This window comes from Talpa europaea (genome assembly GCF_964194135.1).
Source record: "Talpa europaea genome assembly, chromosome: 11".
In the NCBI taxonomy this organism is placed as follows: domain Eukaryota; kingdom Metazoa; phylum Chordata; class Mammalia; order Eulipotyphla; family Talpidae; genus Talpa; species Talpa europaea.
Window position 1 is genome coordinate 13019780 of NC_140078.1, and position 70429 is coordinate 13090208.

At 50.7% G+C, this 70429-nt stretch overlaps 2 protein-coding genes across 6 annotated transcripts in view; both read right to left on the reverse strand.

Annotated features, from left to right (window-relative positions):
* Positions 1-6187: 6187 nt before the first annotated feature.
* Positions 6188-38425, reverse strand: PLCG1 (phospholipase C gamma 1; the record flags this gene model as incomplete). Of its 2 annotated transcripts, none has more annotated exons than XM_084246915.1 (32): positions 6188-6237; positions 6402-6586; positions 6687-6775; positions 6894-7055; positions 7169-7283; positions 8027-8175; positions 8257-8481; positions 8631-8727; positions 9879-10036; positions 10492-10561; positions 11006-11102; positions 11309-11412; positions 12112-12189; positions 12984-13164; positions 13257-13376; positions 13452-13652; positions 13905-14092; positions 14172-14273; positions 14352-14474; positions 14619-14787; positions 15462-15582; positions 15655-15740; positions 15830-15948; positions 16218-16319; positions 16417-16489; positions 16701-16735; positions 16968-17051; positions 17136-17220; positions 18629-18676; positions 18814-18907; positions 19017-19169; positions 38209-38425. In XM_084246915.1, 32 exons carry the CDS (start codon positions 38423-38425, stop codon positions 6195-6197), a joined length of 3873 nt encoding a protein of 1290 aa, XP_084103041.1. In that variant the 3' UTR covers positions 6188-6194. The 2 variants fall into 2 exon arrangements, with proteins under 2 accessions (XP_084103041.1, XP_084103040.1); XM_084246914.1 differs by having other exon boundaries at positions 6402-6589.
* A 10540-nt stretch (positions 38426-48965) lies between these two features.
* The window catches only part of TOP1 (DNA topoisomerase I), a gene marked incomplete at both ends in the record, with an annotated part of 80631 nt that continues 59167 nt past the window's right edge, over positions 48966-70429 (reverse strand). For 3 of the 4 annotated variants that reach the window (XM_084247450.1, XM_084247449.1, XM_084247447.1), the window contains 10 exons: positions 48966-49068; positions 49936-50085; positions 50305-50399; positions 53300-53427; positions 54390-54504; positions 55049-55117; positions 56389-56574; positions 57485-57628; positions 68275-68419; positions 68699-68886. In XM_084247450.1, coding sequence (XP_084103576.1) covers positions 48966-49068; positions 49936-50085; positions 50305-50399; positions 53300-53427; positions 54390-54504; positions 55049-55117; positions 56389-56574; positions 57485-57628; positions 68275-68419; positions 68699-68886 — 1323 coding nt within the window. The remainder of the gene's footprint in view (positions 49069-49935; positions 50086-50304; positions 50400-53299; positions 53428-54389; positions 54505-55048; positions 55118-56388; positions 56575-57484; positions 57629-68274; positions 68420-68698; positions 68887-70429) is intronic. The other variant, XM_084247448.1, reaches the window with a different exon arrangement.

The following is a 70429-nucleotide window of genomic DNA, read 5'->3' on the forward strand; positions in this document are numbered from 1 at the left end:
GGGACGTGGCGGCAGGTACCCGGGGCTTTGGCGACAAAACCGTGAACACAGCCGCCGCCACAGAAACACCCTCGCTAGCCTGGAAACGAGCTGCACCCGCCGTGCTGGGGGATGTGGGCGGCAGCCGCCGGCTTGCAGCCCTGTCGCTCGGCAGATCGCGGTAGTTTTGCACAGTGCTGAAGGGGTGGGGCAGTCTGGGGGCTGCACGGTTGAGAGAGGTGGGGTGGGGTTCGTCCCTCCTGGAGAAAAGCCTGTTTTAGAAGGTGACTCATCTCTCCCCCCTTGTCTGTATGCACTTGGACGCATCAGTCAGTAAAATGTTTGTGTTTCTTGTTGCTATGTCTTGTACGCGTTTGGCTCATTTTTCACATGAGGTGGTAGAGCTGATGTTCGTGAAGTCAGTCACCATTCTGAGGGGAGTCTGGATTTAGGGTACGTGTCTCCTGCTCATTGTGATGTTCATTCTTGGCCATTAAGGAGCCTTTTGACTTGGGAGGAGCGTTGGCGTGTTGAGGAGTCGCGGGCTCCTGACGGACTGCCCTGGCCGGAGGGCCTGCCAGCGCTTGGGGGGCTCGTAGCGATGGTGGGGTCAGAGCGCCTTCTCTCGCTCGGTGACCCGTGGCTGTTACGTGGACGGACCAAAAGCGCCTTGACCTGTGCCCCACACCCTGCTCTCCAGAAGCGAAAGGAGGGGCGCTGGGCCGTGCGGCGGCACCTTGCAGGCCCCCCATGCGCTGATGGCTGCAGCTGGCCTGGGAGATGTCCCCCCCGGAAGTTTCGGCGCCTTCTCCCGGGCTGAGATGTGGCTTTTGTAGATTTTCCCCCCACTCAGTGAGGGGTTCAGGAACCAGCCCCGGGTCCCCTTCCTCTGGCCCTGGGCTGTCTGAGCCAGGCCCACTTTCCGCACGCGTCCTCTCCCGCAGCCCGCTGCTTGGGGCGCCCCGTCCTGCGCCCCGTTACTTCGGTCTTCCTCTCCTCGGGCCAGAGTCCTTGGGCTGGAGCAGCGCTGTCGGTTCTGACATCACAGCGGGGTGGGTGCGGGCCCTCTGCTGGAGAGGGAGGCCGGCCGAGAAGGAAAGCCCGCGAGCCACGCTGGGGCTGGGGCTCCTCAACCCCAGGGCCGTTTATCTGTTAGGCTCACCCGCTGCAGAAGGTGTGCTGTCGTGTTTCCCTTTGATGCGGAAGGCTCAGTTGTAGGCTAGAGAAGAAAAATCATCTAGACAAGGAAGGTCTGCCCAGCAGTCCTCTGCCAGAGCCAGCTGCTGGCCCGGGGGAGGCTGACAGGACTGTTCTCACTCCAGACGGGCGCTCCCTCTTCAGAGGCCTCCCAAGTCACTTCCTTTCTCCCCGCCTCCCTGCCCGGACCTCAGAGAGCACCTGCCTCCACAAAAGCTCCGGCTCCCGAGAAAGCTGCTCTCAGAGCCGGGCTTCATGCAGTGGAGGTCCCCGCGAGGCTGTTTGTTCTGGCCCTTTCTTAGCGGCCCAGCCCTGCCACACCGGGGGGAGAGGCGGCCGGGGGTGACCTCTCAGCAAAGCAGTGGACTTTGAATTTGGCTGAGCGACTGGATGAAGTGATGATCACGGGTGCTTGCTCCGCCGGCCAGCTCTGCGTCCCAGATGGAACCAACAGGCCCCGGCTCAAATTTGTTCCTGCTGGAATCTGTCTTCCCAGTGCTGGGAGGGAGGGGCGATGGGGGGGGGCAGTGGTAGCCTCGCTGTTGGCTGTGTCTGAGGTGAGAGCGCTCATAGAGCAGTTGGATCCAGAGAGGCCCTGGGGAGCCCCGCCTGCCCACAAACCTGGTCTCTCATTGGAATGAGGCCCTAGTCCTTCCTCAGACGGCAGGCAGGGCAGCCTGGATCCAGCTGCCCCGGAGTCCAGAGCGGGGCGGAGGCCTGAAGTCAGGGATGGACTAGGCAGGCCCTGATGATCAGACCGATGGACAGAGCCAAGCCTGCTTCCGTGACTGCTAAAAATCCAGTCTTCGCATGACCGCAAGGCTTCAGACTGTGCAGTCACTGCTTTGTCTCTGGCCCTAAGGCTTCTGCGGTGCCTCAAAACCTGGCCTGTGCTGCTGCCCAGGCAGAGCAGAGGTCGGGTGGGCACAGCAGGCAGGCAGGCAGGCAGGGCGGCTTGGCGGGGAGCGTGGCCGCCTCTTCTGGCGGTGTCGTGTGTGTCCTGCCGTGCACCCGTGGGGAGGGGCAGCCAGGACTCCGCGAGGGGTCTGTTTCCCTGCCGTCAGCGCCTCTTCGCCGAGGACTGGCCCCCGCGCGGCGTGTGCACACGGGCACTGTGTGTCCACGGACAGCGTCTCGGCTAGTACCGTGCAGCTCCTGCTCTTCTGCACAAGTGGGTGATGCAGAAGGACTCGCCTTGGCGGTAAAAGGTCTAGGGTAAAGGCTGTGCAGTCAGACGGCAGCAGGCCGCCGGCGCTTGCTCGGTTTTTCAGAGCCAGACCCCCGGGTAGAAACGCTGCGCGGTGTTGGAGGCGGCGCCGGTCCGTGCCCGTGAGGTGGTGGTTTCTTGCCATTTGTTTGAAAAGCAGGCCCCAGGGTACCTGTGTGACCGGAGCTGAGGCATCAGGCCCCGCGTGCCAGGGAACGGGGTCGCCCTGTGCAGCAGCTCCCCCTGTGCTCCCTCCCGAGAGGCGGCTCTGTGGAGCTGTGTCGGGCCGGGCCGTGCCATCATTGTTGTTAAAAACCAAACACGCCAAGCTCCCCGCGCCCCTGCCGGCCATTGTGCATTGAGTCGACTGAGCGCGGCTTTTGTGCGGGTCGGGAGGTTGCCAGAGCCCCGCAGGACGCCTTCCTGACGTCATCCCGATCCCGATCCCGGGTTTCCACCACCCACTTGTGTTCTGGTCTCCAGCACAAGCCCTTTGTTCCCGAGGAGGGCGGGCGCCAGGGGCCTGCCAGGGCGGGGCACGGGGAGAGCCGGGAGGAGCCGTCATCTTGGTGCTAAGAGGCAAGTGCCCTGTTGGTTTGTCCAGAGGCAAAGCAAACTCCCCAGCCCGTGCAAGAGGGTGGCCTCCTGCGGCAGCCAAGTGCGCGCCCACGGCCGAGGCACGTCGTCCTTTCGGCCTGGGCCCCAGGGAAATCCTTCGCCCGGGAAATGTTTCTAACGGAAAGACGAACACGCACCTTTGGAGAGGGGCTCCCGGGCGGGGAGTGGGCGGCCCTCTCGGGGCTGAGTCTCCAGCCCTCACAAGGTCCCCTGTGGGGATGCTGCTATTTCTAAGATGCAAATTGCACATTTCTTAGATTTTGTATCTGTGGATTTGGATAAGGGAGGGGGACAGGGACAAACTGCTTGTACTATTTGAAACGGGCGGAAACGGTACTTCAAATCTTTTGATTGTTCTTAAATAAAAATGTAAATGCATTTCACATTGGCCGATTTTCTTCTGTGGGGTCTGAAAGGAAAGCACATCTGGTTCAGCCTATGGGCAAGACAGACCGGGAGCGCCGGTTTAGGGGCAGTTTCCCTGGGCTCCCTTGAGAAAAGCGCCACCTCCCCGATCCCCGCAGCTGCGCCGCTGTAATGGCTGTTACGTGAAGAAGAGTGATGGCTTGGAGATTCCGCTGCAGAGACAAAGTCAAATTGAGTCAAATCTGGAGGCATCAGGCATCCTGAGCGAGGACGCTGGAAGCCAGACCAAGCTGGTGTGGAACCTGAAGCCAACTGGGAACGTTTGAAAAATACTGTGCCGGGCCCCCAATGTTGGGATTTTCCAGAAGCATCCCAGAGGAGTGCTGTGTGTGTTGGGGGGTGGGGGGGAGTGGGTGGGGTTGGGTGGTACTGGCTCAAGCTAGCCCCCCCACCCCATGGGCCTCAAGTCAGCAATCATCAGGTTTGCTTAGAGGAAACTGAGTTGAAACTGAACCATGAATTTGCTTGACTTTGGTTGACACGTTTTCTACTAGGAAGAAGGATCCGAGATGGGCGTGCCTCAGACGGACAAAGCTGCCTTAGGGGAGGACGGCCACACCTCCTCAGGTGAGGTTCCAGAACCTCAGGACATGGAGGTATGTACCGATTAAGTGACTGAGACCAAAGATGTCATGGGCACACCCAGCTCCCAACAGGACACGGGGCACAGAACCTCGTCCTCATTGATTTCGGGAAAGCTAGACGACTCTGACGCAGGAAAGTGGAGATCAAGAAAATCCAGGTAAATTCCCACCTGACACCTCCTGCAGTTGAGAATCCCTCCTGGGAAGCGAGCCAGGAGGCCACAAGCCCGTGTTGGCACTGTTTGATGCTGCTAGACTATGTCGGTGGGAGACGGGAAACATAACTGTGACCCCAGGTCTCCAAGTCGCTGGTGCAGAGGGGCCTACAGTGAGTCAGGACTGGCCCCAAGTCTGAATGTGGGAAAAGACACTTTAAACCTGCTTCTCCAAAGCCACCTTGGGCTTGTCTTGAACCAAAGCTGGTTTCTCCAATACCACCCGCCCACGCTGTGGGGAAGGTGCGCCATCTGCCAGGGTACCCATGACTGTCAACAGCCCGCTGTTCCCCTCATCTGCATCATCTCAGGCTCCCTGGGCCCGGCCCCATCCACCCAGCAAGTACCTCTCTCTCCCCACTCCTCCCCAGCACAGTGCTGTGAAGAGCCACAGGAAGGGAAGGGCCTTTCAGCCACGTTCTGAGCACAAGATGCAGAGGTGACTGAAATGGCACCAACACTCCATGCTTGATGCGACACTTCTGACAGGTTTCTGTGGAGCTGGGGGGGGGGTCACGAGCAAAGCTGGCTGGTCAGAAACCTGGGCTTGTTTTCAGGTGGCTGCATGTCATCAGCCTGACAGCGGATGGGCTGGCAAGGGTGGCCTCACACTGCCTTTGGGCCCGGAGGAGGGAAGACCTGCTTGACCCGTAAGTTAGCAAAATCTTCCAACTTGCTTCTGCTGGAGAACAACGGTGAGGCAACTGTCCTTAGCTCCAGACAACGGCTTCCCGAGCCCCCACAAGAGCACACGAATTAAAGGAAAAAGGACATGAGGATGATTTATTTGGCAGTCAGATCTTAAAGAGGGCAGCAGAACTAGCAAATGGCCAACCCTGAGCCCACACCCGGGCAGTGGGTTTGCGTGTGCTGAATGCTGGCTATGCTCTGGAGGCGCCTTTGCACCCCTGGGCCTGGACCCCAGCCTCTGCCCTCAGAGGTAGGGACAGCCCTCCCAACCTTCCCTGGGTCTCTCCACTGGCTACACAGACTGCCACGGGCGCAGCAGCTTCATTCAGCACCTGCCTGTCTCCCCACCTACCCCTCAGGCAGACAACTCCTCAAGCCCTCGTTTATTCCTAAGGGAAAGCATGTTGAGTAGTTGTCGCCTTAAAAAAAAAAAAAAACCCCAAAAAAACCTCACCAGAATAGGCTTTGCTATTTCTTTTCTTCCCACCCCTACCCCACTGCTAGTGCCGTAGCTCCCCAAACTGAACCTCTCCCGACTCGGCAGGCCCGTCTGCCGCGCTCCCCTCAAAGGCTCTGCTCCGGTTTCCCTGCAAGGGTAAGGGGCAGGAGGAATGAATAACTTAAGTTACAATGCCATTGAGAAGAAAAATAATACTGCTATTCTTAACATGATCCCCTGTATCTTTCAGGCTGGGATGCGTCCCCAGCCGTGGGCAACGTGCCCTTGTGCTGTGTCCTCCTCCCGGGGCAGGCAGAGGCCCTCTCCAGGCAGGCCCTGCGCTCCTCTGACTTGGCTCCAGGGCCAAACTTGGGGGGCTTTACCCTCCCACCCTGCCCGGCTGTGGTTTTAAAGCTACAGGACAATGTAAACTTTGTTTGTTGCCCTGGCCCAGAGAGGCTGCTGCTCTCCGCCACGCAGGAATGTCAGCGGCTCCTCAGGGCCTCCTGCACCACCAGCTGAGGCAGCCTCTCTCTCCAAGGGGCTGTGGCCATGGTCCCGGCCCGAGGCAGAACGATCCGTCTCCAGAAGTCAGGGCCAGATGTGTGTGCTTAATGCGAGACACAGTACAGTTTTTGCCTTCACCCAGAGTTGGGGCATGGAGGCCCAAAACAGTAATACATCTCATTAATGGCTTGGTTTTCGTCTAGCATTCACTGCTGGAATCAGGCTCCCGGCTGCGAGACCAGGAGGGCTCCGCGGCAGGCCGCTTCCAAAGGAGCCGGTCACGGCATTCCACGAGGCGTGCAGCACCTGCTGCTCTCAGCGAGCTGGTGCCACTAGAGGCGGTTGTCTCCGCTGACCCGAGTCCTCCGTGGGGCCCTGGAGAGAGGGACAGAGCATGCTGACGCACAGCCCCGTGGGACAGTCCAAAGCCAGACAGGCCTCACTCTCCTACCCCGCAGAGAGGACAGCAGGGGCGGTGGCCTAAGGAACTGCTGCCTGTCCCCAGCCTCACAGCGTGTGCCCAAGCTCTGTCCCCTCACCTTCTTTCCCGACTGTCAAAATGGTCTGTGAGATGCTCCTGGGAGATGTGAAAGTCCTCAAAAGGCTGCTGGTAACGGGCTTCAAAGGAGCCTTCCCGGGCCCGGCCGTGAAACAGCTGACCTGAGGCCTCGGAGCCCCGCTCGCGCAGGGATGTACCACCAAAGGGACTGAGGTCGCCGTTCTCCTGCTTCGACAAGGGCAAATGCAGAGCCGTCGGCACCTGGTGAGCACCGGGCCGGGCCGGGCCTCCCAGCCCCCACCCCGGTTCTCCCCCGCCCACTTACCTTCGCAGGGAAAACATCGATCTTGACAAGCAGGGAGGCCAACTCCAGGTCCTCGCTGTAGTTGTTCTTCAAAGGCACTGCTCTGTACCCTAGAGGAGGGAGGAGGAGGGCCTGGCCCTCAGTCCAGAAGGAAGCCAAGCAGGGGGCCAGGAACCCCCGTCCCCCAGACCAGGTCGTGGGGGGCTTCATTTTCAGGAAGGGGCCCACCTGTCTTCAGGCCTTTCACCGGGAAAGTAGCCTGTGCCAGGAAGTTCTGGTCGCTGAACATGTCTTCCTCATACACCACAAAGCGCAGGAAGGCAAATTCAGGGTTACTGATCTGGAAGTGGAAGGGCTTGGCCGGCCACACGGGGTTCAATCCATTGTCCACTGCAAAAGCAAGCGCCAAAGGCCTCAGGCTCCCGCCAGACAGGGTGAGGTCACTGGCAAAGAGGGGCTTTCGGTGCCTCACTGGAGACGGTGCGTGGGGGAGACAGACTTACCCACAAACTCTGTCTTCTGCTTGGTGCTGTCATACTCGGCTCCAGCCACCTCAATCTCCACAAAAGGACACACGATTCCTCGGCCGTTCTTCGGCAGATGCCGAGCTCCCAGCACCTGTGAGGTGGGCAAAGATGGGCCCTGGGTTGTCCTTCCTGCTCGCGCTGAGTCCCCTCTGCACAGTGGAGGCAGTGCGCCCCCTACTGGGCCCCAGGACACAGCCCCGGCAGCAGGGTTCTAAGCATAGCTGCCACCAACAGAAATTCATTTAGATTTAGACAAAATTCCCACGTCACACGCGAGTTTTGTAGTTTACTTCATGTTGCTTTAACATGAAACTCTTTTTAGAAAACTCTCCTCTCTGGGAAGCAGCACAGCTCACTGCACTAGGACGCTGCCCAGGCCCTGCCCAACCACAAGCCCACAGCACCGCACAGGGATGGCGCGGCCTTCACCAGGAGGCCCTGGCACTCAGGACTGCAGCAAATGGGAGCCCTGGGACCTCGAGGGGGGCAGGTGGGTCTAAGCCCCGGTCTGGTAAGTGCTTCAGAGACCCTCATTCCTGGGCACAGGCCCCTGGCTCACCACTGCCACCAGCTTCCTGCTCTTCTCCCAGGCGGGGGCTGCCCGCAGCTTGGCCTCCCTGGGCAGCCAACTCCTTCATGCCAAAACCCAGCCACATTTAGTCCAGCTGCTTGGCCTGTGCCACTTGGGAGTTCAGCTTCACTCACGATGGAGGCCTGAGCTGCCCTTCTGCCTCGAGGGACAGTTAAGTCCTCCACATCAAGAACCACCCAGGACCCCAGCCGGCACAGCACAAACAGCCCCCTTCCCGCCAGGAAGCCCAGAGCAGCACCCACCTCGATGCAGATGGCGCACGGCTCCAGCCCACGGAGGCTGCTCTTGTCGAAGGGGTCAAAGGCCTCCTCGCGCATGGTGCTGGGCTGCAGCACGTAGCCGCAGTGCCCGCCGGCCATGAAGAGGGCCTGGTTCATCTGCATAGGCTTGTCTGGAAGAGTCAGATGACAGACTCCAGCCCACCCGCCCCTCAGGGAGCTGCCTCACCCCAGCCCAAAGGGCATCGCCTCACCTGGGGTCTGGAAGTTGAGGGCCACGAGCTGACTGCCGCAGATCCACATGGGCAGGGGGTCGTAGTTGGAGGAGTCCAGCCGCTGGCCCTTGGGATAGATGCGGGAGAGCTGCAGCCGGTTGTACTGCAGGAATTTCTTGCCTTTGGCCTTGTTCACGTATTTCTCAGCCTTGGTCTCCGGGAAGGACGACATGTCCCGGTAGCAGGCTCGTTCCGTGCCAATCTCTGGGTCAAACAGGGAGAACACTCACAGGCTGGACCCCAGAGTGCCGGGGGCTCGGCCCCAGCAACCCTGGGATAAGGGATTAAACACTCCCCCAGCACATGCCAGTCATGGAGAGAACCTGCACCTCCCACCCCCAGCCCCCCCTTACTCTCTTCATCGAAGGGCACAGGCCGGCAGTAGACGACGAGCTCTGAGAGCTCCAGGGCAATCTTCTTCCTGCGCTCCATCATCTTCCCCTCGGTGAGCTGGGGACACACACAAGACTGTAGCCCCGGGCCAGAGCGCACCCGCAGTGGGTGCCCTGGGCCCCCCGTCTTCACTGGAAAGTGAGAGCCTTCTGTCCTCAGCCTCACCCCAGAATCATCCTCCTCTGCCCCCACCCCCCAGTGACGTTTTGTCACCATTCAGGAGCAAGCAGGCTCTCCAGCAAGAAGGCCGCCTCTGGTTTCCTGGACTTCTGTGCTCGCAGCATCTTCCTTCCACCACCCTGGCCCCAAAGCCCCCCACCTCCCCTCCCCTTTATCCCACGCAGCCACCTACTGACCAAGTAGGTAGGCCCTCAAAAAGCCCCGCCGATCTCCACACCTCGGGAGGCTGGCTTTCTCCCCCCCGGGGTGCCTATGCTCACTCTTCCCTTTACAGCCTAACCCCCCCCCCCCCCCAAATACCGTGTGCTTCCAAGGCCACAGCCCTGGAAAATCCTTAGCATCCATCCCTTCTCTGCCGCTCTGCGTGGCGTGTAGCTGCCACTCTTCAAGCAGCCCCTCCCTACACCAAATGACCAGGAGGAAAGGAGCGTCCAGAGGAACCCCCTTCCCAGGGTGACTGCCTCCTTCCTGCTGTTCCTGCAAGCTCCGCGGACAACTCTCTCTGTGGACGGCTGGTCCTTCCAACCAAGCTCGGGCTCCATCTCCTGCCTCCGCCAGCTCCTTCAGCGGTCAGCGTGAGAGCCGGCTCCGGTCCCAGCAGGCGCGCCCTCACCACTCGATACTGCCCACTGCCCTGCACCCCTGGCTGTGACTGACCCTACACTCGCTAATGTCACTAGGGTCATTCGCTGCTACCAAATCCAGCCTCTTTACCTCTACCCGCCCCCCCAGCTGCCGCTTCCTCACCACCGCCACCTTCACTCTGTACCACCTCCGCTTCCAGTCCAGGATTCCCCTTCTCACCGCCCCACCTGTGTACCCGACCACCCACTAAGCTGGCCACTTGCCTGGCCCCACACAGCTCAAACTTAGCACACACGCAACAGGCCATGCTGCCGTCAGCCTGTCTCCTCCGATCCCTGCCTACCAGTGGGAGCTGCGACACCTGAGATTGAGCTACTCTCGGGGGCAGGAGCTGGAGGCGTGGACCCCACCCAGCATGTTCCCGGGCTCCGGCAGGTCCTCACCCTGGCATCAGCAGTCTGGGCCACCTCTCGGATCTTTTTCACCCAGTCCTGCAGTTCCTCCTGTGAGTCGGCAGCAACATCCAGGGACCAGTGTGCCACCGACGCCATGCTGATGGAGAAGACGAAGAGCCGGCTGTTCTTGCCCTCGGGACGGATGGCTAGGAGAGCGAAGAGACAACTGCTGGGAGCAGAGAGTTCTAGGCCCCTGTTCTGCGACCCAGGCACTGGCTCAAATGACCGCTCATTACCTTCCTCTTCCCCACACGGGTGAGGAGGAGATGGTGCTGGTCTGCCAGGCCCACCTTACAGCTGAGGCCAATGCGGCTCACAGACAAGGGGGGAGCAGTGGGTCAGGGCCCTACCTTCAAGCACACCCCATGACCCAACCCATTAGGTTGTGGATGTCAGCAAGTCATCAGCATCCACAGTGCCTGGCTCGGGGAGCAGCAAGAGGTCAAAGTTGGGGATAAGGAAGGGAGGAGGCTGGGGTGTCCAAGTACAGGGAGAGCTCAGAGTGAGGGTGGCATGTGGGGCTTCCTCACTGGAGCGTGGAGTCACAAAGGAAACCCTGACCCTAAGGACGATGGATGAGGAAAAAGGAGGAAGGGCTCACCAATCTGACAAGCCGGTACATCCAAGACACCCCGCAGCAAGTCCCCCAGGGGACTGTTCTCGTCCAAGTGCTGTGGGAAGCAAGGCCAAGTGTTTGTGAGCACGCCTGCGGCATACACGTGAGGGAGAAATACATCTTATGGGCCGTCCTGGTGGCACAAGCAGTTGAGCACAGCGCTGTGAAGCTGTCCGCAGCCTCTGCAGCACGAGTTCTACCCCAGGCTGACCAGGGAGCTACCCACATGGCGCAGCAGACCTCCCCTGTCTCGCCCGCTGCTCCCCTCAGCAGTGTACTTCAGTCGATCTGCCTATTCTGCTCCCCGCTCCTCTGGCCTTTACCCCAGCTCCTGTATGCATCAATAAATCTTAAAAAAAAAAAAAAAGTGTCCATGTGACTCAACAAACATGGCACACGCATCCTGGAGCCGGTGAATATCACAGGGCACAGAACAGGTGTGTAGACAAGAGGAGAATCAGGATGAGAACCCCACCAGCCAGCAGGGCCCCATTCTCACCTCCCTCTCAGGCTCCAGGGCTGCTGGGCTGACCATCTCCTCCACGTAGTTGGACGGGAACCACAGCTGCTTCTTCCCACCGTAGTCCCCCCGCCACCTGTGGGAGCCACAGTACTGACCCCCAGCACCACCACAAACTCCCCCGAGGAAGGTGTCCTTTGTCAGGGGTTCTGCACCTAAACCAGGCCATGGAGGGCGCTGCTGGTGCACACGTGGGGCCGTGTCCACAGACATGCTTCCGGCACACTCTTGGGTTGGCACCCACAGCCCACCACACCACAGGCGCTCCAGGACCCGGCCTACCAGCCTCCCTCTTGCTTCTCCACATTCTGGATGATGGCGCTCTTGGTGAAAGTCAGCTCATCCTCTCTCTGGGCCTTGTAGTCGAAGAGGGCTTTGACCGCACACTGTAGAGGTGAGTAGTGCCAGTCACCACAGACAGCGCCTCCCAGACACTCCTGGCCAGGCCTCAGGGTGCACACATGTGCTGGGAGCTCGTGCAGGCGCTACTGCCAGCAACAGCTCTGGGGCCGAGCCAGTCTCTGCCACAAAAGCTGCCACCCCGGGACACCGGGAGAATCTTGAATCTGTTCCCCAAGGGTCAGGAATGGAGAGGCCTGGGAATGTCTGCTGGTGCCGAGTGCCTCCCTGGGACCTAGAACTGTGGGTATGGCAGGACCCCATCATCCCTTTTCTGGAAAGTGGAAAAGACACTGATCCTTGGCTTGCAGGCCACGAATGGGAAGGCATACAGCTCCATACTCCTGTCCCCTTAGAGATTCTAACAGATCACTATGAGGCAAGGGAGTAAGTGGCAAAGAACAAACTTTTCTAATCAATGTGCCTGCCCCTGTCCTGCTTTTGCCCCAAGGAGATGGGGGTTTACCCGGGGGAGTAGTCTGCAAGGTCAGTGTGGTGCCTGGGACAGAGGCCGGGGTGGGGGTCGGCCCCGGGAGAGCTGCGGTCATACGCTAACCACACATCTCTCATCACCTCTCAGGCCTCGGAAAACCACAAATACCACTTCTCCACAAAGACCACAGATAGGCCGTAAGCAGAGACATGCAAGCCCCAAGGAGCGGGGGACCATCCCCAGTTTCCTGTACCTTGAAAGTTGGCATGGGGTTTGCCTCCACATAGAAACCAGGGTTGCGTCCCTCATACAGGGCCCCGTAGTCTGGCTCCTGGAAAGGGGACAGAGGAGATGTGCCAACGCCCCAGAGAGGAAGAGTAGCTGGAGCTGCCACAAGCTCCCTCCCCCTGTGCACCACCAGGCCACCAAATGGGATGGACTCGGGGACCCGCTCTTTCCCCCTCCTTCCTCCACCGCTGTGTCCTCCAGGCCCACCTCACGACTCTAAAATTCCTGTTCCTCAACGTGCCTGTTGAGTCCCTCATTCCACAGCACACGCGCCTGCTCTCCTCTCACCTCACCCCAGCAGAGTGCCCCCTCCCTGGCCGCTCACGTCCCATGGTAAGCCTCAATCAGCTCTCCGTCCACACGCCCTCCTCTGTGCAAGCCGTGAACCCAGTCCAGAGCCCGGGTTGCCAGGGCCATGAGCCCTGCCTGCTTTCCTCACTAGCCTCCCCCATGTAACCCTCCCCTCCCCTGCACTGGGCTCCCCTCCACAAGCCCAGTCTGGCTGGATCAGCGTCCAGTCTCCGGCCTACCCTCTCCTTGTGTAAACTCCAGGATGTCCTCATCCTACACCTCAGCTCAAGAGGGCCTTCTCCCCCCATTCTGCACCTGCCTAACCCCTGTCCATCCAGACAGGGCTGCTCTATTAGGACACCTTCCTGGCACCCACACCGTGACTCCCCGCTGGTCTAAGTGGCCTTCTGTCCCACACAGCCAGATCACTCAATGACTAGTAGACTGGGGTGCCCAGCAGCTAGCCCGAGCATTTCTGGGGGGCCACGCTGATTCAACTGACTCTCCCCCCTGCGTGCCATGCCCCCTCAGCCTTGAGGTGCTCACAGCTGTGCCAATCTTCTCCAGCGCCTCCTCATTGATGGGATAGCGCAACTTCATCTTGCGGTACAGGGGATGTTTCTCATAGTAGCTGATGAGGTCCACCAGGCTATCAAATTCCGAGTTGCCCAGCATCACTGTCTGGCCCTCCTGCTGGACACGGCAATGCTTGATCTTGCCCTCAGCCCTTGATAAAAACAGAAGTCACACAGGGCAGCCCAGACGGAGGCAGAGCCTGCACTCCTGCCCTCCCCGGCACCTCAGGGCCACACCCCTCACCGGAAGGAGATGGCATACGAGTTGGGATCGCTCCGTTTCCGCACCAGGAAGGCACCATCACGAGGGACACGCATCAGCATGTGCTCGGCCTGCGCTCTAGTCAGGCTCGCGTGGTACCACCTGAGGACAGGCCTGAGTCAGCCCCCAGGCCCCTCGCCCACCAGGCCCCCGGTCCCACCCCGCCCCCGCCCTCACTCTTTGCTTTCGTGGGCGTTGGTCTGTGGCACAGGCTCTGAGAGGCGCATCTCAAATTCGTTGCAGCGCAGGGGCACCTGCTGGTAGTGGGTGATGAGGTCATACAGCGAGTCAAAGACGAGGTTATCTGTCAAGAAGAACTTGGGCGTCCCTGCATCCTGCCGGGAGTGAATCCGGCAGTGCTGGACTTTTCCGTTCCGCCTAGAGAAGATGGGGACACAGTGAGAAGTAGGCCAGAGCCCTGCACTCCCAGCTCACCCCAAAGGAGGCACCAAATCTCAAGCTGAGGGGAACCCACTAAGGAGCATGGGTCTGAGGTGAGGCCTGCCCAGTAACCCAAAATGAGTGTGTGCATGTGGGGAAGCATTTCGCGTGCATGCCCAGGGCAGCAAACGGGCTGTGGAGATGTCTGGGTAGTGCTGCAGCTCCATGCACACGAGCTGGGTGCGTTACCAGAAAGAGAGGGTGTAGTCGCCCACGAAGGTCTCGCTCTCGCGCACTAGGAAGGAGCCGTCGGGGGCCCCTGTCTCGATGCAGTACTCGGTGAGCAGGCGCTCGGCGATGTGCCGCCCATCCCGGCCGGCGCCCAGCTTCCCATGGAACCACTTCTCGTTGGAGTGCAGCTCTGTGCTGCCGCTGGCCTGTGAGGGGAAGGGCGAGAGCAAAGATGCTCGTGACCACGACCCCCGCCCGGCCCCTGGTGTTGGGCTGACCTCTCACCTCTTTGGGCTCCTCCTCATCCTCATTGCCCTGGTCACTGCTGGTCTCCTCGGAGTAGTAAATCTTGCTGCTGGTCAGAACGAAGTAGTGGGGATACCACTCCTGGAAGAGACCAGAGCCAGGCTTAGGACCCAGGGCTCTCTCATCACCTTGCCCGGCCCCACCTGGCCCTGCCCTCACGTGGTTCACAGGGTCCTCCAGGTAAAGGATGCCATTCTTGATGGAGTTGCTGATGTCATTCTCCGAGTACATCACAGACGTGGGCACCTCCTCGTAGGCACTGCCCTCCGCCAGCTTCTTGTGCTGTGGGAGACAGTCAAGGACATGGCCATGCCAGCCCCAGTCCTAAGGGCCTTCACCCCTTCACCCAGGCCTAGAGTGAAAGCTGGAGCTGTGGTCGGGGAGGGGCGCTGGGAAGGGGGTGCCCCCACCGGCCTCCACCCCTACCTTGATCAGGATCTTCCTCTTGAGCTGGTTGGGTGAAGGGAGCCCGTCGGCAGCGATGTCCACGGGCTTGGTGAGGAGCGTGTCCCCGAGCACCTTCTTGAAGTACTGGGCCATGTTCCTTTGCTGGGCAATGCTGCAGTGGTCCTCGATGGACAGGATGACCGGATACCTGCAGGGCAGGAGCCAATGCAGTGACACACACCCTGCCGTTTTGTAGGTCAAGGCTCAATCCAAACAGTTCTGCCAAAAGTGAGGTGTTAGGAGTCGAGGGCCCTGTCTACATGGGAGCTAATGCAAAAATAGAGGTCAGTCCTGGGCTCTGGAAAGATGGAGGTTGTACAAGGCAGCTCTGGGTGCGGTGGGGTAAGGGCTCAGTCTGCTGCAGAGGGACGCCGCCAGGGTTGGTTCAATTATGGAGAGTGCCCCAGCTGTGCAAGACACAGCCTACCAAGGAGGGCAGGAGAGGCTAGGGGCCCCTGGTGATCCCTTCAGGGAGGTGTCTGAAGCCCAGTAACCACAGAAAAGGAGTGAACAGGAACTGCAGGAGGGCAGGCAAAGCTGACAATTCTTTGGGCTGTAAAGGGAAAGGAGCTGGCAGAACAATGGCCTGAAGTATCTCTGAAGGATGGGAAGAGCCTGATGGTGTTCCACAGGCTAAAGAGAAGGATCCATGAAGATGGCGGGCCATGGATGCAGGGAACAGGGACAACTTGGGAAGCCAGGGCTCAGGCAGCAGTAGAGGAGGAGAGGCCAAGAGGGAGGATGGAAACAAAAAGGCAAGGGGACAGGGCATTTGAGGCGACCTGCTGTCCTAGGACTGAGAGCCGGGTCAAGGCCACTCACTCTGAGGCCACGAAGGCATGTTCCTTGATGGTGTGCAGCACGTCTGAGAACTTGATTTTGGTGGTGAGGGTGTGTCCGTGGTAGATGACCGGCATCCCATCCGGGCCATCCCAACAGTCCACTGGGGAGCGACAGGCCCACGGTCAAGCAGGCAGGCCTCCCCAGTTCCTCCCCAGCCCTGAACCCCACGCACACTCAATGCAGCGACAGCCCATGCGCAGGCAGCGAGCGTAAGCCTCCAGGGAAGACTCGCTGGAGAACTGGTCCCCCGTCAGGTACCTGGAGAGGGAAGGACAGGCAGGGGCGGTCAGGCACACCCCTCCCTCCCGAGGTCAGGCTGGGGGAGGGGGGGGACGAGGGCCACTCACGTGTTATGTGAGGAGGAGATCCAGTAGTGGGACAGAGGGTTGTTCATGGTGTCCGGGCACACGGCATCCAGCTGCGAGTTCCACACACTGTTCTCCTTAGAGAACAGGAAGGTGACGAACTATCCAGGAACAAACGGAGAAGGGGAGAGAAAATGAGTTCCAGAGGCGAGGCGCAGGGCGGGGGGGGGGGGGTGGTGGTGGTGGTGGTGGTGGTGGTGGTGTGTGTGTGTGTGTGTGTGTGTGTCGCGGAGACAGGGGTGTGGTCTCAGCTGGAGCAGGCAGACAGTGGGGGGTCATCCAATTCCTGGGAACTGGGGGGAGGGAGAGCGGGTTTTCGTCAGTCCCAGCCGCCTATTCTCTCTGATGAGGGGTCAAAGGCGGGGCTCACCTCATCCAGGAAGAAGTAGGGCTCCTCGATCTCCCGTAGGGGGTCTCGCAGGAAGCTGAGCATGAACTCCTGTACCTGGAGCCGGTCGACAGCCCACAGCTCCTAACGGGAGTGGGGATGGTGGGCATGTGAGACACCTCCAGCGATGGGGCCAGCCCGCTCAGTGGGGCAACCTGTCCCAGTCCCAAGCCAGCCATACCCCCTGGTACTCGAGGAGAAACTGCTGGAACTCAGGAAGGGACACTCGACAAAGCTCAGGTCGCTCCCCTGCCCTGCAGGAAGGAAGGGAAATGCCTGAAATGGCCCACAGACAACATGGGGTGCGTGGAAGGCAGAGCCCAGTTCCCCACCAGCAGAGTGGCCCAAAATGGTCCAGCATGGCCTGTCTCCACCCGCCGCCTCCCGCCTGCACTGGGAATCACCAAGGGGAAGAGCCGAAGGGAGCCCCTTAAGGAAAACCCCCCTCCACACTTCAAACCAAACCTCAGGGCACTGGCTTCCAAGAAGGGGAGGTCCATCTGCAGGAGACAGAAGCCGGTCAGAGTGAGAGCCCCAAGAAGAGGCCACGTGGGAAGGGGGCGCTCAGGAAGAGGCTGGGGAGGCAGATGGGGTAAGGCCTCAAAAGAAGAAGAGCTGAAGAAATGGCGCCCAAAAGCCCCCAAGCAGGGCAGCAGGGCTGAGGCGAGCAGGGCGGGGGCTGGGGCGGGACAGCAGGGGCAAGGGCCGTGGGAGGGCAGGTGGCTCATGCACCGTCTTCTGGGCGCTGTACATGAGGCTTCGGTACAGCTGAGCAAACTGCCCGTAGGTGATGTCACTGCTGCGCTGCTCCAGGTCCTGCGTGGTGGAGGGCAGGACGGCTGGTCAGCCCACCGGCCGGGACTCCTGGCCTCCCCTACCCAGCCTGTACTCGGCCCTTACCGTCAGCCGCTCTCGGAGGAAGCGCATGTTGGGGACCCGGTAGTTGACCTGGGACAGCATGTTCTTCAGGTCCTTCGCTGATATACTGAGGACACAGGGACATCCCATGGTTTTGCCCAATCTCTCATGACCTTGACCTGGGGCTGGACAGGTCAGCACAACACTACTCTGGGAGCTGGTGTCCTAGAGTGAGGCTGGAACCCAAGGGGCCAAGGAGGTCCCTCCCTTTCCTTGGGCCTGAGTCGCCTCATCTCAACAGAGTAAAGCCCATGATTCTGGCAAGGAAGGAGGGACCGGGCTCAGTGAAGTGGGTCAGGCCTGGGCGGGGAGGAAAACCCCCCTCCCCATCCCTCCCCCCAACACAGGGTAAGCCTGTGGCTCTGGTCCCTCAGCGCCCCAAGGTGACTGTTGGCCCCACCCCAGGACAGGCAACCAGCCGCTTGCTCCTATGGGGCACACTGAACACTCCCAGTGGGGGGCAGTGCTCGGCGGTGCTGCCCCCGGGAAGCTGGGCGTTGGGTCCTCAGCACCAGGCACTGCATGGAGGAAGGTCGTTCTCAGTAAACTAACATGCTGGCGACAGCATTCTCCGGGGGTCTGAGTGGGAAGGGTCCCTCTAGGATGCAGGACTGAGGGCCACAGCTGGGCCCGGCAACAGGACAGAAGAGATGGAAGGAAAAGGAAGTTTTCCCTCCTGGAAGGTACCATCAGTGCCTCTGCCTAGAGGTCTCAGAGCATCATAAAATGGACATAACATAAATGAACTCAGGCGTTCCATGGAAAGGCTCAGTCAGTGGCAACTCATTGTTCCACATGCTCAAGCGAAAAGCCTACTGTCCTCAATTCCGCTCTTGCTTTACACCCCAAAAGCAATTTGCTAGGAAACTCTATTAGGCTCTATCTTCAAAACTCAGCACCATCAAAATCCATCCACTTCCTATCAGCTTCATCCTGAGCCAACCCACTCATCCATCCCCAGGGTGTGGAAGCGGCTTTCTAACTGAGCTCTCCGGCTCTGGCCTGCCCCGGGCTCTCCAAGAGCAGACAGCAGCCCTCGTAACTGAAGTCAGGTCATGTCACTCTCTTTTTCATAGCAACAGCCGAAGGTCCTTGCCATCTCTCCCTGACCCCTGGCTGCCACTCCACAGCCTCAAAGTTGTGAGCTTCAAGGCCCTCCCCCCTCTTCCCAAACACTACAGGCCACCCTGACCCTCACTTCCAGGACACCGAGAGCTAATTCAGCACCTTCTGTCTCTGTACACAGTGGTAGGGCACACAGCACACTGTCTAGGTCCCTCTCACCAGCCTGCATCAAGATTATCAGAGGGCTTTCTGCAGAAAGCTACCTGGGTCAAAACCACTTGCTCACTGCTGGCCCCATCTGAGCCGGGGCCCTTGGGCCTCCTGGTTCTCTGGGCAGAGGCCCCAGGCATGGCTACTGTCCTGGCTGCTCCAACCCACCGTGCTAGGTAGAGCCACCGCGTACTACATACCGGTCCTCACGATTCCGATCCACTGAGTAGAACTGCTTCCGCAGCCACCTGGAGAGAGAGAAAGCCAGAATGAGCACTACTACTCCAGCAGGCCATGTCTGGGCCAGGACACCTGCGTCCCTGTCCCTGCTCCCTGGGTCCAATACCTGTGCCCCAACCCAAACCATGTCAGGAGTGGTTCTTACCTCTCAATCTGCAGGGGTGTGGCTGCCTGCAACGTATCCTCCATCAGCCAGGTTAAGCCCTTGATCCACATGTTTACTTCCTCCTCAGACGTAGCTGTGGGCAGGGATAAACCACTGAGCCAGGATACATACCTCCCACTGGCAGGGAGCCAGCGGACATGCCCCTAACCACCCTCTACCTCCTCCAGGCCCTTGACTTCCACCTTGCAGACTCAGGGTCTTCAAGCGGAATTCCATTCCATACAGGATGACAAAACAGTGCGACTGGTCTGGTCGGAAAGCAGGGTCTTCTTGGTAGCGATCAAAATCTCTTGAGGTCTTCCCTGGGCGGATCTCCTTGATTTCACGAATGTCAACTAGGAATGCAATGAGGTGGCTAACATCAGGCTGGGGTCACAACCCCAAAACAAGGGCACCTGGTTTCCCACTCACCCCACTCTCCCTCAGGAAGGGGCCAAAAAACAAAGACACTTCCTCAAGGGACAGTGCTAAGGCCACTCAGTCTCTCAGCAATCAAAGAGAACTGGGCTGAGTCTAACAGCAGGCCTTTGCTAAAAGCTGAGAGGCTGGACCCAGCCCTCCGAGAGAGCAGGGAGCTTCATCCATTCTGGGCATCTTCCCTTGCTGAGAATACAGGCTGGTCACGCAGACCTGGGGAAAAGGTGGACTCCAGACATGGGGCTCAAAGGCTGTTCTGTGAGGAACATTTCCTGACACAAAGCACACAAGCCAAATCCTAAGGTCCCAAGAGCAGGACTGGGGCTGGGCAGGCCCATATGGAGTTCAGGAACCACAGGAGGAAACAAGTCCAGAGAACTGGGTACAACCCTGCAATGTCCCACCCTCAAAGACACCCCCAAATAAGTCTCAGCAAGATGCCTTGTTCCCCAAAGCAGCAGATCCCGGGTCCTCACACAGATCAGGGAAGCACACAGTTCTGAATGACAGACGCCAGCCTTGGTCACTGGGAGAACTTGGGAAGACGACACCAAGTGAGTCAATCACCTTGTCACAGTCTCGGTTTTACCACCTGCAAAGCACAGGGCTCAAGTGCCTTTCTCTAGAAGGCAGGGCGAGAGAGAAGCCATGCAGACTCTGGAGTGAGGCTATCTTGACTAGAGTACGCCACTTCCACCTTGCATTAACTGTGTGGCCCCAGCAGAGTGACAACCCCTCTGATCCCACTGCTTCAACTGTGAAAAAACGTAGTGATAGCATCATGAGGGTGTGCGTAAGGCCCACAGTCATAATAGCTAAAAGCACCCATGGGGGAGCCCCGATCAGTGCTGTTTCCCTCTCTGACTCCCTCCCCAAAGAGTGCTCAGGCACAGATTCAAATCCCAGGTCTGGAGAAGGATGCCCTCTCTCCTGGGGCTTGTTGGGGGCCTGGACAAAGGGAGGCAGCCTTGGGGAGGATAGGGTCCACTGAAGGAGCCTGTCTCAGCCATCACCAGAGACAACCCTTAGGTCTAGAGGCCCTTCAAATGCTCTCAACCCAACTGGCCCAGAAGATTTAGAGCTAAGAACAGCAGTGCCAGCACTCTGCCCGGCCACTTCCACCCCCTGAAGCCCTCCCAGCCCAAACTGCACAACCACTCTGGCTTCAAAGTCCCAAGGAGTCCACACCCCCAGGCTCTCTCCCGATCCCTCCAGTCACAGCTGTCCCCTCTCTATCACACCTCCAAAAATGGCATCACACTTCTGGCCCAACATTACCAGTTCCACTTGGGCCCTGCTCCGGTGCCCTCAACAAACCCCTCAGGCCTTGTCCTCCAGTCAAAAGTCCTGACTTTCCTGCCAGTTGCCCTGCCCTAGTTCGCCTCATCAGCTAGCTAGCCATTCTCCTCGACTCTTCTTAATCTTTCTACAACATTATTCTGATCCCTCTGGACCCCACTCAGTTCCTCCTGAGGTTGCTCACTGCCAGCCTAGTGAGAACATGTTCCTTTCATGGCCTTTGAGGCCCTTCACCACAGGCTCAGGGGCTACCTCCCCAGTTTCTGCACCGCCCCCACTTGTCTTCTCCATCCTAACTAAGCTAAGCCAGGGGCAAGAACAGTCAGTGCTCCCCATTTCACCCTGGGCCCTAGTGGGACTGTCCGCCCCCGAGGCGCCATTCTCTCCCACTGAAGACCCCCTTGGAGTGCCATTCTGAAGAACCACACCCAGCACACGGTGCTATGTGAATAGATGCTCGTCTCCCCTGAAATCTGACACAGCCTGTACAGTGGCTCCTGAATGAACACATGGCAGTAGGAACACGAGCTTTGGAATGAGCAACAAAATGGAAGTGGGGTTTTTAAGATAAGGGGTTATACGCAGGTCAAAGTGAAGAGCGGGGAGGTAGGGGGCGTGGGGGGATTGAATCACGAAGACCGACCTGAGGAGAGTTTCCAAGGATGGAAGGAAAGCTGAACAGGGGAAAGGCCCAAGCCAGAAACTGCAGAATAACCCACAGACTCTTCCCTTTGAAACAGAAACCGGCATGCTCTTCCGGTGCAGAGCTGCTGTCACCCCCCCACACCTTGCACACCGCCGCACAGAAATGCACACAGGCCAGGAACTGCGGCTCCACTGCCTGGGTCCTTCCTCTCAAGATGCCTGCCAATCATCAGAGGGAGTCCCCCTCCCATGGCGACTGCTCAGCAAACAGCTGGCGCCTCGGGCAGAAGCTGGCTCCAGATCTTCCCTGCCCACGCCCGCTCTCGCTCCGCTGGAAGGCCCGAAGCGAACCTCTGGCCTGTCTTATGCTCTTGGCCACCTTTCCACTGAGATCAGGTTGGGAGTAGAACAAACTCTTACCCCAGTCAGGGGCCAGGCAGGCACAGCGCGGACTGGGGCCAGACGCCCGAGTCCCGCCAACTTCTGTACTTTCCCCATCAGGAGGCGTCTGCTTGGCCCTCCAAGCCTACGGTGCCAACAGCAGGCAGAAAAGGACACCACCAGGGTGTGATGCTCTACAGTTTCTTGAAAGCCACATCCTGTATGATGTCCTGACCCCACCCCCATCCTCCTGCCTCCCAGAATACAGTGGGGTCTCCTTTCCTGAGTGTGGGGACCCGAGAGACTGCCCTGAGCAGGCACAGCCTCCGCCCTGAGGGGTGGGATCCATCCTGCACGGTCTGGGTCAGGCCTGCAGTGGGGCAGAAAAGGCAGGACAGGAGAGCCTTCCAAGGACCTGGGAGCTTGGGGAGGGAAGAACTGTTCAGAGGAGGAGAGCAGCATCCTAATCCCAGAAAACCACTGACCCAGCACCGGTCTCCGCTCAGAATCATGGGGACACAACATTCAAAAAGAAAAGCCGGGGGGGGGGGGGTTGAGAGGCCCTGCCTAGGCTGGAGATGGGGGAGTGAGCCAAGGAATATGTCTCTCAGGACATGGTCAGAATCCCACAACCCGGGGGACATAGTGGGAAGGAGTGTAGGGCGCCTGCTGATGACAAAGACCCCTTTCTCCACAATCACACCAACCAAAGAGGACCTCCTTGGGTGCTGTAAACACAACCCCAATTCCGCCCATCAGGAGCCAAAGTGTGCTCACATCCCCAACCCCTCCAGGTCGGAGTTCTATGAGAAGGCTGCCGAGGCTTCAGACAGGGTGAGCACCATTCCAAGCATGGTCATGGTAGACAGTGACAAGATAAACCGCCTGGGTTGTGAGGAGGACCCGGTCTCTGGCATTTCACTGCCCACAAACCCTCATGAAGAACTAGACTAGGCTTCCTTAACAGGTTTTGGGCTAATGAGGAGCCACCTGCCCTGGGCCAGGGACTAGCATCACATGCCAGCTCTCGGGAGCTAAAGATCTTTCTCAAGGCCAGGCTACTGGTAGGCCCTGGTGAGGTCTGCCTCTTCCCACAGACCAGGAAGTTGGCTCTGACCATCCCTTTCCTAGAGGTTGCCCAGGCCTAGCAGAGAATACGCACACAAGGTCTTAAATTCTAGCTATGTGACTCTGGGTACTCCTTCCCTCTTTCAGCCTTGGTTTCTCTATCAGTAAACTGGGCATTCCCTCCACCTCACAGTGCTGCAGTAGGGCCCTGCGAGGAAATGCTGGTCCCAGTGAATTCTGGAGAATGCCTGCCCCCTGAGTCTGTGCCTTGTGCCCTTGACACAGGGCAGCATGGGAGAGAATTGCAGCCACATGCCCAGGCTCTGTTGGAGCAAACCCAAACCTAGGAGAGATGAAGCAGAGCCATAGCTGCTTCAACCCAAGAAAATAAATTCAAGCAGCCACTTCCCCAGCCCAAAAAGCGGTCTCGTGGTGTATGGGGACAAGAGGGTCTCTTGCAGCCCTTGAGTTCAGGTAAGTGCATGCAAACATGCTCTAATTCCAAGACCACATCCTGAGCCTGTTCCAGCCACACAGCACCCCACCTGCACGCTCACCAACAGTCTAGGGACATGTGTACCCCACCACCTCACATATGGGGGGAGGTACAGAACAGAAGACAGATGTGAAATCACAAAGACCTAGTTCCAAGCATATGTGGAGCTGTCCTCCTCTTTGGTAGATCCCAGACAAAAAAGGAGGGCTTGCAGAGAGGTGTGCCCGCCGTGACCCTTTGGCAGACACAGACTGCTGCACAAAGACATCACATGGAAGAGTCAGCATCGGTCTGCCCCACTGCCCCCAACCTTAGACTGGCTGTTGTCTTTGTTTTTATGTGGAAGGACATGCTGGCTGCTTGGCAGCAGGGGCAGCTCTAAGTACTGAGGCAAAATGCCACAAGACTCAATTTGCAAAACCAAGGCTTATGTGACTAGACAAGGAGACCCTCCCTTCTCTCCACTCTTGGCCAAGTGGATAAACTCCTGCCTGAGAACCAAAAATTAAAGACCAGCAGCTCCTCAAAGCAGAGTGTGTGGGTCAGGCAGATCTGGAAAGCAACTGCCTTTTGGACTTACCAGCAAGGCAGTCACTTTCCCTTTAAGAGCTTCAATTTCCTCATCTGAGCCAAGGAACTGATGTGATCCCAAGCACATTTGGGAGCAGTGCAGCTCGACAGCAACAACGGATGTTGTTGCTACTCTTAGGGCCGGCTCAGAACTTGCCCCCACAGGAAAGCAGGCCCCCAGCCCTGGGACGGCACCCACTCCGCTGGGGAAAGAGAGGGGAGGGTGCCATCAAGGGGACAAGCTAAATGGCAGGCAGCCAGTCTGGAGCCTGGGACGGGGTAGAGGACAATGACCACAGAGGACACTGTCTGTGGTCAGTCCTCTGGAGGTAGGGCTGCTTCCTGTCTCGAATTCTGTCCCCCACCCCTCCTGAACATAAGGCCAAGCCATAAGCCGGTCACCAGCTCTCCTCCTGCCCAGTGCACGGACACGGCTACTGCTGGGACATGGATAGGGGCACACTCCCAGGACAAGAGGAACCCCAGGGAAGAGAAGTGAGGCATCAAGGGAGGGTATCAAGCCTTTCTCAGGGGTCCTTAATGAGCCTGGTTCATGATTCTCCCAACCCTGCCCCAGAGGGTAGAAATGTGGCTTCCCCCTAACCATGGTGGTCCTAAAATGGGGGGAGCAAGTCCAAGCATCAAATCTGAGACCCTGTATTAGACTCTAGTTTCTTGGCCAAGAGTTGATTCCAGCATCCTCTGCTCTCAATGAAGTCACTTTCTAAACAGTCCTACACAGAGAGAGATCCCCTGCCCCTCACCTATCAGGTGAGGGAAAGCACTGGCAGGGTAGCCAGGAGGCAAGGAATCGCTGAGCCTCACTTTCCTCATCTGCAGCTGGGAGGGCCACGCCTGGTGAGCCTTCACTGGGCTGCAGAGAGCTGTCCGTGATGTGAAAGCCATGACAGTGATTTTACCGGAACGGAACAGGAGGACATACTGAAAATTAAAGCCCCCAAATGAAGAAGATATAGCCAAGGAAATCAGTATAATCAAAAAAGGAAAAAAACAAAAAACAAAAAAAACAAAAACAACCCAGAAGGAAAGGACACATCGCTCCCAGTTCTGGATGTGAAACCTGCTTTCTCTGCATCACTTTGCTGTAAACCACCCGTATAAAAAGACAAGTAAATACAAGTTGCAACTTTAAAAAACTGCAAGTCATGATATATTGTACAATCCAAAATATAAAGCGTTTTATTAAAATGTAAAGAGGGCGAAAGAGGTTAGTGACTATTACCTGGACGGGGGGATGGGTGAACGTGAGCCCCCAGATGCCCTACAGAGGGTGCTGGAGGGAAGTGGATGAAGCCCAGTCCTCCTCATAAGGGCCCGAGTCCAGTCAAGGCAAGGAGCCACAGAGACGAGACCCGAGTTGGCACATGCCACGCCCATGCCCACACTTATGTTTCAGTCAGCCCAGGCCCATGACGCACCTGGTGCCCCACCACTCCTGTCACAGTCAGTGCTTACTGGTATTTAGGCCTCTGGGCTGGGAGCTCTCCAAGGAAGAAACCACATTTGATTTCTCTCTCCATTCCCTAAATCCAGGTCCTGGAGTGGCCGCAAGCTGTGTACACAGTGCTTAGGGCTAGTAGGGAGCCTATCAAGGCTCCAGAGGTAACTGCTAAAAGAAACAGCAGCAGTCACAAAGGCTCAAATACGGTATCTTGGAAGGCTTCCTGAAAGAGGTGCTGCAGTGGAGCTGCAAGGCGCTGTAACAAATATGGAAACGCACTGGTCAGTGAAAGGAAAGTGAGGGCAGAAACAGGAAGATCAGGCACATTTAGGGGGACATGGCCCCTGGGGCCAATGCAATCTGGAAATGCTGGGAGGGTTGTAGTCTGTGGGAACCACAGGAAGCTGATGGAGATTAGGAGACACAAGACTGTGAAAAAGGCAGGGCACTCTGGGTACCAGGCTCTGCTTGGGCCTAAACCAAGGCCAGCAGGAGATTCAAAGAAGTGTATAGATCATCCCGGAAAAGATCTATCAGTCACTCTCCACCCATAGCTGAGGCAAACCATGGGCCACTCCCAGCGAGCCCCTTCTCCGCCCCCAGGTCAGCCACTACCTTCATCACCTTCCAAAGAAACTACACACCCAGGGCCTGAGGGAACACAAATGGCGAGGAGTCTTCTTCCCTAGAGGATAATGAGACAGAAGAAGCCACAAGCCTAAGCAATCCAGCCCCACAGTTCTACCACTGCTACACAAAAAGGTCCTTGCACAGCCCCCCAAAGGGAGAACAGGCACTGCACCCCAGAGGCAAAGGGGCTCGGCACCCCAGGATGCTCTATCAGCCCGGAACATACAACTTTGACAGGACTTTCATAGCAATGAAGGAAGGATGGGGGTGGCTGAAAAAGACAAAGAACATGGGCACAGGAGGAAAAGGAAGTTGACGTAGTCAGGGGCACAGCAGTTTCCACACTGGCTGCTTATTGGCCAAGGCCTCTGGAAGGAGTGAGTGTTTTCCTCCTGTCGTCTTTTCTGTTCTGAGACTACAACCTTCTCCCTTCCAGGAGAAAAAGTCAAAGCAGCCCACGAGAGGAAGGCGAAAGCAGAGGCATGGGTAGCGATCTACCTCTAACTGGAAGGTGAGGATCCAGGCAAAGGGTGGGGTAGCAAAGGGATGGCAAGGCTGGGGCTTCTCTCCTCACTTCTGTGTAGCAGCAGCCTTCAAACCTGACTGGAGAGGACCTTGGCAGAGTGTGCCTTCCAGCACACACGTAAGGCAGCCCCAGCCAAACCCTTAAGCCCAGAGTATACTAAGGACAGAGCTCAGCCTCTGCTCCCAGCTGGGCTTTTAGCAGTCACTGCTCCCCCAGACACCTGACAGAGAAGAGCAGCCAGGCCTGACTTGGCATTTAGCCCCTCTTCCACACCTTGGTAAACAGGAAAAGGTCACTCAGACAGCTGGACAGAGGTCTGTGGGACCCTCCTAGGAGGGATCCTGCACCCCTATGTACTCACTGCTTCAGGTCACAGCTGTAGAGGATCCTCGCCAGTACATGAATCATCTAGAATCTAGATTCTAGACACATCTATTCTTCGGAGCAATGAGGAAATGGAGGTGCCAAAGGGTACTGTATGGTTTCAGGGTGGTTCAGGGCAGAACTGGGACTCTCTGACCACCCCTGACACTGGGTATGTATACACAGGAAAGCAGGCAGCTATAGCAAGGCTACCCCAGGCCCAGACAGGCAGCCCTCTTTCCCAGGATGCTAGGCGAATCCCACCCAACTCCGAGTAGAACAGCATGGCCAGGACACAAAAGAAGGAAGGGAAAAGAGGCACCCCCCCCCCACCCCCCAACTCAAAGCTGGGAGAGAGCCCAGCGGCTGTCTATTAGGCTTGTTCACTCCATCATCTGAGCAAACCCTTATTAGGCACCTATTTCCTCCACACCAGGCCCTCCTTTGGATCTCAGATAAAGAGATCAATAAGGCATTTGAGTTCCTGCCCCTCAGAAAGCCCCTGAGTGGTGGAGGAAACAGATGGGGAAGTAGATAAGTAAGAGGCTGAGCAAAGATGGAGACAGGGAGATGTCTGTGGCCTGAGAGCAACCGAGAAAGTGAGCAGTTCTACCTGGGACGTCTCAGGCCTGAGGAAGGCAGGTATGGTGGGCTGACCAGCCCACACCGGGCGGAGGGGACCACAGAAGCCAAGGCACTGGCACAGCAGTTTGGTTGTTCAGGGAACAAAATGGGAGGGGAGAGAAGGTGGGGCCATGCCGGCCTTCAATGCCACAGTGAGGGAAGCCACCGCAAGGAGAGGTACTGATCCCAACTTTTCTACCCTGCAGACTGTGGGTCACCTCTGGGGCAAAGGTCCCATGAGCTGTCCCTTGCCTCCCCTGCCAGCTGATGCCACTCACTTTCTTTCTAGACGGCCTTTGTCTGCAAGGCCCCAGAACAGCTCATCTTCAATGGTCCAAGGAAGTTCCCTCCCCATAGTAGCCACTTGGAGAGGCAGAGAACTGCGCTTAAGTCACTTTTCTAGCCTCTTTCCTGACCCTCGGAGCAATCAATACGGCCCACCAGCTCGAAGTTCTGCCTGTGCCTTCTCCCTCACACCTTCTGGTTTTTCAGCTTTTTCTTGGGCTCCAAGTCCATCCCCATCACACACCGGCTTTCATGAAGGCCCAGAACGAGGTCTTCTCTCCTGATGCCCTACCTTCTTCCTAGCAATGCCATCCACACCTACAGCTTGAAGTGCCTCCCGTAACAGATAATTCACAAGCAGATCACTAGGCCATCCCTCGCCGCTATGCTTCGGACTCTTCAATCCACTGCCCACTTGCTGTCTCTACTTGTTCATGTCAAAAACATCTTAAAGTCAACACCTCAAAAACAAACACACTGTCTTCTCCCACCAAAATCCACGCCTCTTGCTACTGCCTTGGGTCAGGTAAATTATCACCTCCAAACAGGACATAAACTATCATCCTTAAAATCGTCCTTAACATTTTTCTCTCATTGCCTGCAATCTAATCTCTGAGCAAGTCCTACAGGCTTTATTTTTGCTCACAATCATATTTACCAAGCACCTAGAAGAGTGGGCACTGTGGGTGTATTGTAAGGCCATTTGACTGACTGTTGTCTCTACTGGAGAGCACTCCCTGGGGGCATGGACACGTCTGTCAGCCTCAATGCCCCACTGCCTAGCAGGAAATCGCATGTGTTAGAAAAAGAAAAGAAAAATCTGGTGCCTCCCTTCCCCAAGGAAACATCAGACCTCTGACTGGCAGTCTGAGTAACAGGGGCTGGAATGAGGCAGAGACAGGCCTTTCCCTGTGGAGTGCGCTGTGCCCCATGTCACCTCACCAGCCTCACAGCCCTCCGCCTGTTTAGTTTCTGTGTCACTGCCACCACCAGCCGGGCTAGTCAGCTCCCTCTTTTGGGAGAGATGTGGTACCAGCACTTAAAACCCCAACAGGGTCAACCTTGACCAGGAGACAGGAGACGCTCAAGTAAAAGGGAGTTTTCATGTCAGGGACCTGCTCCCTCAGACCCTGCGTGGGCACACCCCAGTGGGCTCTTCTATTTAGAGCTGCTTGTCCCAGACTCTCCTCAGCATCTGGCCACAGTCCCTTTGGCACAAAGTCAAACATCTCTCCTTTTGCTTCTTTTGCTTCCTGGGGAGGCAAGGCCCCAGGAACTTGCCTAACTCACTGACTCCCCAGAAGTCCAGCTCACATTCTTCAAAATCACATCCCCTATTGAAAAGGATGCTACCTTGGGACCTCCCCTTTCTGATTTTAACACCCTAGTTCTGCTCTCTTAAAAACAGCCTCTGGCTTCACCTTCCACCCGGTTTGCACAGAGCCTCATGGTTCCAGGGTGGGACAGCTCTCAGGCCAGGGACCAACAGTTCTATGCATTCTGCTCTTACTGGAGAGGATGCTGGCCCTGAGAGGGCCTGAGCATAACCCTAACAAACTGACACCTGCCACCTTTTCTAACCTCCTCAGTGGAAACACCAAAAGCTTCCTGAAAGGCTACATCCCCAGCTAGGGATTGACAATGAACACAGGTACAGCACACTCAAGGATTGCTGTGGAGCATGTGCCGAGGACAGGATGAGGGTTGCCTCCAAAGAGCCAGAGGACCACAGGTGGAAGAGGGAGAAGTGGTCTGCAGAGCATGAGAGGAACCCCTCATACCTTACCCCTGTGGCTGCCCAACTTCCTGCCCCCCAAGGGGCTGAGAAGTCTGTGGGACGTGTGGCCAACTCTTCTCCTCCTTCCTAGGGTTAGTCACTCTATGAACCTGGGCCCACACTCTGGGTCTGAAGCTAAGTTCACTCAATCCCAAGAGGTTAGAATTCCCGTACCACACACCCACAGCTACACAGTCCGCTGTGATCAATACCCTACCTCCTCCATGGACAAGGCCAAGCCAAGGAAACTGTGCCCTGGAGGCATCCCTTAATCAGTTCCCTTAGGATATTTCAGCTCAGCCACATCTCCAGGTATCAAGAAGACAGGACGCCAACCCCAAGGTGAATGGCCTACCCCTACCTAGGAAGAACGTGGTCCCTCAGCAAGGCCAAAACCCTCACATTCTGGTCAGTCGTTCGAGGCCTGAGCCTACACCTGTTCCCAGACGCCTCACCACCTTTGTACCGCTCCTCTAACCCACGCTGGCATGCTGTGCCAGCCGCAGGAAGGGAAAGAGGGAACCCACAGGGGCAGGGCTGGCTGCTACAGAGAGAAAGCCGATTCTGCATGGGTGCTTGGGCTCACTGTAGGCACATGCTGTCTCATGCCAGCCACAGGTTTTCATGATTTTCTCCTGTTCCAGACTGCAAGCTTCCCAGGACCAAGGACTAGGTCACCTCCTTTTCTTGCTTCCTAATGCCAGCTCCTCTGTGCTAAGCCTGGGCTTGGCAGAGGAGATGCCAGTCTTCTGCAGGAGAAAGCCCTGCCCGGTTTATTCTGCATCCTGAGTCTTGCTAAAGACAGGGCCACCCGCCAACACAGGGAAGGGCCCGGAAGGAAGCAGCAGAGCCTATACACAAAGCCTGCATGTGGGCTATAAAAAGGAGCCCTCCCTGCTTCCCCCAGGATGGGCCCAGTTCCTAGGAGGTGACGAGTGGGGAGAGAGCTAGTACTTGTGCCTGGGCACACAGCCACTGCAGCCTCTCAAAGACTAGCCAAGCAACACCATGAAAGAACTAGTCTTGCAAGGAGGGGCTGAGAACTTTAAGGACTGAACCAGGAATGCAAGTGGACACTCTCAAGTCCCATCTCCTGGGACTATAGGCCTCCCCAAAAGCAACTATGCCCAAGTCCTCCCTACCACTTTCCCCAACCCGGGCATTCAGGACCACCTCCTCCTCACACTTCTCTCACTATTTTCTGGTAGCTGAGGGCACTCTTTAAAGGTCTTTTAGTGTCCATGTTCCCCATTCCCTCTGGATAACCCAGCACACCCAGTGAAGGGGCTGTGGGGAGCAGCTGTGCTGAGAGGTGATGAAAGACTCTAACTGGGGGCAACAGCAGGAAGCTGTGGCCACAACAAACAAGGCTCAGGGGCAGCTCAAGTAAGAGCATGCGTGTTGGGGCAAAGGCAGAGAGACAACAACTAGGCAAGCGCACACAATAATACCTCAAAATCTTAACACAAGTGACTTATTTCCAAGACCTCAGCCAAGGCTGCCTCTTAACCCAAACAAGTAGCAGCCTACTCACAACAGCACAGCCACACTCACCGCTCTCCATGCCCAATTAACAGGAACTAATTCTTCCCCAGGCTCCATTCTCCAAACCCCTCTCCTGTCTTGTTTGCCCAGAGTATTCAGACTATACGGAGGATTGAGCAAGAACCACTGAGGCTACTCCCCAAGGTGTGCACGGGCAAGACATGCATATGCAGCATAAAAGAGAAATGAACCTTGGTTGTCAGCCACCGAGATCTGGGGTCACTCATTATGGCAGCACCCTCAACCTCTCCTGACTAACAGAGCAGACTGGCTTATTTCCTTTACAACACTCCCCAGGCCCATAATTATTTAATCTATCTGGCTGTATGTGTTCTTTGTGGTTGTGTCTTTCTTAACCTTTGTGTTTGCTACTGGATTCTAGCTGTGTGGCACAGCAGCAAATACCAGAGTCTGAAGCCAGAAAAGCACCAGGGTGTAGAGACCCAAGAAAGCTGGGTCTGGAGGATCGTTTGTTTTTTAAGGAAACAGCAGCTATGACGCTATGAAAGCACACCAGGTGCAGCTGCTATTGCCACCGCGAGCAAGTCAGGGTCTGGCACAATCACATTCAGTTCAGTGTGCCTGACATTCAGCAGTTGGGCTCACAGTAAATGTGGGATAAAGCAAGCACATGAGGCTGCACGCACGCACCTGAGCGTGTCATCCTCAGGACTCCTGGAAAGGCCCTCTCCCAGCACTGGGGGCGAGGAGCCCAGGCTCCCATTTCTCTGGTAGAGGCTCAAGTGTGGCTGTTACATGAGCCAGTAAGGGCAAGTCAGAGCGAGTCTATTCTGTCCCCCCTCCCACCCCCAAATAAGCTGCTGCTTCACTCGCTGGATGATTGTGAGGAAGCGTCTCAATGGGGGAGCCATGGCAAGATGAGGGCCACAGAGGACCCAGGTGGGGTCAATGAGTCCAGTGCGCCCACAGATGGAAGCCCAGGCTGGTGGAACAGTACGTCTAGCTGGAAGGCAGAGGAGAGGTCAGGTATCTCTGGCCACATAAAAAGAAACTCTGGTCTTATGGGAACATCCTTACTGTCACTTTCTCCTGAACATTGCAACGCAAATCAAAATTCTAAGCTCTGGTCCCAGCACTGCTCTGACCTTGCCCTTGGGGTCTTGATTCCCTCGTCTGTAACTGCTGCGCTCTCCTGAATCATGAAATTCTTGTGGAGCTCAATCAACAAAACAGTTGAGAAAATACTCCCTGAACTCTGGTGACTATTCAAAAGCCCAATTTTTCTCATGCCCTGGTCCTCTGTATACAGATTCAGGGAAGGAACCAAGAAAATAAGTAGGAAACAGACTTCTAGTGTAGGCTGTCAGAGCGGGCACTGGTGGCAAGCTCTGGTGGTGGAGAAAAGAAATGGACCTCTGCAGTTAGTTAAAGGGAAGGCAAAGGAAACAAATACTTATGAAGAGCCAAACACTGTGCTGAGCACTTTCACATAAAATCTCTTACTCACATACAGTCTCACTGGATTACTGTCAATATACACCTCTGTAAGGAAGAAATAATTTTAAGCTGAAAATCAGTTTCAGATAGGTTAATGTAACTTGCCCAAGATCACAGTTGAGACTCAAACCCATGTGACTGTAGCCACAAACCCTCTGTTACTGCAGCCCAAATACCCAGGGCTGTTGGAGGCCATGCCTCACCCTTGGCTCTGCCTAGTCTTGTTATCATTCTGCTCTTAATACTGGACCCCAAGGAAGCACAGGTGCCACGATTCTCTACCAGGGCACAAGGAATTACTCCCTTCCTCCTACCCTACTCCTAACTCTCCTAGGACTCTCCTTAAAGCCCCCAATAACTTGTTCAGTTCTCTGAGAGGGAGAGAGAGGGTAAAGAAGTCAATTTTCTAATCTTTGTGATATTAGGCCTCATTTTCTCCCTCCAACGTACCCATCTCTGCCCTCCCTAAAGCCATCTCCCATAGGAAACTGGAGAGTAGGGAGAGACACCACTAATGGATGGTGATGGCAGAGGCAGGCCCCCCCATAATGAGGTGGTGGCATTAAAACACTTGGTGCAAGAGGACCTCCCTGGTGGTGCAGGGGTTAAAGACACAGCACTATCAAGCCATCATCAGCCACTGCAACATGAGTTTGATCCCTAGCCAAGGAGATAACCCACATGGCGCACACCTCTCCTGTCTCACCCGCTGCTCCCCTCAGCAGTGTATTTCAGTCAGTCTGCCTGTCCTGTTCCTGCTCTGTCTCTGGTGAATCCTCTCACCCCCTGCAGCTCTGCCCTACACCTTGGTTTTTGTATGCATAAATAAATCAATCTTTAAAAAAAAAAATAAAATACTTCATGCAAGACACGGTTCTCCCGTCAATTTGCTGAGCATTTCTCTGGGCTAAGCACTTAGAAATAGGCCATTCTGATGCCGCCACATGATACTACACAGCTCTTTCCAGTCAACGGCCCTGTCACCCGTGACAGCAGTGGGGAAGAATCCTGGCAACAGAGGGTTGTGTGTGCATGGGTGTGCATGTGTGTGCGGGGAGGGGGCGGTGTCTGCGACTCAGAATCCAAGGGTTAGTGGCCAAGTACCAACCCCTCAATACAACAGGTGTTCAGCTCCCTTCCACTATGTGGGTCTTCCTGGAAAATTTAATCCTTAGCTTCCTCCTGTGAGACTCCCCACACACTGAGCATTTTACCATGCCACATTCAATGCAAAGCACTTTACACAGATTCTCCTCGAATCTTCACGAAAAGGAGATAAAAGCATCTTGCTGCTATCCACTTTTATACTGACAGAGCCCAGAGAGGTGGTCACATGCTCATGGTCACAGAGTAAGTAAGTTGCACGGTAGGATTTTAACTTTGGCAATCTGAGTTCAGAGACCAATTCTAAAACTCTGTGCTCCACTTTCATCCCTGCAGGCCCAGTCCAGTCCCCTCCAGTCCACTGCCACTGCGTCCTGTTCTCCCTCAGGAGGTCTCCTCTCTCCTACAAACTGCAGTAGCTTATTGGACCCTCTCCTCAATGGCTCCCAAACAAGCAAGTCAATCCTGCGTCAGTGTGTGCTGACGGCCACTGCTTACAGGATGAAGCGGAACCTGCTGAGCACACTGTGCCCAACCAGCCCAGCTTCATCTCTATCACACAGAACACATTCACGACCCCCTGCACAGTGATCCCCAGAGCCGCAGCAAGCTCCCCAATCACTCAAGGCCCAGGTCGCAGCTGACATCCCCCGTGAAGCCTTCCTGGCTCTATCCCCTTAACCCCAGTTCGCCTAGCAGCTCTTGTTACTCTGTACTCAGCTCTAGGCACACACCTTTAATATGGGATGTGCACAGTCATAATTATGCATTCCCAAGCCTGTCTCTTCCAAGAGTCTGGGAGCTCCTCAATGGCAGACCAGATCGCATACATCCTTTGAACTCTCAGTGCCTAGCACTGGGCAAATATTTATTAAAGAAATAAATGCCCTCATTCCAAGGGGCTACCCAAATCAAAATCTAAGGACCAAGATCTCTAACTTGTGAGTAAAGCCTATGCACTTGTGTGTGCGTGTACGCACGCGCGCACGCGCACACACACAGGAAAGCAAAAGGTGGGAGCCCCCAATGCTGGGTGTGCTAAGTCATCTATAAAGCAGGCCCATTTTCTAGGTTCACAGGAAACAGAGACGGCCCCGCTGGACAGGGGACCTGGCAGGGCTGGTCTGGAAACCTACACATCAGGGCAAGCCTGGGGTGCTGAGGAAACACTGAGGTCTGACTTCCCCTGGAAAAAACTACAGAGTGCTTCGGCAGCATATACACTGAAACACTAGAGACAGGAAACACACAGGCAGGGGCGCTAGCTCTGGAGATATGAACATGTGCTCTCGTCCCTCTCCCACTGCAGCAAACAGCCTGGCCCCTCTTACATGCCCTGGGCTCAGCCCTCAGGGAGCCTCTGGTTTGTCTCCTCACCACGACAGAGGCCAAGTCCCAGTATCACCTGCTGCTGAGCCTACCCACTTTATCAAAGTCGTTTTCTTCCCCTACGCCCAACCCAACTATCACCAAAGGTACCACCCAGAGTTGTTATTGTTTTAGTTTCCCTGAGGCCAAGGATCTGTTTTCATTCGCCACCCAAGGGGGCCGAGCATCTAGAAGAGTATCAACTGAAGAGTACATGAAAGCCTGGGGCTCCGAAAGGCCCCAGAGACATGCTTGGCTGCCATTCGCAAAGGCTCCTCCTGAGCCACTGTGCCCACAAAGATCCCTACTGAACCATCTCACCCCAGAAGGGGAAACTGGGCAGCCAAAGAGGCCAAGACTGTAATGTGGTCTGATTATGAAGATTTTTCCTCACAGAGGAGCAACGCAGACCACAGGGCCTGAGGCCCACTCACAGCACAAGCCTAGGGGAGTCATCTTGGGATTGGCCAGTCAGCCAGTGACTTGAGGGCTGGGTCCAGGTAAGGTGCAGTCACACACCAGCACTGTTACCCGTGGCACAGTCCTACCCTGTATTTTCATTCCCTCATTAAAATGGACTAGTCCCAGGGCCCTTGTGACAATTAGCCAAGGAAACATGAAGAAAGGGCTCTGTAGCACTCAGCAGGCAGTCTGGAACTGCTTTGTATTCACTTATGTCACTATATGCAACATGAAAAGCTAAACACCAGCCTGGTTGCTAAGGTACCACAATGACAACTGGCCACAAAGCACTTCCCCATCCCTCTTTTGTGGGGGATTTTCCCCATCCCCCAGGCGCCCCGAGACCAGAAGGCGCAGTCCCACTTCCCAAGTGGAAAAGTGAGAAGGCAAGAGAGGGCAGGAGGCCAGAAGAGGTCTCCTACATGAGTGCTGTGTACTTTCACTGCACCACATCAGCTCCCCTTCAGGGCCAGTCAGGTTACCCGTATTGTGTGGTACCCTGGCAGGGTGAGCCAAAAAAGGTCAGACACCTGAGGAATTTGGGTAAGAGGCCAGGTGGCAGGAGACCCGGCTGGCAACCCAACTTTCCTCAGAGCCTGCACAGCGGAACTGCGGCAATCAGAAGGCCCCGATAGGTGTGCCCATAAGCAGGCACAAATAGGGTAGCTTCTGTGGGAGGTTCCATGTGTAAGGTCTCAACTCCACATGAGATCTACCAGCCCTTTTACCCGGACCTCTCAAATGCCAGCTAACGATAGATCACTGAATCTGTACCCCTCTGGCTGGCCCAATCCACAGGGGCTGAGGTCATCAGGTCCTCACATTCTTGCCTCCATTGCCCAAAGGTCTGAGACACTATGGACTAGATTTCCCTCACCCCCTTCTGTTCAGATCCCAACTTACAAACAAGAAAGTCATACCCAGGAGTCAGATGTGCAAATCTCCATATACTTAATCTACATAGACACTGTTTTACAAGGTAGGTGGGTGAGCGAGTGATGGGTTGGGACAAAGCAAAACCATTTTCCTCCTTTCTCTGGGTGGCGCTCTAAGTGAAATGCGACCTTGGTCCCTGTCCTCCTCCCTTGCACCTTCTCCCTCTCTTACTGACACACTCATCCTCCCTCAACCCAGTCCAGGGTATAGAAGAGCAGCCAGAGTTTATTATTGCTTTTGCTACTAACACCTCACATTTATCAAACACTTACTCTCTTTCAGGCACATGCTAGAATGTTTCACATGCATTTTATAGATGAGGACATGAAGGCTCAGAGTAAATAAGTAACAGACCAGGAGGTATATAACTAATATGTGGGCTCCAAACCCAGCCTGTCTTCAACCACTATGTTGCACTTACTGCCTCCTGGTCACATTCACGGTTTAAGAGAGTCTACTATCCAGATCTTTATCTGGCACCTTCAGCCACTGCCACCCATTCAGCAGAGCAGAGAAGATCACAGAAGCAAGGATGGGGGCTGTGCCCAGAGCCTGAGGCCTGGGTGATGTTCCCAGAGCTGTGCAGCTCTCCACAGTATCTCTCCTTCCTCCACTTTGGAATCTGGATACTCAAGTCACTAAAATTTTCTCCCAACAGCTGAGAGTGATGATGGGGGCACAGAAGCAGGAGGCTGCCACTTAGAGTTCAGCAGCTGTGTGGGATCTGGAGTTTGTAGCTGCGGATGCTGCCTCACCACAAGACCGACCTTCCTCCCAATCTCCTCAACCATCTACAGCTACATACCCAAGAAGGTCTGTAGGCCCTTCCTTTGGGGGTGTCACTAGCTGACGCCCCCCCCTTCACCACGCAGACATAGTTCTGAATCTGGCTCTAACATCAGTCTCTGGGGGTCCTTGCAGGAAGCAACCCACAGCCTGAGCTGCAGACACTCTCTCGTGCTCGCACGCAGGAATGGACGGCGGAGCTGGCTGCCCAACTGGGCACAGCACAGGCGCGCGCTAAGTGGAATAGCCGTGGGGTTTTTAAAAATCCCCCGCTTCTTTCTCCTCAGGGACCTGCACAAAAGCAGCCAAACTCAAGCCTGGGAGACAAAAAGGCAGGAAACCAGTAAGAGTAGCCGTTTCTGGCTCCCTGGACACGGAACACAGCCGGCTAGACCCCAACTGGCTGCCTACTCGAGAGGCACCAAGGCTGGCCCTTCTGGAACGAGGCTCTTGAGAACGTGCTTCCCACAGCACGGGGCGCCTGACTCCTTTACCCAAAGTTCCTGTCCTGGCTCTGGGTGTCTGCTCGTCCACAGACACCCAAATTCATCTTTAGGACCAAAGAAGGGGGGCAGGGAGGGAAGCAACGACTGCTTGCTTTCAGGCTCTTCCAGACCGAACAGGACCACCTTCCTCCCGCTCCCCCAGAGGGAGACGAGCAGGCCCGGCTCTGCTCCAGAATCACCCCAACCCCAACATCCGCCCGAGTCCTGCTCAGGGGAACCCAAAGATTCCGCTGCAAGTAAGAGGCCGGCCTGGGGGTCCGGAGTGTTCCACCAAGGCCGCTCTTTTCTGGAGAAGGGGTGGCAGCCGCTGACCGTCCGGTCCGGCCCCACGTTCGGGGGCCGCCGTCTCGGCTCCCTCCCCCGCCCGCCCGCCCGCCCCCGCCGGGATGTGGGGGACCCGACGTCCGCCCCGCCGGCCTCCAACCCGCGGCGCGTCCCAGGCCTCTGGACAAAGCGCCGGGCACAACCCCCCGGGCTGGGGGAGGGGGTGTCCTGTCAGGTGACCGAGGACCCGGATGCCCCCCGCCCCCGGGAACCCCCGGAGCCCGCGCGGGGGCGGGGCCGGGGGAGGGCCCCAAAGTTCGCCCGAGCGGCTCCCGCGGCCGGCCGGGGCGCGCCGGCCCCCCCGCGCCCGCGCCGCCCGCCCCGGGGAGGGGGCGCACTTACTGGCCCCCTCGATCTTGTCGGCGCCGCGGCTCCACGTGATCTGCCGCGTCTCCAGCTTGACCTGGAAAGTCTTCCGCTCGGGCCGCTGCGACTTCTTGGAGTAGAACAAAGTCATGACGGTGCCCACCTCCAGGCTGCGGCAGAGGTGCAGCACCTCGGCGTCCGAGGGCGCGCCGGGCCCGCAGCCGTTGGCGCAGGGGGGCGCCGCGCCCGCCATGGCTCCGGCCCGGGCGCGGCGGCGGCGGCGCAGGCCCGGCGGGCGGGAGCGGGCGGCGGCGACGGCTGAGGCGGCCGCGAGCGGGCCCCGGCGGCGGCTCCTGCGGGGAGGCGGGCGGGGCCTGAGCGGGGGCGGGGCGGGCGCGGGCCCCGCCCCGGCCGGCGCCGGGAACAAAGGCGCCCGCGCGCCCGTGGGGGGACCCCCGCCCGCCGCGCCTGCGCCCCGCGACCCCCGGGCGGGCCCGGGCGGGGGCGCGGGGTGCCCGGCGGCGGGGGCGCGCGCGCCCGGCCGCCCTCCGCCCGCCCGGCGCGGCCCCGCACCCCGGCCGGCGCCGCCTCAGCGCGTCGCGCGCGGCGAGCCTCGCGCCGCCCGGCAGCCGCTCGCACATGCCCGGCGCCGGCCCCCGCCCGCGCAGGCCGCCGCGCGCCGCCTCAGCCCAGCCCGCCCCGGCGCCGGCCGCGCGGCGGCCCGGGCGAGGGCGAGGGCGAGGGCGGTGCGGGGCGCCCCGGCTCGCCGGGCCGACCCAGTTACCTGGGCGGCTGCCCGACGAGGAGCCAGGCCCGGCCCGGCCGCCTCACACCCGCGGCGGCGGCGGCGGCGCAGGCGGGTCCTCCGCGCGCTCTCCCGGGAGGGTGGGGGCGGGGCCGCCCGCGGATTGGCCCGCGCGCCCTGACGGACAGCGGCCCGGGCCCGCCCTCCGCTGGCCGTGCGGGGCTGCTCCGCAGGCCGCCGCGGCGCCGCTGCCTCTCGCGGGTCGCGCCCTGCGGCCAGGGTGGCTTTCGGAGGGGCCCCCAGGCCTGAGCATCCTCTCCGCGGCTTTAGACCCCGGCCGCGCTGGCTGAGGCCTGACCCACAGCCCCCGGGGGCCTCGGTCGCGCCCCTGGCGTGGGCCACTGCCCAGCTCACGCGTGTCGTTCCCCCGGGGCAGGGCTCGGCCCAGCTCCACCTCGCCGCGCCCCTCCTGACAGCGCTCTCCCGAGCGTTGGCTTTCCTGGCCCGACTCCCCTTGTTTTCCGCCTCCCTCTCTGGCCGCTGCCTTTTGGCCTCGGAAACTTCTCTTCCTCTGGTTTGGGTCCCGAGCCAGTTCCCAGGGCGACCTGACCTTTCTCAAGGTTTCACCCCACCCTGCCCCGCCCAGGCACCCTTAATGCCCAATCTGTATCTCTCCTGCATTCCGCTGCTGCTCCTCTTCCCCCGCAGCAGCGCGGGTGTCCTGCCTCCCTCCCTAAACTGCTCTTCCCACAGCCTTCACTCTCAGCACCTGGCACTAAACTCCTCTCAGGTGGAGGGTCTCAGACCCTTTGAGATGCCCTCAGTTCCGCTGAGCCCACAGCAGCCCATCACGTCCAATTCACGCTACTGGGTGGTCACTCCACTCCACCTACAAGCCCAAGGTCCGTCTTTTCCTGTCCAGCCTGTTTACCCTCTTTGGTCTTGTCTGCATCTGTTTTCCAGGCCTTCATGTTTAGAATGAAATTAAACCACAGCCCCTACCTCCAGCCTCAAACCCTTCATGACTCCCCATTGCACCTGGTCTGGCAGGCCTTATGTGGCCTAGTTCCTTTCTCTCTGATTTCATCTCTCATCACCTACTCTTCATCCTTCATTCTCCAGTCACAAGGCCTTTTTTAGTTATATGGATGATTCACACTCTTTGTCTTCCTGAAGCTGTTCCCTAAACTCACCCCTGCAACCCTGGGTCCTTGGGTCACAGAGCACAGCCTGCTACTGTCCCAGAGGAGCCTGTCTGAAAGGTGGTGAACCAGAGAGAACAGACTACTTACTGCATTTCTGAGGTGAGAGGCCCAGTGAAAACTGGAGAAAGATCCAGATTTCCTGGAATTGGTGAGCATGTAAGAGCAAGCAACTTCCCCAGCTAGGGCGTAACTGATAGTGTCTGGGGGCTGTCTGTGACATGTATTGCTGTTGTAGTAAGTGTGTGTGTGTGTGTGTGTGTGTGTGTGTGTGTGTTTTGATTGCCCAAATGCAGCCCCAAGAAGTATGAAGAGGCTTTGTGCTGGCAGGGTTCAGCCACCTAAGGCGAGGTGAAGTGGCTGGGATGGACTGCCACCTAGTGACGGGCCTTTAAAGAGGGAGGGAGGGAGGGAACTGAAGCTGACCCCGTGTCTGGTGCCAGGCTGCAAGGCTTGTACCTGTGGCCCCACCTGATCCTCATGATTACCCTCTAATGGAGGAGTATTGTTCCCAATTTACTGAGGAGGAAACCGAGATTGGAGTTCTACAACTTGCCCCAGGGCCACATAACAAGCAGGGGTTTGAGCCCAAAGCTGCCTGAGTACATGTATTTTCTGCCTCACAAGAGAGCCATTGGCTTAAGTAGGGTCTGATGGTCGAGGTCAGTCAGTAGGCACGAAGCTAGCTGGCTGATGCGGGTGGATGAGGAGATGCCCTAGGCCTGGCTGGCCCTGGATGCAGGGAAGGCAGCGGATGGTCAGTGTCTGCGCGGTGTGGCTTGGGCTAGCTTGAACTTAAAGTGGTTGGTGCTGCACCTACGTGCAGCCAACTGCATCTCCCTGTGCCTGGCACTGGGGCCATGAGTTGGGATAATGAAAAACCCAGAAGCAGCCCTCCAGGGATTTAAACATTAAACAAATAAACACTGTTATGTGATGAGGGCTGCAGGGAAAAAGAACAAAAGCCTCTGAGAGAAAACATTAGGGAGACCTACATCCGCTCTAATAGACCAGGAAGACCTCAGCAGAGGCTAGAGGATGTGAGTAGAGGGTCCAATGAATTATTAGGAGTGGTTTGAAGAAAAGTACTTTTTAGGCAGAGCTAACAGCATTAAAAAAATCCTGAGGTCAGAAAGGTGTAGAATTAGGTGGCGAGAGTTTACTGTATTAGGGGGATATTGGGCATGGTGGCAGTGATGAGGAGGCTGGGGAGGTGGGGACCGAATGAGATCCTCTTCCATTTTATTACTTTAAAAAGGGAGAGATTTATTTTTATTTGTGCATACAAGAACTGAGGTGTAGGCCAGAGGTGCGGGGGGTGAGAGGATTCACCAGAGACAGAGTAGGGAGCAGAACGGGCTGATCTACTCAGATCTACTGAAATACACAGCTGAGGGGGCCAGCGGGTGAGACAAGAGAGATCTGCTGAGCATGTGGGTCAGCGCCCTGGCTGGGGATCTAACTCACGTAGCTTGATAGCACTGAGGACTTTAACCCCTGCACCACCAGGGAGGCCCCACCTTTTCAGTTTATTTTTAACCACTTTTCCAGGAGGCTGCCTCCTAAAATGCTATAGTCTTCTTGAGCTTCTTGTGACAAGTTGGGCAGCCTGTGGGCTGTGATGCACCTTTAAAATCAGTTTCTCTAGCTTCTGAGAGCTTCCCAACTTGCAATCCAAACATCCTTGCATTTGTCCCTGGAGGCTCCAAAAACCCTTGTTTTCAGTCTGCTGCCAGGCCTTTAATCAGGGAACAGAGCCTCTTTTCCCCTTGGGACTTCTGAACCAGCATCCCCAGGCCTCAGGTACCTCCCTTCACCAAAAGAGGTTCAGGAAAATCAGGGCATGCAGTGGGTGTGGCTGGTATGGGCTTCCCCGAGCTCAGCATATGTATGGGGACGTGGGTGTTACTGGCAACGCATGCAGCTGTGCTGGCTGGGAGGGAGCAGCCTAGCACCCACACATGGCACACGCCCGTGACAACACCCAGGCTAGTCCTGCTTGGGCCTATTTCTGTGAACACTCATGCTTTAGCACGCCCTGGCCTACACCAGTCCCTGTGCTGGGAGTCTGGGGAGGAGTCCCAGCCCAGATGCCGCTCTGGTTATGTGGACCTGACCTCACACTTAGAAAAGCACTTGGAGTATAGTGGACGCTTCATAACTCCCCGGCACCCACACTGGCTTATTTACTTCTCATTATCAAAGCAATGTGAGGTTAAGTGCTCTGATGACCCCCATTTTACAGATGAAAAAACAGCCATGGAGAGGCATGCTAAGATGCACAACTAAGAGCTGGCAGAATGGGATTCAAACCAGGCAGGTTTCTGGCTCCAGGGTCAGTGTGTATCCTCAGCCTTTTCCATAAGACCCTTACCCCAATGTCTTTTCTGTTTTAGTTATCTGGTTAAATGTTGCCACAGGTTGGGTTTTTTGGGAAGCAGGCTCTGTGACAGAGGTTAGTGTGCAGAATGTTTATTAGGGAGTGCCCTTGAGCTCAACACTGTGGAAGGGAGAGGAAGGAAATAGGAGGGGACACTGGGAGAAGTTAACTGTGATGCAGGCCTGATAACAACCACAGCCAAACCCCCAAGGAGCTCTGTTGTGTGGAACTGGTCTGAAATGGCTGGGCCTTTCTAGCCCCACCTTTGTCAGCCATTGGATGGAGGCTGCCCTGGGAGGAGCAGTCTCTTGCCAGGCAGCTCTGCAGCCTAGGTGATCTTAGACTAACACAGCTCTGGCAGTAAGAATCTGAGTGGGCACGTCACCATGCCCGGCACAAATGTATTCTTTTCCAGTCCTTAAAAAAAGCTTAGAGTACTTAAAACAAAGCTTAGAGTACTTAAAAAAAAAAAAATGTACCATAAAAAGAGGTATGCTATATAAGAAGGAAGAATATGGGTTAACATGACTCCTGTTATTGAGAATCAAATGTGGTTCACTTCCTGGTAACCACAGCAAAAAGTCTTTCCATTCTGGTATCTGATTCCTTAGGGGAGAAAACTTTCCTGGGGTTAAATTATAAAATAAGTTTCTTATATGGAGACTTCTTTGATTGAAATAGTGGACAATGATCTTAATAGTATAACATATACTGATGCAGTTTTCACCTGTTCCTTGTAATGAACTTGTGTGAATACAGAAGGTGTAATAAAAGTGTAGCTCAGGGAAGGACAGTCCACCATTGAAGACAGGCAGGTTTATAGATTTGTGCTGTCAATACACTGTTCTTTAATTTCTACGTAGTTGGTGAAGTTAACGCTCTGACCAGCCCTCCTCTGGGGCTGTGAGCCAGCCAGTGCTTACTAAGTACTCACCTTAATGCCACTTGAGCTCTAAACTTGTGGCTCCAATTTAGTCATTGGGCCTCATCCTTCCCTGGGATGTACTGTCAGCCCCCCTCTCCCCCACCCCCAAGAGCCTCCTGTTTCCTATCACTCCAGACAAAGCCAGGCCTCTCCACTTCCAGGAACTCTGTTGTCTCTGTAGATTCTCTTTCCCTTTGCTGATGCCCCAGTAGTGGGACCCAGACGCTGAGGAGGAAGAGCTGAGCTCCAGATGTACCTTTTTGGGGAGGGTGGCAGGGATGCTGTAGTTACTGAAGGAAGAGTAGAGCCTTTTCTAGGCACTGGCCCAGACATAACTGCTTTTTCCACTTCTGTCCTTTTCTCCAAACCGACAGTTATTAACTGTCCTTTGTAGCAGTGAGACAAGCAGAGATGAGTCCAACTAAGCTGCAACACCAGCAGAACAGAAATGGATGATTCAGTGATAAAGGCCTCTGGAGTGACAAGAAAAGACATCTGACCTATCTAGATCTGCTGGTGACTGTGGGAATAGAGCAAAGTGAGATAGTGTCTATGCCTAAAATATGGCAGCTCCAAGTTTAAGGCAATGCTCATTTTCCCAGTAAGATCACTCTAGGTATTTGGTGGCTTTTGATGCAACTAAAATATAAATGTTTTTAGATATGCATTATTCAGATATATACATGAAACAGTTTAGTGACTATTTTAAAGCAAATTTTAAAACAGAATTATTAATTTATGAACATTTTGTGGTTTTTCCATTCTCGACTTTCCAATCACATTCAAACTCGTTATGTGACTCTCATTTCTATGTACTTGTCACTGTTAGAGCCATTTCTTGAGTCTCCTAATATAATTTCTCAGAACACATTACTACCTTCTAATTGGAGAAAACAGTTGAAAAATCAGTTTCACTAAGGAGTAACAAAATTGAAAAGTGCACCCTTTTTAAGTGTAAAGTTTGATGAACCTAGAAAAATGTACACCCTCATGTAACTCCCACCCAATCAAGATATAGAACATTTTCATCACCCTGAAAAATTTCTTGCTACCCCTTTGCAGTCAGTTTTCCTTGTCCCCATCTGGCAATCACTATTCTACATTCATATACTACACATTACTATTCAGAATTTCATATAAATGGGATCAGAGAGTATGTACTTTTGTGTCTATATTCAGCTTGTTTTTGGGATTCATCCATGTTGATATAGAGAATATTTTTTGATTCAGTATGTGATAATATCACTAGAAATACTGACCTAATATAAAGCATAATTACCTTTTTGCATAATATTAAAACAAGTTTTTGAAAAAATTCTCTCTAGATATATAATTCATATGCATAAAAACAACTTACTGTATTGCATTAAAAATGTTATGGAAAATTTCAAATGTATGTAAAGATAGAAAGATACCATAGTGAGTGTCCATGTGCCTAACAATGCCAGTTCCAATGATGAACTAGTGGCCAGTTATGCTTCATGTCAAACTACCCACTAACCCCTTCTATAGTATGACACCAATCTCAATTCTGTAATGATATCCAGAAATAGTTGTTTTTCTAAGATTCTTTAAATACACACAACTACAGAACCATTATAAAAGCTAAAAATTATCAACACCATTGACACTTAAAATGATCTTTAAGAGGCTTATTTTTATGTAATACTTGGGATTATGAGGGATAATTACTAAGTCTGTGGTAAATTTACTTGTCCCTCTGTTTTTACTGGCTTTGTCAAGGGACGACTTATAAGCATCCCAAACTAGCTTGACTGAGGTTATTTCAGGGTAATGTGCTTTCTCTAGAAGTGCATTTTGGTTCAAAACAAGTTGTGAGAGCATCCCATTCTGAGGGATTTTGTAAGAACTCAAATATAAGTCAACCCTTAATAGAAAAAAAGCCGAACTTTTCAGTGAGGGAAATACGGTACTCAGGAAGTGATCTCAGTTGGTAATTAGAGGTGGAAGTGAGGGAAACCAGACGGATGATGGCTACCTTTAGGTTCCAGCTGGGGACAGAGTGGATGGTGTTGCCTTTCAGAGAAGTGTGAGACCCAGACCATTAGGCTTGGAGTAGCGGGTACTGGGGCCACTTTGGAATTTGAGATGAAGTAGCCTGGATAGATCTCCAGAAGAGAAGGAGCTGGCAGTGAGTGGCTGGAGCTCAGGAAAGGGTATAGGTTAGAGAAAGGGGTATGGGAGCCATCACCTTTGCCTGTAAATGAATCAGCCATGCTGTGAGAACCACAGCCCTTAAGGACCTGCAGAGAGAGGAGTAAAACCAGAAGAGTGGCATAGTGGAAGCCAGAAAGAAGTGCTTTAAGGGAGTGGTTACATATTGTATGATTTCATTTATGTGAGGTATCCAGAAAAGGCAAATTTCTAGAGAAAGTGGATGAGTGGCAGCTGGGAATGGGAATGGGGATTAACTATGAGCAAGAGCATGCAGGATCTTACTGGGAGGATGCTATTCTAAAACTGATTTATGGGGATGGCTGCACCACTAATTTTTAGTAGTTACTAAAAATTTCTGTACAGCTGAAATGAGTAGATTTTATATGTAGAATATGCTTCAATAGAGCTGTTTGAGGGGGAAAAAAAAGGAGTGGTGAGTGTCCAATGCCACAAAGAACTTAAGATGCAGAACAGAGCCCATTTACGGGTTTGGTGGCTCGCTCATTGTGGTCAAAGTGGAGGGGTGCTGGAGGGATTATGGGAAGGAAGCTAGTTGCGGTGGGTGGAGGAATGACTGGCTAGTAGATGACTCACTCCAGGTGCTTGTTTGTGAAATGGAGAGTGAGAGGGTGGTGGTTGGAAAGGACAGGAGAGATTTTTCAGCTCTAAAATGCCACAAAGGCCTGAGGTAGATTTAGCGGGGAAAAAGGACAGGACATGCTGGCCAGCTGTGGGGGTGAGGGAGAAGCCAAGCAAGCACTAGATATCTGGCTTGGGTAGCACTTGGAAGCTGTCTCCCCCTGCCCATAGTTAGACTTGGGCAGAACGGCCTGATACATCTTCTATCTACTCACTCCCGGTCATGGCAGGAAGTAGGGTGAGGGAACCCACGCACTGGATACAGGCAAGAAGGTGTGTCTCCTCCTGACTCCATGCTCAAGCATCCTTCAAAGCCCTTTGTAACCTGTCTGGCCTCTTTCCTCAGCCCCAGTGGCCAGATCACTTCCCATCCTCTGGCTTGCTTAGACCTGTTACCACCGCCCAAATACCCTTCACAATCATTTCCGACCAACATCTAGTTGCCTTGCACCTGTCCTCACAAGACTTGCATAGGCCCTTGCTGGGAAAGGTATCGCAGCTTCCTGCCCACTAGTAAAATCTTACTAGCAAGGTCTCTTGTCCCTGATTTCTCTAGACAAACTAGGATTTGTCCCCTAATTGTGGCAAGTCCTGCTAAGGCCCAAATCTGAGGTCCACCTTCTTGTTACCCGTCCACCACCAGTTAAGTATATGAATAAGGTACTGGAAGAGCCCCTCTGTTGCTATTCCTTACATAAGAATTAATATCTAGCTACAATTTCCTGCTCCAAAGCAAAGATGGCCACAGAACTTCCTTTATTTCCTGGGGTGAATGCTATCTCCCCTTTCTAGCCAATGAAATGCAAACTAAAGAAAAGGACCTCCAGGATTCTGTGCAGTGGGGCCACCATTATCCCAGCCCCATTATCGCAGGGGAGTTCAGAGACTATCACAGGAGATGATTCACCTAAATATGCCTGCACAGGCTAGCAAGCCAGAGCACCCAGGCCTTAGTGACCAATTCCAGCCACTGTAGCCTTCCTGTTCCCTGTTTTGAGCTGGAGACCCCACCCTTCACCCTAACTCCAGACTTAGCTGTAACCTAGGATAAGAAAAAGAACAATTTTTGTTAGAGCCCCTAGCCAGCTACAGTATAGAAGTGCTCACAGACCACTTCCTCTTTGAACCAATCCATATACTGGAGGAGGTTTGCATTCTACTTGAGAGAGGGCTCCTGGCCTCTGGTGTTTTGATTGTCTCGCTACCCTTAATTCTTGCCACCCTGACTTATAAGCAAAGCCAAAGCATCTGCCTTCTGCTCTAGCCAGCAAGCATGGTTATTTGCACTCCCCAAATATGCCTTCCAAATATACCTGCTCACAAGAGCAGGTGGGATGCAATAATTGTATTAGAAGCTTCAGTTTGGGTTAATATAAATAAACACATGCAGCTCTGGGCAAGCCCTGCCCAGCCCCAGCTCCAGGAGAGGGTACCACCCTTGCTGACTTGAGCAATCATATCACATACTATATGCCGGCCCCAGAACCCCACTCTGGCCCTGGGTAACAAAGAAACAGACACTAAGTTTTCGTTAAGTTGTAGGAATTTATTTTAAATAACCTACAGTTGATTAAAAGGGAATTCATGATAAAAATAGAAGATACTTGAGGAAAGATGTGGGAAATGGACTCTGCACACACGCTAAACTAACAATGCCTCTAAACTAATGATTATAGCAAAAAATGTCTTCACATTAAAATTCTGCTTTTTATGTTTTTTTTTTTCCATTTTTTACACAATTACAAAAGAAAAAAATAAAAGCCCTAAAATCTTGATTATTTTTCCTTTTTGGACCAAATACTCATTCTCCTCTAAATTTATTGACTTGTGGAACTTTTATACAATAAAATCTTTCAAGTGAAAGACTGGGGTTTAAAAAGAAAAGGAAAAAAAAAAAAAGATGGAGTTCTGAAAGGGTACAGAGAATGCTCAGAACAAAGAATGATGGGAAAATGGTTTCAGTCACTGATTATTTCATTATCCTTAGACTCACTCACCCTTCATCCCCCCCAACCCCAATCTACACGATCTTTAAGATCAAGAAAAATGTTTAAATATTTTAAAATAATTAAAAATAAAAATTCACATTTAAAAAGGAACACTCAAGTCAGGAAATATTTTCCCATCATGCTTTTCTGTGAACAGGTGTCTGAACCAAAACACTGCCGATGTCACGTCTGCTTCAAGTTTAATGAAAATTGATTCCCATGACAATAGATAGTGACGACTCTAACAGGTGCGCCGGGTTTTTGTTCTACTTAATTTTAAATTCCTGAAATGGGGGAGAGGGGAGGGAGTTTAGGAATTCATTTCTATTAAAATATAGAAGTTATTGCAAAACCCTAACTGTAAAAACGCACCAATATAATCAGACTTCGTATACAGTAGCTAAGAGAATCCAAATGCTTCAGTGAAACAGTGAATTTGCCTGGCAGAACTCTGACAAATTCCCATCCACTTGCCCTCTTGAAAATAAAAACAAAATTCAAAACAAATCATACAGCTAGAATTTTGATATCTGCAATATTTTTAAATAAGTTGTCCATAGGACAACTGGCTCAGCTCTCCCTTATAATATCTCCAAGTTTATCTTTTTCGCAAAGATGTTGGTTTGTTAAGACTTGCTGCCTCTCTCCCTCAGGTGTGAGGGAAAGTGAGGCTCACAGTTTATCCATCTTCCTCAAACCACACTGTTCCTCTCCACAGAACCTGCCTCGAGACTGGCTAGAACTCGTAGTCCTCGTCGGCCATGTCAATGGCCCAGGCAAACTTCTCCCTCTGGGTTTTGTTGTAAATTTTCTCAATTGGAACCCCCCACTTCTTGCACCTACAAAACAAGGGAGAAAGAAGGGAGATTAGTATGATCAGGGAGCAAAGATCTACCTGGGGCTAGGGCTCAGATATGCTGCATTTTCCTTTACATTAATCTAGTGAGGATGAGAATGCCCCAAACAGCTTCTCAAAAGATTCATTTGCTCACTCGTTTAAATATCACTCATTAAATAACCTCTAAAATAGGTACTACTACATACAGCTCTACTAATGGAAAAAAGTACAGATGAAAAAGCAGAGCGATGAAGTCATCTGCTTATGTTTTACAGGGTGAGCGAGCACAAAGCTGACAGTGCACCCAAGCAGCCTGGCTCAGATGCCATGCTCTTAATCACTGCACTATATTGCCTTTCAACAGAACCCAAGAGGGCAAAAAAAGTAGGAAAGGTACAAGAGCTGGCAGAATCCCTGACCCAGAGGCAGGTGCCCTAGGGCATGATTCCTCCACCCAAGTCCAGAACTGAGTAACTCAAGTTAAACAATAAGGTGCCTTTAAAAAAAGCCACTTATTTCGAATGTTATTTTACGCCTGTGTCAACTGTGACAGAGTGGGAAGGGCAATTTTTTTTTTTTTTCCAACAAGGTTTAAATAATCTTCTACCTTGTCTTAAGTTCCACAAGAATAGGGGCTAGATCCACCTTTTAAAAACAGACAAACATGCCCAAAGGCAGTGTAACAGCACTGACATTTAGGACCATCCAGGATGCCCTAGTACATGTTTGTTGTGCACAGAAGATAGAAGTTTCCCAGAAGACTAAAAAGCATATGCTTTGGAATGACACCTGAAGGCCAATGATGCCCTCAGAACCCTGCCACTCTTTTCAAACTAATGGCAGAAACTCAAGAGGGTTCAATGCTTACCAAGCCACTGAGATCCTAGGGTCCAGATAATTGAGTTTGGAGGTCCCCAAGGCAATCTGTTTATTCTCCTCTCGGTCTGTGGCCTGAACTTCAAGCTTCATCAACTGCTCCTCCAGTCTCTGCACAGCCTTCTTTTTTGACTCTACCACCCTGAAAGAATGGCAGTCATCAAGAACCATGCCTGGCCTGTGGAACACAGTACTGTAACCGCCCCCCCCCCCGAACACCTATCAACATAAAAACCCCAAATCGTAGAGGTTTCCAAAAAACATCACTTTGAAACCCTAGAAAAGTTGGGGCCCTGGCTACTAATACACTTGCTTTTATCTCTCAACCAATCCCCAGCTTTGCACAATGCTGGGCACATACTTCTTGGTCTTTGCATCCTTCATGACCTTGGCATCAGCCTTAGCGCTTTTCAGGTCTCTCCGGGCATCTGCTAGTTGCTCCTTCTTGGCATCAATCTGGGTGAGGAAGAACAGCATTAAGATTTAGCAATAAATGAGCGTAGAGAGGAAAAAAGGGCACTATCAAAGAAAATGAAACCTAAAGTTTGTTTCCACTAATCAGGCTCAGTGGTTTGCCAGGTAAAAAAACACGAGGGTGGCATCGTGAAGACAGAGTATGAATGCACAGTAACTGCTGAATTCAACTACTATTTGCCCAAAATGTTCTTCAGTGGCCCTTAAAGAAATGAGGGTTCTATAGCTCTTAATACAGAAGCACAGGGGAAATAATCTATTGGGTTTAAGACTATAGGTGATGAGTTAATCTTTTAGTCCCTAGATACTATGGCTTTGGGAGGGAGGGTTATAGACGAGAGTGGTTTATCTAGTGGATCCTGCAGCCTTTATTCCAAGATAGTCTTTATGAGGCTGAGAGAGCCTCTGCATCTACTGAGCAAGCCCAGCTCCTCCCTCAGACTGTCTGCACTCTGGGAAGGAACTGCCAGCCTCATGAAAATAGGATACACTCAAGAGACTATCCAGCAACTAAAAAATGGCAATTAAAAGGTGCCCAGGAAGACCGACAGCTCACCTAGTCTACTACAAACAAAAACATAACATGGCCTAGCCCGTTTTAGCATTCTGTCTTGAAGAAAGCTGAGACAAAAAGAGAACTAGAGTAGTTATCACTCAAAAACAAAGGTTTGAAAACATTTCTAGAAATCTCAGAGAGTCCCATTTTATAAGACAAGGGCAGTTCCAGCTGCTACTGCTTGAGAGAACCCTGGAAGCAACTCTGGAACACCCAAGTTTTTAGTTTCTGCTTAAGGAACCAAGTGGGCAACAAAATAAAACTACAGATTCAAGTTAGCAAACTCACATGGTTGGGGCAGGGGAACCCCAGATCTGTGGTCACCTTGCTGACCCATGAGGTCAAGGGAACCTCCACAGAAGAACATGCCTGACTCACACATTGGGCTGTTGCTCTCTGAGCCTCAAATTGTCTGTTAGATAAACACACAGCCCAGGATTGGAAACAGAGGCCACCATTGTGAGAAAAACATTAAATAGATTTTACTATGAATAGCTTAATTCCAAGATCTATGCTGAAGAAACTGATTCTATATACAAAAGCATCACAGAAACCACTAGCCAGAGTCTTCTTGGGGCTAGAAATGCAACAAATCACAATCTTTTAACCATTTCTGTGAATTTTAAATTCGTAAGCTATGTCAAATTCTCTCCACGCATCAAAGACTCCATTGATTCACTTGGCAAACAGGGGTGTGTGTTTGTTTTGTGGGCACACAGGAGAGGGTTCCTGGGCTTGGAGGGCTCGACTGGCAGGCAGCCTGGGCTGCCCAGGCAGTGGATCCAGAGGGACATCAACAAAAGACCTCCTCATGTCCCAGGGAGTGGTCTCCTAAATTAGGGAAACAACATCTGAAGAGTCATGTTTCTATTTCTAGCTTGGAATGATAGATAACAGGAGAATAAACGATACGACCAGAGTGGAAGCAAATGGGAGCTGCTGGGATGGGTGGTCTGTATGATTCTTTGCCACCTACCATAAGGTTGATTCAAGGATTTCAGAAACCCATGGACATATATTCATTTATTATGGGGGTGTCACCTGCTCAGGAAAGTCCAATGGTACCTGCAGCATGTACTACAGAGTATGTGTGTCCTCTGACCAAAATATACTACTACTCCTGGGTATTTGATCTTGAGGAAATTTCAACAGAAGAAAAACACTCCTCTAAGTGTGATGAAGTCTCACTTTACAGCAATAGTTTATACATCTCTATGTCATTTCACAAACATCTAGCTGAAATGCAGCATTTGTTCTTTAATTAATGCAAGTAACAAACCACAGTTAATATCAGTAATGACTATGATATTGTCGCTGATAGATCGAGCACAGACATTTTCATATCACAATTGTTGCAAAAACCTAATAGCACCATTTATATTAACACCTTGAAATTTATAGCAGTTCTTAGACTCACCTTAAGATCCTATTAGTAAGTTAATAAGGAAGCACATCTATTTAAAATATATTTTAAAAAATATATTTAAAAATGTTTTTAAATATATTTGTTAAGAACTTTGTTAACTGTTGTTGGTTTCCTTTGCTTCCCTATGTGTTTGCTATCCAGCAAAACAATTACAAAATTAGATGCCGATTAGCACATTAGCATGTGCTAGTTATATAGCCACTGCTAACACAGAAATGCTCACACCAAATGTTAAGTGACTGTAGTTTAAAAGCTCAGGGCCAGGCAGAGTTGGAGGGGGAAGAAAGGCATGTGGAAGAGAAAGAGCATTTTCTTGTTTGCTGTCAGCCTCTCCTCCTTAGGGCAGCAACTCTGGCATATAGCCTGTATTCAACAGACGTTTGATAATGAGCTATATGAAAATATGATTCATTGGAATGTGTAAAAATAAAAACAGTCGTGCTAAAATTAGGGAGATATTAAATACTGTTTTAATATCTTTTCAATTTGAAACACTCCAATTTGGAAATAGTTGTATTTCTGTGCTGTGATAAGAAACTGTGATGACACTACATGCATTAATCTCATATAGAATGAAGACAATAATTAGCATTATTTCAAATCATTATTTCAAAGTTACCTTTTAAAATAAGGAGAGGCCAATGTAGAACTTTCTGTCTGCAGAACAGAGACTTCCTGAACAAGAGCAGTCTGATAGGCAATATCTTGATCAGAGATTAACTATTATCATATTTCTGTTTATTTTTAGCATGGGCCTTTCTTTCAGAAGAGACCCATAACTGAACTCCTGGTATCCCAGCCTGAAGGCTAGACTATGAGTGCTTCTCATGTTTAAATTACCTACCCACAATAGACATGATTCCCTTCTTTTTGCTGCCCCACCACCCAGATCCAAAATACCTTAGTCTGCAAGTTCATCATGGACTTCTCAAAAGTTTTTGGTGGTGCCCTCTGATGGTTACAAAGAATTGCAACAGCTCGATTGGCACGGTTATAAGAGAGGATCTTTGCTGGGATGTTCTCATCCGCTGGAAAAGTAAAGTCAGTTTATATACCAGGAGAGAATACAAACACGCCCTTCTCAGCTCTTCATCCTCATGATTTTACTGACCCTCTTGTCTCATCAGATTTAAGTTCCTCCAAGAAGGCCAAAATCTGACAGTCGACAGTCATCTGTTTGCCATGGTGCCTGCCCTAACCCACCCACTGCAGTCTGAAAAAACTGTGGACTTGGGACAGAAAAAGTCTATAGAGAGGAAGCTAAGACAAATGAAACGTTAAGTTTTACATATTAATACCAGAAGGTAGTATATATTTTAAAAGTGTCATCCAAGGAGTTATTTTTTACTGATGTCACGTGTCATTTTTTTTAACGTGTCATTCTTTATCCCACATCAAATACTGACTCTCAACATACCCACATTTGACTTTTCTGATTCATGTTTTAAAGTCATTTGACAAATTTACAGATAGTGAAAATTTGCAATTACAAGAGCTCCAGGGAAAACATTTTGTACATTTGGTGATATCTTCCTTCTACGGTGATTTTTCAGGAGAATACGATCTATTCTTAAGGGAAAATAAGAATGACAGAAACCTCAGGGAAAGGACTTGTCCTGTATATTTTTTAGCAACCATGACAACCTCACTGTCCCCAACTTAACAGATCATAGCATTATGTCTTCACTCACTAGCTTTTAAGTAATTACATACAAACCACAAACATAGACATTTTTAGAATAAACAGAAAGGCCCTAATTTCATGTATACACATCTTCATGTATACACATCTAGAAGTTGGGGCAGAAACAGGGAAAATAGCACTGATGTATGTTTATCCAACTAAGCCTTAGCTTTCTACTAGAGGTATAGAAGGAAAATGTTTTCAGTCACAGTGTTAAGGATAAAAAGTGAAACAGATCTAGGTATGAGCAAGGACACTGGATATCAGTAGTTAGGGTGTGGCCCTGTCTGGCAACGCAGTACTTACGAGCTGTGAGTTCTTTTAATTGCTGCTGTAGCGTGATGGAGGCATTGTATGTTCGGAACACCTTGGCTGTCAAGCCCTCCATGAGATCCTGAAGATGCTTATTTAAAATACCAGTCTGGAGAAGGCAAAACAACAGAGAGGATGCTAGGATTTAGGTAAAAGCCATTATTACCCACCCCTCCTGGTAAGTCCTAGGACCTTTATTCCAGTGAAATCACAGCCTTGTCAAATGTATTACCCTGAAAAGAAATTTTACAAAGAGGGAAAAGAATTTCAGATTATAGGGTTGCATGATAGCTCCCTATGAAATATTTCAACCTTAAGCCGGCCAATGAAGCAAATTTGTCCTTGCCTATTAAGATTGTCCCTGATAAGATGATCAGGGACAGGTTTTGGTTCTCCAGCAGAGGTAGTTGGCCATCCAGCCACATGAAGGTTCTGCAGGAGCCAAGGGAGGATAAAAAGCAGGGTTTGTCTAACCCTGGTCTTAAGACATTGGCCAAGAATTCACTGTGTACCCTAAAGGAGGAAGAGTGTATATGATGACACAGAATACACTGAATGAAAAGCCCAAGTCACACCCAGGCAAATCTCTCCTTTAGGAACTTGTGAGGCTCTGGCCGGGCCCCTCTTCAACCCAGAACGCACTGTCCACTCACATTGAGTCTGTCAAAAAGATCATCCTCAGGCTGTTTGTTCTCCATAAATAGTTGTAAGTTCTTAAAAACCTGAAAGAAATAAAGAAAGCCTAATTATTATTTTTAAAACCCGTATTTTGGAAATAATTGTACACTTGCAAAAATCTATAGCTGCCCTTGCCCCACCCCAGACACAAAGAACAGCCATATCCTTTATTTTACCCAGATTCACCTACCAGTAACAGTTTATTTCATTTTCGACTGTACATTTGCTCATTCTCTATCCATTGGGGGTACTTAAATACTTCAGTATGTTTCCTTTTTTTTTTTTTTTTTTTTACAATTTGTTTTTATTTATTTATGCATACAACAGCTGGGGTGTAGGTCAGAGATGTGGGGGGTGAGAGGATTCACCAGAGAGAGTGGGGAGCAGAACAGGCAGATCTACTGAAATACACTGCTGAGAGGAATAGCGGGTGAGACCGGAGAGGTCTACTGCGCCATATGGATCAGCTCCCAGGCTGGGGTTTGAACTTCTGCTGCAGTGGCTGCGGAGAGCTTCATAGTGCCGAGACTTAACCCCTTGCATGACCAGGGAGGTCCCCACTTCACTATATTTCTTAAGGAAAGAGATATTCATGTGCACACACAGAGTATTTTATCAGGTTCATAAATCTACACTCATACATACTTTAATCTACTGTCCATATTCCAGTTTTGTCAGTGTAATCTTCTCGGTAGGAATCCAATCTAAGGTCAAGTATTACAATCAGGTCTCCTTAGCCACCTAGCATTCTCACAGCCAGCAAAGTCTGATTAAATATCAGAATGCTGAAGGGCTATATTGCTGGGATCCTGTACTCTGTAGGTCTAGGCTCAAGCCTAAAACTTTGGGGTGGGATATCATGGATATACAGTATCTTCCTCAACTATGAGCTTGCATATCTGGAGACCAAAAGGCTTACCTTTTCATTCAATCAGAAAATGGAGAGATATTGATCAAAGTTACAAAAGTAACAAATGTGTAACAGGACCAGAGGACATGGGAATATGGTCAAATCATTAAAACAATGTAATGAGTTAAATCTTACATAGAGGGTTGTAATGAGTTAAATCTTACATAGAGGGTTGTTTGTGAGGGCGGGTTTTCAAGAGCATGCTCTGATGAATGTTGCTATAGGAGACAGCCCCTCATCCCAAGGAAGGCAGCATGAGGTGGAGAATGAGGGACTAAAAGAAGGTACACAGTACACCAAGCAATACCTATCCCTTTTCTTTCAAGCTGTTTTTTTGCTAGGTACAGAGCATGGAAGGAATGGGAGAGGAAACCAGATCAGGTAGCACAGGCCACATAAACTTACTCGTTTCTCAACAGGGACCTTGTTATAGTATCTTATTGAGTCCTTCCCAAGGAAGTCAAATTCTACCACGTATTCCTGACCATCCAACTCTGGGTGCAGATTGATGTGCTCCACACGAAGTGAGCAACAACCCACAGTGTCTGCTGTTTCTCCTTCCTCCTTCTCATTTCCTGCTCTCAGAGCCAGCTGTGGGGGGAAGGGGAGGTGGAATAAGGATGAATAAAGAAACTTGAATTTCACAGAATCTCTAGGAAACCAAAACCAGAGGCCTACCAATTCTCTTTGCGGACAGAGTATCAGTCTGCAAGGTCTGGAAATTCTGTATTTTGCATTGTTACTTATTCCCCTATAAAATGAAGTATGGAGTCATAGGGATAGTAAACTTTCCCAGAGAAGCTTCTCTTTGCTCTGTCTTCTCTAATGGGGATGGAGGAAAGAAAGAACATTCTCTTAAGATGGCACATTAGGGAGTGTTTGTACTCTGTGCAATCAGACTCAAAAAGTTAAGTCTCTGAATTTGGCTTAATTTTTTAGAAAATTCAGAATTTGTGCAAAAATGGGGCAAAAACATGAAATCTTTTTGTTCTAAAGACTACTACTAAGAAGTTGATCTTCAGAAGATGGTCTTTCAGACTGTAGTTGATATGTATTAGCAGATTATTTAAATCCATTTTAAGGGTTATAACCATCTTTATAAAAAAAAAAAACAAACCAAAAAAACCCAGAATTCACTGCTAAGCTCTTGTGCGACTTGTTTCAGTTACACACAGCACAATATATTTGTATATGTTGGGTTATGATGTAAACTAATTATTTTTAGTTGCTCATAGTCAAAAAGCTTAAAAAAAAAAAAAAAAGCCATGTCAGTATTTCTGGCACACTCATTTTCATAAAAATTCTATTAGACAAACTGTATTCAGACAGCAGCAGACACTAAACACCACTCTCTTCTTCTACCCTCCCCTTAGGAGACCAGAGACTGGGTAAGTAAGACTATGGCTTCTCCAGTACTTAGTACAGGATCTGGAGGGTAGATGGTTCCTCTATCTTTGTTATATTAAACACATTAAGCAATGTGACAGGAAGAGGCTCTCACTTTATCAATGAAGTACAAGGCAACAGCTCTCTGCCGGACTTTCATCTCTTTGGACTTCCAGTCTTCTCGATACTGATTCCGGATCTTGTCCACACATTTCTTCAGTCGCCGAGCAGTCTCATACTTCTGCCAGTCTTTCTCACCCTGCAAAGACACAATCCCAAATGTGGACTGCTTAGGGATGGATGGTACAGACAGAGTTTGAATACCCAAGTTCAGGGCTCTGAACCAAAGAGAAAGAACCTGAGTTGAAGCAAGGTAGAAAAAGAGGACTGAAAAGAAATTTAGGGCATTTAACTTGATGAGAACTCATGCTTTCCCATGTCACTGTTAAGGACAATTGGCTCCTGCTTAATTGCTAAGTCCCTGGCTTTCACTTTGTAAAATGTTTATGTTCTTGGGGAAAACCCACATGGCCAAGTCCCCAAAATTGACTCCTTTCTGAACACAAAGGGTATAAACATCCCCATTCCTATGTGAGCATCACAGCTTTGCTGCTGAATCTGTGACCCAACAGCACTTTTCTGAGAGGACTGAATTTCATTAAATTCAAGACAACCATTCAACTTGATAGAGCTGTGAAAGAAGCAGAACACCACAGACTACAAAGTGTAATTTACTAAAGAACACAGTGGCTTCCAGGAAGAGCTGTAATTATTCACCATTTTCTAACTTTTGCTTTAAAATTATTCTGATTAGGGCCTCCCCGGTGGTGCAGCGGTTGAGCGCTGGGTTGCGAAGCTGCCCGCAGCCTCTGCAGCACTGGTTCGATCCCCGGCTGCTCCCTGGCCACCGGAGGAGGGTCCCACATGGCGCGCAGACCTCTCCTGCCACCCGCTGCTCCCCTCAGCAGTGTACTTCGGTCCTTCTGCCTGCTCTGCTCCCCGCTCTGGCTCTGGTGAATTCTCTCACCCTCCCGCGCTTCTGACTGTACCCAGTGCTTGGATAAATAAATCAATCAATCTTAAAAAAATAAATACATAAAATAAATGATTCATGAACTGGGCAGTATTTCTTAAAGAAAAAAAATCATTCTGATTAGTTTTAGGATGTTACTGGGAAGACTTTTTATAACAGTTTTGGTAAAACGTTTAAAAACTGATTCTAAAGCAATGAAAGGTTTTTTAAGGAAATCTAAGATTAAGTCAAATCAACTATGAGAGGAAAATATCTGTTACCATGTTGAGGGAATAAAAATCTACTTTGGTCAGCTGCTTTGGGCGATTTTTTTTTTTTTAAGATTTATTTTATTTATACTAGAACCAGGGTACAGGTCAGATGCGTGGGAGGGTGAGAAGATTCACCAGAGATGGAGCGGGGAACAGAACAGGCAGACTGATGAAATACAACTGCTGAGGGGAGCAGTGGGGAGGAGAGGTCCTCTCACCATGTGGGTTGCTCTCAGGCTGGCAGGGATTGAACCGGCACTGCAGAGGCTGCGGACAGCTTCACAGAGCTGTGCTCAACTGCCTGTGCCACCAGAGAGGCCCTGTCTTGGATGACTTTTTATTATTTTTATTTTTTAAAGATTCATTCATTCATTCATTCATTCATTCATTTATACATGTACTGGGTACGTCAGAAGCGCGGGAGGGTGAAAGAGCAGGGAGCAGAACAGTCAGAAGGACCGAAGTACACTGCTGAGGGGAGCAGCGGGCTGCAGGAGAGTTCTGCGCACCATGTGGGACCCTCGCCCGGCAGCCAGAAATTGAACCGGTGCTGCAGAGGCTGTGGGCAGCTTCGCAACCCAGCGCTCCACCGGGGAGGCCCCATTGGGCGACTTTTTAAAAAACTAGGAGGACCACCATATTTTCTAACTACATATACAATAAGCACATTGAGATCATGATCTGTAGTCTAGACTGTGAAGTGGTATTGCGGAATGATAGCAAACATGTCAATATTCTTATGTGGCTCACTATTTCTCACTTGGCTGATGCATTCTTAGGAGATTATGCCACGGAACAGAGCACCAACAAGGGAGTGAATAGCATTCTGGACTCCAAACATACATTATTTAAATAAAAGACACACTACCCAGCTCTATATAAAATTTTTACCATGTCTGAAAGATAAAATCCAACCAACTTTCTATACAAGCCCATTTTAAAATAAATGTCTTTTTATTATTGATTTGGAGAGTTTTTTTACATATTCAAATATTTTTTCAGATAATATTCTTTTTTATTCACTTCTCATTCTGAATGAGATTTTAAAAAGAGTTTGTTATACAAATTTAAGTAGTTCCAGTCAGTTCTGACAATTTTATTTTTAAAGATTTACTTATTTTTATACAAGAGCTGGGATACAGGCCAGAGGCACAGGAGGGTGAGAGGATTCACCAGAGACAGAGCGGGGAGCAGAATAGGTAGATGATAGAAGTACGCTGCCAAGGGGAGCAGCAGGCACGACAGGAGAGGTCTGCCGCACTATGTGGGATTCTCACTGGCTGGCCGGGATCGAACCCGCACTGCAGAGGCTGTGGACAGATTCACAGCGCGGTGCTCAACCCACCACCAGGGTGGCCCCAGTTCTGACAATTTATAATGCATGTTACAAATATCCCTTTTATCATTCCACAAGGTTGTCTCATGACCCTTTCTCAGTTAATCCCCATCCAAGTCACTGCTGTTCCTTTAATCTGATTTCTATCATCATAGCTTAGTTTTGGTTATTCGAGAATATTATATAAATGGAATCATACATTATCGACTTATGTTTGGTTTCTCAACATGTTAAAATTCATTCATGTTGCTACATGTGTCAGTAGTTCGATTTCTTCAAATTGCTGGTATATATGGTATATTCTGTGACTGTCCCTGGTATATGTTTATCTATTCTCCTGTTGCTAGACCCCCAGGATTTGTCCAACTTCATTTATATATTTATACAAGAACTGGGGGGTATAGGCCAGAGGTGTGGGGGTGGTGGAGTGGTGAGAAGATTCACTAAAGACAGAGTGGGGAGCAGAATAGGCAGATCTACTGAAATACACTGCTGAGGGGAGCAGTGAGCAAGACAGGAGAGGTCTGCTGCGCCATGTGGGTTGTTCCCTGGCCGGCCAGGGATCAAACTTGTGCTGCAGTGGCTGGCAATAGCTTGATAGCTGTATCTTTAACCCCTGCACCACCAGGGAGGCATGGCACTGAGAATATTCTAACAGGACTAAATGCAATAATCCCATACTCTATTTGAAAGAAAGTTATGATAAGTTTTGTTTGTAAAATGAAGATGGGTTTGAAGAAATTTATTTTTACTGAGGGCTACTTGTCCAGATTATGAGATGAGGTAATTCTTCCAAGTCTGGATTGGATTTAGCAATGAGTACCTACAAACAGTCCTTCTAGATCCAAGGTTTATCTGAAATCAGAGAGCATTGTTGAAATCACAGGTTCCACAAGACTGACTGATATTCCCTTGCTATTTCAGATTCTATGTACATCAAGTACAGAGTAGAACTGGAAGAGAACAGAAACATCCATGAGAAAATATATCCTGGGGGGCCTCCCTGGTGGGGCAAGGGGTTGGGCACTAGACTATGAAGCGGTATGAAGACTCTGTAGCACGAGTTTGATCCCCGCCCCCCCTGGAAGCAACCCACATGACAAAGCAGACCTCTCCTGTCTCGCCCGCTGCTCCCCTCAGCAGTGTATTTCGGTTAGTCTGCCTGTTCTGTTCCCCACTCTGACTCTAGTGAATTCTCTTACACCCCAAACCTTTGGCCTGTACCCCACCTTTTGCATGCATAAATAAATAAATCTTTTAAAAAAAAAAGAAAGAAAATGTATCCTGGGAAAAAAATCCTGGCGGTAAGGCAGAACCAATCAGGATGAGTATAAGGACACATGAATATGCTCAGGATAATCTTTTCAGTTCTTGGAGCACCTAATACTGTGGCTCTCAAGGCAAGTAGGTCAATCCAAGTTCCCAGAAATGGGGAAGGATGGGGCATATCAAAAGGACACAACACCTGAGCTGTCTTTCTTCCTGGACTGCCCTATTTTTAAATTTTCAAAAATCTGCAAGGTATATCATGTTGAACTAAATTTCTTGATGGACTAGGTACAACAATATTACATGGGAGAAATGAATGAGTAAAATATAGACACAAGAACTTCAAATAAGGACTCTCAGAATAGGAAAACTCTCTGGGGTTGAGGAGAAAGGAAGTCCCATTACTGGACATGAGTCTTCTATGGGGTAAAATCACCAATTACCACCCTTCATACTCTACTACAAAAAAAATTTTTTTAAAGATTTTATTTTTATTTATTTACACAAGCACTGGGTACAGTCAGAAGTGTGGGAGAGTGAGAGAATTCACCAGAGCCAGAGCGGGGAGCAGAGCAGGCAGAAGGACCGAAGTACACTGCTGAGGGGAGCAGCAGGCGGCAGGAGAGGTCTGCATACCATGTGGGACCCTCGCCTGGTAGCAGGGGATCGAACCGGTGCTGCAAAGGCTGCGGACAGCTTCACAACCCAGCACTCAACCCAACCCCTGCACCACCGGGGAGGCCCTCTACTACAAAATTTTTTAAAAAATAGACTTTTGCGTCTGATGAGGCCAGTAAAATTATGCTTTGCTCTAAATACATGAAAGTGTTCCACAAAAGAAAGAGAAACCTAAAGTTAGGGTCTGTATTAGTTTGGACTCACCTGAGCTAGAAAACATCCTCTAAGAAATGAACACAGAAGTAGAGAACATAGAGGAGAAAAATGAAAGACAGACAAAACCCACCTCTCAGTAAAAAGAGTCTGCAAACAAAACTCCCAAAAGACACGAGGAAAATGGCACAGGAAATGGTCAACATGCAATAATTACTACATGAATACACTTCAGGTAAACATTCTTTTTTTGGGAAGGATTTATTTATTTATTTATGCAAGCATTGGGTACAGTCAGAAGCGTGAGAAGATGAGAGAATTCACCAGAACCAGATTGGGGTACAGAGCAGGCAGACTGACGAAATACACTACTGAGGGGAGCAGTGGGAACGGCAGGAGAGTTCTGCGCGCCATTTGGGACCCTTGCCGGCAGCCGGGGATCGAACCCACACTGCAGAGGCTGTGGGCAGCTTCGCAGCCCAGCGCTCAACTGCTGTGCCACCAGGGGAGGCCCCTCACTTCAGGTAAACATTCTGAAGAACAATTGGACAAAGACTTCAAATAAATGTTTAAAATATTAGGCTTTAAGGATTTTTTTCAATAAATGAAATTCAAGCAAAAGAAATGAGTTGTAAGAACTAGAAATAAAGGGTTAAACCTTCGCTTATAAGTAACGGTCTACATAGAAATTCCAAAAGACATGTTCTTTTAGGATGAGTTCAAGCAATGTCACCAGAGACAAAATCAATGCTCAAAAATCAACAGCATTCCAGTAATAACCAACAGAAATGTAACAAACATTTCTTTTACAATAACACTAATAATCATAAGGTCCCTAACAAAAGAATTTTTCAAAAATATGTAAAACCTCAGTGGAGAAAATTCTAAAAAATACTGGAGAATATATTCAAAGACATAGATTAATGGAGAGGTGTATCACATTTAGATTGGAAGACTCAATAAAATAATGTTAATGTTTCTCCTCTAATAATCTATAAATTCAATGATGCAACTCTAATAAAAAAAAATCTACTCTTCATTAGAACTTGACAAATTTACTTCATTATCAGTATGAGATAGCAGAAAGCCAAAAATAGCCAAAACAGTTTTGAAGAATGAAGATGAAAGAAATTTGTCCTACTCAACAGTAAAACTTCATAGCACAGTAAACTAGCCATAGTAGTTAAGAAAAGTATGCCACTAAAAAAACACACAGGACAGAGTCCAGAAACTGACATATAGGGCCTCCCTGGTGTTTCAGGGGTTAAAGACAGCGCTATCAAACTCTGGCCAGCCACTGCAGCACAAGTTTGAACCCCTTCCAGTTAGGAGCAGCCCACATGGTGCAGCAGACCTCTCCTGTCTCACCCTCTGCTCCCCCAGCAGTGTATTTCAGTAGATCTGCCTGTTTTGCTCCCCAGTCTGTCTCTGGTGAGTCCTCTCTCACACACACACCCACCCCCCTGGCCTGCATCCCAGCTCTTGTATGCATACATAAATAAATCTCTTAAAAAAAAAAACCTGACATATATGCAGAAAAGTGATGTATGACAGAAAGGGTAATATAAATAGTTTTGGGACAACTGATTATTCCTTTAGAAAAAATAAATTAGATCTCAACGTTACACCACATGATTCTCGTGGGTGATCCAAATGTAAAAAGCAGAACTTCAGAATGTTCACACAGATATGAAAAAAGAGGAACTTATGAAGAACTATACACACTATTGGAAGGGTGTAAGGTTATAAACTGGTTAAAGTCCTTCAGAAAACTGGGAAAATAACAATCTTTAAGAGAAATTTCTAGTCACATAGAAAAAAATGTCTAATTCCAGCACTGTTTATAATAGCAAAATACTGTAAATACCTCTAAATGTTTCTTGACAAAAGAGCAATACCATGTAGAGCAAGTAAACTGGATAAAGTGTATGTCAAGATAATAAAATCTCTAAAACCAAAGTTGAATGAACAAACAAGTTGCAAAACTATCTCAGTAACATGGCTTATTTAAAATTAAACCTTGGGGCCTCCCTTGATAGTGCTATCAAGCTATCACGAGCCACTGCGGCATGAGTTCAATCCCCGGCCAGGGAGCTGATCCACATGGCGCAACACACCTCTCTTGTCCCGCCCGCTGCTCCCCTCAACAGTGTATATCAGTAGATCTGCCTGTTCTGCTCCCAACTCTGTCGCTGGTGAATCCTCTCACCCTCCACACCTCTGGCCTAGACCCCAGTTCTTGTCTGCATAAATAAATAAAAATAAATCTTAAAAAAAAATTAAATTAAAACTTATAAAATATTACATAGTGCTTATACATACTTAAAAAATTATTTATTTATGCATACAAAGCTGGGGTGCTTTGACCAGAGGTATGGGGAGTGAGAGGAATCACAAGATAAAGTGGGGAGCAGAACAGGCAGATCTATTGAAAGATACTGCTGAGGGGAGCAGCGGGCGAGACAGGACAGGTCACCATGTGGGTTGCCTCCCTGGCCGGGGACTGAACTTGTGCTGTAGCAGCTGCAGATTTCTTCATAGTGCTGAGGTTTAACCCCTTGTGCCACCAGAAAGGCCCCTGTTTATACATACTTAAGTATACTGTAAAATACACAAAAATGAAACATTAAGTTCATTATAGTAATCTCCAGGGAAGATGAACAGGAGAGAAGGAGCTTCAGCTGTGTTTATTGGAATACTTTTATGAAATGAAGTAACTGAACAAGCAGGGCATAGTGCTATGGTTTGACACAGCCAGATGGAAGGGCATGAGTGTTTACATTATCTATTTTATGTATTTAAGTTTCTCATCTAAAATAAAACCCCAAATGCTTCTCTCTCTCTTTTTGGGTTAAATAGGGAATGCTTCTCCTGTTGGCAGTGCAGTTAAAAACTACATGAAGCACTGTCAATCTCTAGCCTCTGAGGCACTCATTGTTCAGCTTTGTGGGAAACAGCCAAGGAGGACTGGCAGAAAGCTGAAGAAATCACATCTCTTTTCCACGCAACAGTAAATTGGTTAAGTCGTTAACCATATTCATGACTCCCCTTAGAATGCTAACTTCAGTGACTAGTCAGCTGCTTTGTCCCGGGCATAAGGTTTTAAGTAGGGCCATGTCTAGGCAACTTCTTGTTTTGCTTACACAACAACCACTGAGAAACCTGCACAAATCCTTACAAGATACTGTCAGAAATACACTGGCTGGCTCTTTGCTTTTGAGATAACCTACCTGGCTTACTCAAAAAGCAAGAATTCACCCATCAAAGACTTTCCTATCATCACCTCAAACCTTGTTAAGAGTACACAGTGTACACTTATTTGGAGTCTGTTCACCTCTCTCCTTTCCACTGCCATCAACTTGTCTAGGTCACCATTGTTTATCTTACTATTTCTTATTCGTGTCCAAACCAGTAGCCATAGGATAAACAATTATGGCACAGGTTTTAAAAACAAGATTGGAATTATTCCCCTTTAAAACTCAGTGAAATCCTGTTTTACTTAGGGTAGTGTAAAAAAAATTTAAGAAAGGGTCTGAACATCTGGCCTGCATTTTCTCTCTAGCTGCCTCCTCATGCGCCTCTTTTTTGCAGCTCACCGTACCCCAAATATACTATCTTTCTCTCAGTCAAGACCCCAGGTTCGTTCTTTCTTCAGGAATTTAAAAAGGCCATTTTCTCTATCTGGGACACCCATTCCCTTATTCTTCCTACAGACAGATTATATTCATCCTATAAGTCTTACCTTGAAAGTTACTTCCTCAAAAAGGCATTTCCCTGAACCCCAGAGGCAAGATCAGGAGTCCTGGTATACTCTCAAATGATATCCTTTATTTTTCCATTGTAGTATTTACTACAGCCTGTATTTATTGGTGTGATTATGTGTGCTGCCTGGGGTTATATGTTCAAGACATTCCTCTGTTCAAAGTGCTTCAGTGACTTACCGACTGATACAGATCATGGCCCAGTCTCTATAGCATGGCACTTGAGACTGAAAAGCAAATGTCAGAGGAAAGTGCCAGGGGGCTAGAGGCCTAAGTTAGAGTTACTAGATATTAGATCTTAGACAAGTTTTCTGGCCTTCCAGAGACTAAATTTACTTATCTATAAAATAGTGGCACTAATACTATTAACACTTAACACTCTGGGGGTGTTAAGAGAATCAAATGTTAGCTTAGCTTATGTGAAATAGTTTTTAATAGCAATCCAACATCATTTTGATAATTTTTTATAGTCAAATACACAGCATAAAATTTACCACGACACTCAATATATTCACAATGTTGTGCAGTTATACCAAGGGATAATTTTTTTTTTTAAGATTTATTTATTTATTTATACAAGCACTGGGTACAGTCAGAAGCGCGGGAGGGTGAGAGAATTCACCAGAGCCAGAGGGGAGAGCAGAGCAGGCAGAGTGATGAAATACACTGCTGAGGGGAGCAGCAAGCGGCAGAAGAGGTCTGCGTGCCATGTGGGACCCTCGCCCAGTGATTGAACTGAACTGCAGAGGCTGAGGGCAGCTTCGCAACTCAGCGCTCAACCGCTGCGCCACCAGGGAGGCCCGATAATTCTTTTTGTTACTTTTTTCCACACCCCTCTAAGTCTATGACACACAAATGCATGTTTGAAATACCTCTCTTTAAGGCCTGCTGTACCCTAAGTTCCTTCATCAAGTTCCTGATCTCTTAACTGCTAGGAATAACTGCTCTATTAACCTAAAGCATTTATTTAACATATACCTTTCTTCTGATGCCACTGAATTCTTACCCAATTTGCCTACAAACCTGCAAGTACTTTGAGGCCAAAATCATTGTTTACCTTTGTACTCCCTACAGTTTTGTACTATTTCAGAAGAGTAATAAATGTTTCTCTAAATTTATTGACTTTTTGCTCACCAGAATGATTTTATACTTACTGATTTACTTAGTTTCTGATTCTAGACTTTAGTGTAACTGATTTAAGAAAATTGACATTTTCCAACTAAATCAAAGAAAATACATAGGTGAGTATTTTCATTAGAACACAGTACTACAGATGAGGAAATTATAGTTTTGTCTCACCAAGACACAGACTTTTAAGCAGTGGCTTTCATCTTAGCCGATGTTTAATAACCTACAAATGAAGATAAAGGGCTTTAGTCCTAGCTCACGTCATGTAAACATTCACCATCTATACAGAAGTCATTCTTGACTGTGTGTTTTCTTTTTCTTTTTCTTTTTTTAGGTGGAGTCCATTTTCCTTTTAGGCACTGTTCACATTTTCACAACATGTCTGAGAGAGGAAGCTGGTGAGACTATCCCAGGCAGGACATGCCAAAGCAGGCCAACAATAACTGACTGTCCTTCCAATACATTCCCCCCTTTCAGTAACAGTATTGATAAGTAACAGCACATGGGTGTATGTGCTTTAACATATATTATCCTATTATCCTTCATGGAACCTACCCAGATCAAAACCTTATGAAGCCAGAAATATGTAAGACACTAGATTTTCAAATTTCTGTCTGGATTAGAAACAATTACATCACCTTTTTCAGAGCAAAAAGGCAAGGAAGATGAGAGCTGTAGAAGTCTATCTACATTTATTACATTCTGACCACTGAGAAGTTAGCAATGGTGACACCGTGCCAGGCACATAATGGGATCTCAGTAAATATTTGTGGTTTTTTTTAAAAGAATTTATTTATTTATTTGTTTATTTATACATACATACATACACACACACACACACACACATACATACATACAAGCACTGGGTACAGTCAGAAGCGCGGGAGGGTAAGAGAATTCACCAGAGCCAAAGCGGGGAGCAGAGCAGCCAGAAGGACTGAAGAACACTGCTGAGGGGAGCAGCAGGCGGCAGGAGAGGTCTGCGGGCCATGCAGGACCCTCCTCCGGTGGCCGGGGAGCAGCCAGGGATCGAACCGGTGCCACAGAGGCTTCGGGCAGCTTCACAACCCAGAGCTCAACCGCTGCGCCACCGGGGAGGCCCTCAGTAAATATTTGTGACACAAGAAATAGATACACACCAGGGAGATCAACAAATAATGCTACCCATGAAGATATTTGCCTTCTTTTTGTGGGGAGAGATTTGTCAAAATGTTTCCAGAGACCAAGAACATTATATTTCAACAAAATGACATTTTTAAACCTCACTAACTGGTAAGGCTCTTATATACCACTTACCTTGATTCGTGAGCTGGGGTTTAGCATGATGTACTTAATGGAACCTTGGATGTTTTCTGTCCAGGAAACCAGCCAAGTCACCTTGTTATCATGTCGGACTTCTTTCCATTTATGTCCTGGAGGAGGAGAAGGAACCTTGGCATCTCTGTGGAAATAAGAAAGCAAGAGGTGTAAAATGAGAAGTGAAGAACAATTTTATCTTTCAAAACCTGAATTGGGTAAACGAGCTAAACATACATTTCTAAGTTTCCTCCTTACTAGTCAATACCTGAAAGAAAAAAACAAACTAAAAAATTGGAAGATTTATATATGGAAATACTGTGGTTTCCAAACAGTTTTTTGTAATTTGGGTAATATCCCCATCGATCAAGTATAATGGAAGCCCTCCACTTCATTTCCAACCCAAAGGATGAAGTCTGCTCACTTGCTACAATTGATAATTATATCCTCAGGCATGATCCGTCTCTTCAGCATGCCCATCTTGGGGTGGTTGCCACGGCCACGGAAAAGCCCAGGAGGTTCTATCTTGAAGTTGGCAATCCTTTCTTTGTGGCTATCCATAATACAGAAGCCATATTCTTTCAGTAATTTTTCATTCTCTTCTTTGATTTTCTGGAAGACAGCAAGGAAGTAGTCAAAAAAGATTCAAATTGCTGCTCTCTGCTCATAATTTCTTCTGTTTAGTGGGAGAACAGGTCACATGGTAGAGAAAAGTCTAAAAATCACTAAGAAAGGGAAATCTCTGGAAGATTTTTCAAACTTAAATACAGTAAAATTAACATAAGGGTCTACGGGTAAGGACTAACTTTACAGATTCAAATGAATTCTCTTATTTTAAAGGATATATTTATGAGTATTACCTAGGTATTTTTAAGCGTAGCTTTAAAAATAAACACTGCTTTGAGTAGAATCAGGATGGGGGATGAGAAAGAGTTCTGACAGGCCTTATAAAGAACATCTTTTGGCCTCCCTAGTGGCGCAAGGGGTTAAGCACCTCACTATGAAGCAATCCGCAGCTTCTGCAGCATGAGTTTGATCCCCCGCCGGCCAGAGACCAACCCGCATGGTGCGGCAGACCGCTCCTGTCTCACCTGCTGCTCCCCTCAGCAGTGTATTTCAGTAAGTCTGCCTGTTCTGTTCCCCACTCTGTCTCTGGTGAATCCTCTCACACCCCGCATCTCTTGCCTGTATCCCAGTTCTTGTACGCATAAATAAATAAATCTTTAAAAAAAAAAAAAAAGAAAGAAAGAACATCCTCCTCATGCTTTCCAATATATCCCAGAGACAAGGAGTGGAACAGCATATCACATGGGATTTCAAGCTCAAACTAACCTATCATGAATTCTTTCCTAGGTATATGGGCACATACATACTATTCTGTGATTCTTATTCCAAAGTGGATGGGGAGGGGATTTAAAGTCTCCTCCTCATCCTCTACAGACTCTTCATTCATAAACTTGGCAATTCAATTTAACTAAATCTTGCTGCCTTATGAGAAGACATAGATTCAGAATTTGCTGGTCACAGGATATTTCTAAAGTATAAGAGGTACTTCTAAAACCTTTCTGAGTTTAAAAACATTCCCAAATAAACAAAATTTCATTGATTTGGAGAACTGGGGAGAAGATAAAGTTGAGTCTAAAGAATAGGATGCATTTAATCTTTCCTATAGTAACTGATGACTTTTTTTTTTTTAAAGATTTATTTATTTATACAAGTACTGGGTACAGTCAGAAGTGTGGGAGGGTGAGAGAATTCACCAGAGCCAGAGCAGGGAGCAGAGCAGGCAGAAGGACCGAAGTACACTGCTGAGGGGATCAAAGGGTGGCAGGAGAGGTCTGCGTACCATGTGGGACCCTCCTCTGGTGGCCGGGGAGCTGGCGCCACAGAAGCTGCGGGCAGCTTCACAACCCAGCACTCATCCGCTGCGCCACCAGGGAGGCCCAGTAACTGATGACTTTAAAATGAAAGGTCAAATAGTTACATAATACAATGGCTTAAATTATATTAATATTTAAGCTCTTTAAAATATTGAAACTATGGTGCTTTGAAGTACAACGTATTCATTAAAATCCTTAATTTGGGGGCTTCTGAACTGAAAAATTCAAACTCTAGCTTGGATTCCTCTAGATCAGGGGTTAGCAAACTTTTTTTT